The 72,089-nt window shown below is 45.4% G+C and overlaps 1 protein-coding gene and 1 long non-coding RNA gene across 2 annotated transcripts; both read right to left on the reverse strand.

The window, feature by feature from the left end:
• Positions 1–9,057: 9,057 nt before the first annotated feature.
• Positions 9,058–13,116, reverse strand: LOC132386511 (uncharacterized). Its single transcript, XR_009509559.1, has 3 exons — positions 12,996–13,116; positions 11,927–12,018; positions 9,058–9,505 (listed from the first exon to the last, which is right to left on the reverse strand). It is a non-coding gene; the product is annotated as an uncharacterized LOC132386511 (long non-coding RNA).
• A 21,816-nt stretch (positions 13,117–34,932) lies between these two features.
• Positions 34,933–48,514, reverse strand: LOC132386512 (natural killer cells antigen CD94-like). Its single transcript, XM_059958797.1, has 3 exons — positions 48,436–48,514; positions 37,207–37,349; positions 34,933–35,452 (listed from the first exon to the last, which is right to left on the reverse strand). Exons 1-3 carry the CDS (start codon positions 48,503–48,505, stop codon positions 35,438–35,440), a joined length of 228 nt encoding a protein of 75 aa, XP_059814780.1. The 5' UTR covers positions 48,506–48,514; the 3' UTR covers positions 34,933–35,437.
• Positions 48,515–72,089: the final 23,575 nt, after the last annotated feature.

Below are 72,089 nucleotides of genomic sequence, written 5' to 3' on the forward strand. Positions count from 1 at the left end.
AGTGCCCAACATGGCTCTCTCTGTATTAGAAATTATTAGGCCTACCTATAGCCCTTCACTAAGCTCCATGTACCTATCTAAAAGTCTCTTAAAAGACCCGATGGTATCCGCCTCCACCACCGTTGCCGGCAGCCATTTCCACACACTCACCACTCTCTGTCTAACCCACTAACAACTCCTCTGAAGCTACTCCCCAGCTCTTTAAACATATGTCCTCTTGTTGCAACCATTTCAGCCCTGGGGTGAAAAAAGCCACAGACTATCCACGCGATTAATGCCTCTTATCGTATTCTCCAACTCTTGACAGGTCACCTCTAATCCTCTGATGCTCTAAGGAGATAAGGCATGCTCCCCAATCGAGGAAACATCCCTGTGAATATTCACTGCACCCTTTCTATGGCTTCCACATCCTTCCCGTTATGAGGCGACCAGAACTGAGCACAGTACTCCAAGTGGTGTCTGGTCAGGGGCATATACAGCTGCAAAATTACCTCTCTGCTCTAATTTGAATTCCAAGGACTGATGACGAGAACTACACTGTACGCCGTCTTAACCACAGAGTCGATCTGTGCAGCTGCTTCGAGCGCCCTTTGAATCGGATGCCAAGATCCATCTGATTCTCCGCACTGCAAGGAGTCTTAACATTAATGCTATATTTTGCCATATTATTGGTATATCAAACTAAAAACACGTCACACGTTTCTGGGTTGAACTCCATCTGCTACTTCTCAATCCAATTTTGCATCCAATCAATGTCCCGCTGTAACCTCTGACAACCCTCTACATTACTCACAACTCTTCCAACCTTTGTGTCATCATCACACTTACTAACCCATCCCTCCACATCCTCAACCAGGTCTTTTGTAAAAATCGTGAACGGTAAGGGCCCCAGAACAGATCCCTCAGGCACATCAGTTGTCACCGACCTTCAGGCAGGATATGACACGTCCACACCCACACTTTGCCTCCTGTGGACAAGCCAGTTTTGGCTACACAAGGCAATGTCCCCCTTGGAACCCACGCCTCTTTACTTCCTCAATACGCCAGGCAGAGTGTACCTTAGCAAATGCCTTGCTGGTAGTCACATGCACTATCACTACTGCTTTTCCTTCATCACGTTGTTCAATCACATCCTCAAAAGATCCAATCAGGCTCTTCCGGCACAAATTTCCCTTGAAAAAAACATTCTGACTATTCCTAATCAGATAAAACCTCTCAAAAAGTTCATAAATACAGCATCTCATTATCTTCTAAATCAACTTACCAACCAGTGAGGTAAGTCTCACTGGTCAATAATTTCTGGGCATCTCTAATCTCCTTTATAAAGGAAAAACATCCGCAAACCCCCAGACCCCCAAACATCCAGAACCTCTCCCGTCTCCACTGATGATTCAAAGATAATCGGCAGAGGTTCAGCAATTTCCTCCTCGCCTCCCATGGTAACCTGGGGTACATCTCATCCGGACTGGGCAACTTATCCAACTTGAACTTTTCAAAAGCTCCAGCACATCCTCTTTCTTAATATCTGCATGCTCAAGCTCTTCAGTCTGCTGGACGTCATCACTACTATCACCAAAATCCTCTTCCATAGGGAATACTGAGGCAAAGTATTCATTAAGTACCTCTGCTATTTCATCCGGTTCCATACTCAATTTCCCACTGTCACACTTGATGGGGTCCAATTATTTCACGTCTCATCCTCTTACCTTTCACATACTTGTAGAATCCTTTGGGAATTTCCTTAATCCTGCCGACCCCGCCCTTACATGGCCCTTCTGGCTTTGCCTATTTCCAACTTAAGTTCCTTCCTATTAGCCTGATAATCTTCTAGATCTCTAACTTTACTCGCTCTATCAACCATTCGTAAGCATTTCTTTGTTTTTTGACAGAGATTATTCACTGTCCGATCACTTTCGACTGGGACTGGAAGACTCTTTGGAATCAATATCAGAAGACGAACACGTACTGGAGCCAATATCGTCTACATGTCCATGAGTGGCATTGGAACGTTGAATCCAGGATTAACGCGAATTCCCTTCTGGTCCAATGACAGACCATCTGTCTCAAGTATCCTTACAACCTGAACAAAATCCTCAATATCCTCGAATGATTTCTTCTGCCAACTTTTGAACAGCTGGGGAGGGTAAGTTAAAATTCCCCATTGCCCTCTCCTAATCTAGAGAGAGAGAGAGAGAGAGAGAGAGAGGGAGAGAGAGAGAGAGAGAGAGAGAGAGAAGAGAGAGAGAGAGAGAGAGAGAGAGAGAGAGATGAGAGAGAGAGAGAGAGAGAGAGAGAGAGAGAGAGAGAGAGAGAGAGAGGGAGAGAGAGAGAGAGAGAGAGAGAGAGAGAGAGAGAGCCCCGGCATCGGCAAAACAAATACTCCCAGAGTCAGAGACAGAGTGAATCTCCCTCCACACCGTCTCATCACACACTCCCGGGGTCAGACACAGAGTGAATCTCCCTCCACACCGTCCCATCACACACTCCCGGGACCAGGCACAGTGTGAGTCTCCCTCCCCACCATCCGATTATACCTTCCGGGGTCAGGCGCAGAGTGAAGCTCCAATCGCAATGTCCCAAATATATGAACTTGAGAAACAGAGCGAATCTCCCACTCTGGATCCCACTACCAAGCACATCATTCTGCTCCTCCTTTCTGCTTTCCACAGGGATCGGTCCTTACGCGACAACCTAGTCCACTCGTTCCCCACGGCCCATCCCTTCCCACCGATCTCCCTACTGGCATTTACCCTTTAAAGCGCAACAAGTGCTACACCTGCCCTTACACCTCCTCTCTCACTACCATTCAGGGCCCCAGACAGTCCTTCCAGGTGAGGCGACACTTCACCTGTGAGTCGGCTGTGTGGTATACTGAGTCCGATGTTCCCGGTGTGGCCTTTTATATAATGGTGAGACCCGACGCAGACTGGGAGACCGTTTTGCTGAACACCTATGCTCTGTCCGCCAGAGAAAGCAGGATCTCCCAGTGACCACACATTTTAATTCCATGTCCCACTCCATTTCTGATATGTCTATCCATCGCCTTCTCTATTGTCAAGATGAAGCCACATTCAGTTTGGAGGAACAACACCTTATATACCGGCTAGGTAGCCTACAACCTGATGGCATTGAAACATTGACTTGTCCAACTTCCTTTAATGCCCCCCGCCCTTAGTACACCATCCCTGACATATTTAGTTGTTTTTTTCTGTCTCTCTGCCCATTACTCTGCCTGTTCTCCATCTCCCTCTGCTGCTCCCCCTCCCCCCTTTCTTTCTCCCGAGGCCTCCCGTCCCCATGTTCTTTTCCCTTCTCCAGCTCTGTATCACTTTCTCCAATCAGCTTTCCAGCCCTTATCTTCATCCCACCCCTCCGGTCTTCTATCCTTTCGCATTCCCCCCTCCCTCCCACTGCGATCAAATCTCTTACTATATTTCCTTTCAGTTAGTCCTGACAAAGGGTCTCGGCACGAAACGTCGACAGTGCTTCTCTGTATTGATGCTGCCTGGCCTGCTCGATTCCACCAGCATCTTGTGTGTGTGTTGTTTGAATCTCCCACTCTACCCATTGTCCCCTCTCAGTGGCGGCTCAGAACTGAGAAACTGATATGGGGTTGAAGGGAGGTCTAAATCCAGACATCAACTCTCTCCCACAATTCCCTGTGAACACAGAGAGGGAGAGAGACAGAGACGAGGGGGCTGTATGGTTGTGCTGGGTGGCGGGGAATGGTTATCGGGGATAAAGGGGATGTCTCAGAACGTGAGTGTGGTAGGTGATGAAGGGGTTGAAGGAGACGGAGAAACATAGAAAACCTACAGCACACATACAAGCCCTTCGGCGAACAATGATATGCCGAACATATTCCCACACCAGAAATTACTAGGCTTACCTGTAGCTCTCTATTTTTCTAACCTCAATATACCTATCCAAAAGTCTCTTAAAATACCCTATCATATCTTCCTCCACTACCGTTGCCGGCAGCCCATTCCATGCACTCACCACTCTGAGTGAAAAACACTTACCTCTGACATCCCCTCTGCACCCACTTCCCAGCACCTTAAACGTGCTCTCTTCTGTCAACCATTTCTGCCCTGGGAGAAAAGCCTCTGACGATCGACACGATCAATGCCTTTCAGCATATTATGCATCTGTCAGGTCACCTCACATCCTCCGTCGCTCCAAGGAGAAAAAGGCCGAGTTCACTCAACCGTACTCCTTCTTAACTACAGAGTCACCTGCGCAGCTGCTTTGAGTGTGCTATGGACTTGGACCCCGAGATCCCTCTGATCCTCCACTCTGCCAAGAGTCTGACCATTAATACCATATTCTGTCATCATATTTGTCCTACCAAACTGAACCACCTCACACTTATCTGAGTTGATCATCTGCCACTTTCCAGCCGTTTTCCATCCTATCAATCTCCTGTTGTAACCTCTGACAGCCCTCCACACTATCCACAGCACCTCCAATCTTTGTGTAATCAGCAGGCTTACTAATCCATCCCTCCACTTTCTCATGCAGGTCATTAAAAAAAAATCACGAAGAGAACGGTTCCCAGAACAAAACCCTGAGGCACTCCACTAGTGACCGACCTTCATGCAGAATAAGACCCGTCTGCAGCTAATCTTTGCCTTCTGTGGACAAGCCAGTTCTGTATCCACAAAGCAATACCCCCCTTGGATCACCTGCCTCCTGATTTTCTCAATAAGCTTGCATTGGGTGCCTTATCATATGCCTTGATTAATTTCATACACACTAACTCTACTACTCTGCCTTCATCAATGTGTTCAGTCAAAATCTCGAAGTATTAAATCAGGGTCGTAAGGCACGACCTTCCCTTGACAAAGCCATGCTGACTATTACGATTCATATCATACCCCTCCAAATCTTCATAATTCCTGCTTCCCAAGATTCTCTCAATCAACTTACCAACCACTGAGGTAGGATTCACTGGTCTATAATTTTCTGGGCTATCTCCACTCCTTTTCTTTAAATAAAGGAACAACATGCGCAACCCTCCAAACCTACGGAACCTCTCCCGTCCCCATTAATGATGTAAAGATCATCACCAGAGTCCCATCAATCTCCTCTATCGCCTTCCACAGTATCCTGGGGTACATCCCATACGGTCTCAGCGACTTATCCAATTTGATGTTTTTCAAAAGCTCCAGCACACCCTCATTGTTAATATCTACCCGCGCAAGCTTTTTCAGTCTGCTGCAAGTCATCACTACAATCACTGAGATCCTTTTTCCATAGTGAATACTAATGTAAAGTATTCATCATGTGCCTCTGCTATTTCCTCAGGTCCATGCATAAGTTCTCACTGTCACAGCTGTGAGGTCCTATTTCTGTCTCGTCTTAACCTCATTCTCTTCACATACTTCTCGGATGTCTTAGGGATTTCCTCAAATCCGCACGCCAAGGCATTCTCATCGCCCTTTCTTGCTCTCCTGACTTCCTTCTTATGCTCCTTCCTAGTAGCCTTACAATCTTCTAGATCTCAAACATTGCCAAATTCTCTGTACCTTCCGTAAGCTTTAATTTTCTTCTTGACTAGATATATTACAGCCATTGAACACCACAGTTCATCTACCCTACCACGTCCCTATCTCATTGGAACTTACCTATACAGAACTCCACACAAATATCCCCGAACGTTTGCCACATTTATTCCTTACTTTTCCATGAGAACATCAGATTCTAATTAAAGCCTCCAATGTCCTGCTTGAGAGCCTCATCATTTGTCTTGCTACAATCCAACGCTTTCCTAACTTGTCTGTTCCTATCTCTCTCCAATGGCATTTTAAAGAAGATAGAATTATGATCACTGTCTGCAAATTTGTCTCCCACTGAGAGATCTGACACCTGACCTGGTTCATTTCACAATACCAAATTAAGTGCAGCTTATCTTCTTGTAGGCCAGTCTACATATTGTCCCAAGAAACCTTCCAGAACATACCTAACAAACTCCACCCCAACTAAACACCTTATCTAGGGAGATGCCAATCGATAATTGAGAAATTAAATTCTCCCATCAGGACGACTCTGTTATTATTAGTTTTCCAGGATCTGTTTCACTATCAGCTCCTCGATATCCCTGTTACAGTTAGGCGAGATGTAAAAAAAACACACTTTGTAAAGTTAATGTCCTCTTCCTGTTCCTAACCTGCAGCTGTAGACACTCCGTAGACCATCCCTCCATGGCGTCCACCTTTCACGCAGTTGTGACACTACTTCTGATCAACCGTGCCACGCCCCCAACTCTTTTCCCTCCCTCCCTGTTCTTTCTGAAACATCTAAATCCTGGTACCTGAATGAACAAATCCTGTCCCTGAGCCATCCAAGCCTCTGTAATGGCCACTACATCATTTCTCCAAGTACTGACCCAAAGTCTAAGCTCCCTGCTTTGTTCGGAACACTTTTCATGTAACATAGACATAACAATTCCGGTCTGAGCTCGTCCCTTTCATATAAGCTCCCTGCCCTCACTCTTGCACTGTCTCCAAGCATTAAGCCAACCTCCAATTTCCTTGTCACTTAAGTTCGTTTCGCAGCCCACACTCCCCACCAACAATTCATGTTTAGTGATAGGACGGTGTGGAGGGAGATTCACTCTGTGTCTGACCCAGGGAGTGTGTGATAGGACGGAGTGGAGGGAGATTCACTCTGTGTCTGAACCAGGGAGTGTGTTATAGGACGGTGGGAAGGGAGATTAATTCTGTCCCTGACACCGGGAGTTTGTGATGGGACGGTGTAGAGGGAGATTCAGTCTTTGTCTGACCACGAGAGTGTCTGATTGGACGGTTAGGAGGGAGATTCACTCTGCGTCTGTCCCCGGGAGTGTGTGATGGGTCGGTGTGTTGGCAGATTCACTTGGTCAGGCCCCCGACGGTGTGGAGTTATCCTCACATGGTCTGGCACAAACCTCTTCCTCAATTGAGCTAATTTCCAGCAGCTTTGAACCATTGTTCGAACATTCTTTCTTCTCCTCATCGTGAGGTTTGACGTGATAACAAGCACCTTTCCTGTTGATCCATCCCTGTCTGCAAGTTTGTTCTGTAAATTTTGAACAGAGAACAGTGAGTGACAGTTTTGTGTTTTGCTGACAAGGAAATTCTGAACCCACAGAGAGACATCATGTCGTTGCTGATATAAATAGTCATGGGTACACTCACTGAAGAGAGATTACCCTGCAACCGTCCATTTTTCACAGGATCGCTCACTGTAGATATCTGGCCTGAAGACACACACCAAGTTCAGGAACTGTCATTTCCCCTCAGCCATCAGGATGAGGTTACGGGATCTTCATGGCCCACACCAATAGGTTCAGGGACTGCTATTACCCCTAAACTATATGGAAGGATGTATAGGATCCTCGTTTCCACCAGGTTCAGCAACAGTTGTTACTCGTCAACCACCCGGAAGGAGGTACAGGAGTCTCTGGACTAACACCGCAGTTCTAGAAATGCTATTACCCCTCAACCTTCCGGAATGGTTCCAGGAGCCTCAGGGCTCACACCACCCGTTTCAGAAAAGAATACAACCCCTCAACTATCGGGAGGGAAGCAAAGAAACCTCAGGCCCTACACCACCAGGTTCACGAAGAGTTACTACTCCTCAACCATCACTAGGAGATACAGGAGCCTCAGGACCGACACCACCATGTTAAGGAACATTATCACCCCTCAGCCATCGGAAAGAAGGTACAGGAGCCTCAGGACTCACATCACCAGGGTCTGTAACAGTTATTACCCTCAACTATCAGGAATGGGGTCCAGGAGCCGTTGTTTAAAGAACGCTCTAAAAATAATTCGGGAAATTACTGGCCGGTACGTTTGACGTCTCTAGTAGGTATATTAGATGAAGGAGTACTAAGAGATAGGATCTACAAGTATTTGGATAGACGGAGACTTCTTAGGGAGAGTCAACATGGCTTTGCTTGTGCTAGGTCATATATAGCAAACCTATTAGAGTTTTCCGAGGAGGTTATCAGTAAAGTGGATGAAGGGAAGGCAGTGGATGTTGTCTACATGGACTTCAGTAAAGCCTATGACAATGTCCTATATGGGAGCTGTGTTGGAAGATTCAGTCGCTAGGTATACATAATGAAGTAGTAAATTGGATAAGTCATTGACTCAGAGGGAGAAGCCAGCGAGTGGTAGTGGAGAATTGCTTCTCTGAGTGGAGGCCTGTGACTTGTATGGTGTCAAAGGGATCAGAGCTGGGTCAATTGTTATTTGCCATCTATATCATGGATCTGGAAGATAAGGTGGTAAATTAGATCAGCAAATTTGCTGATGATACAAAGATTGAAGACGCAGAGGAAGGTGAGGAATGTTTCCAACGCTTCAAGAGGGATTTCGACCAGATGGATAAATGGGCTGAAAATGGCAGATGGAGTTTAATACAGACAAGTGTGAGGTATTGCACTTTGGAAGGACAAATCAAGGTAGGACATACAAGGTAAATGGTAGGGCACTGAGGAGTGCAGTAGATCATAGGGATACGGGAATACAGATACAAAACACCGTAAAAGTGACTTTCACAGGTAGACAGTGTCGTAAAGAGAGCTTCTGGTATATAGGCCTTTATAAATCGAGTATAAGAGTTGGAATGCTATGGGGAGTTTACATAAGGCATTGGTGAGGTCGAATTAGGAGTATTGTGTGCAGTATTGGTCACCGAATTACAGGAATTATATTAATAAGGTTGAAATAGTGCAGAGAATGTTTACAAGGATGTTGCCGGGACTTGAGAAACTGATTGACAGAGAAAGGTTGAATAGGTTAGGAATTTATTCCCTAGACCGTAGAGGAATGAGGGGTGATTTGATAGAGGTATATAAAATTATGTTGGGTATAGAGAGAATGAATTCAAGCAGGATTTTTCCACTGAGGCTAGGGGAGAAAAAAAGCCAGAGGACATGGGTGAAGGCTGAAGGGGGGAAAGTTTAAAGGGAAAATTGTGGGGGGGGGGGGCTTCTTCACACAGAGAGTGGTAGAATTGTGTAATTGTGGAGTGAGCTACCGGATGAAGTGGTAAATGAGGACTGATTTTTAACATTTAAGGAAAACTTGGACAGGTACCTGGATTAGAGGTGTATAGACGGATATGGTCCAGGTCCATGTCAGTGCGATCTCTCTATAGATCTGTTCCTCCGAATCCAGCAGAGTATTTGCTGGTGAAAAATTTAACTCCAATATCATCGCAATACATTTCTTATTCCTCATTTGCTCACTTCCATTCATGAAGGAAGAGTAGTAGATGCAGGTTATACGGATTTCAGCAAGGCATTTGTTAAAGTAACCCATGCAAGCATTATTGAGACAGTAAGGAGGCGTGGGATCCAAGGAGACTTACGTTGTGGATCCAGAACTGGATTGCCCATAGAAGTGGTTTTCCATTGTAGACGGGTCACATTCTGCATGGACGTCGAGATCAGTGGTGTGCCTCAGGGATCTGTTCTGGGATCTTCACTCTTCCTGCTTTTTTAATAAATGACCTGGGTGAGGAATTGGAGGGATGGGTTATCAAGATTGCTGATGACACAAAGGTTGGAGGTGTTGTGAATAGAGTGGCGGGCTGTTATAATTTACAGCGGGACATTGATGGAACGTAAAAACAGTCTGAGAAATAGCAGATGGAGTTCAACCCAGATAAAAGTGAAGTGGTTCATTATGGTAGGTCAAATAATATGGCAGAATATAATATTAGTAGTAAGACTCTTGGCAGTATGGAGGATCAGAGGGATCTTGTGGTCCGAGTGCATCGGACGCTCAGAACAACTGCACAGATTGACTCTGTGGTTAACAGGACGTACGGCGTAGTAGCCTTCATAAACCGCGAAATAGAATTTAGTAGCCCAGAGGTAAGGTTGCAGCTACTTAGGACCCTGGTCAGACCCCACTAGTAGTATGGTGCTCAGTGCTGGTCGCCTCACCAGTGTGTACCTCCAGAATGGTTGAAAAGAGAGAAATATTTAATGGATATCCTGCAGGTGGCTGGTAAAAAAAAAACCTTACAAGGAAATGTTTATCAGTGGAGAGCCCAGCCTTAAACGCATGGAATGGAAATTATAATGGACATTTACAAAATGAAGAACAGCATCTGTTACTCATAAATTGTAACAATTTGATTCATACTGCGGAAAACATTTTAACCAGATAACACCTCATAGCTAAATCCCTGACCTCACTGTGCAGAACCACCTTCCCATATAAACCGATTTAATTGGTACATATATGGACCAGGACGTCGAGCTGCTCACTCACCCACTCAAAAATCATGGAATCTTTTTGCAATTGCAGTTGAACCTCTTTTTATTGTACTTAAGATAACTACATTATTTCAAGGTGTTTGGAGAGGGGTCATAGAACATTGAAATCCTCTCAATTCACATCTAACCCTGTCGTGCTCTCCACCTTCAAAATGTTTAATCAATTTCGCTGCCACTATACGTTCACATCAGTTCAGTTTTGGGTCCCATTCATAGAAACCATCCATTTCTTCCCTCCACACTCGATTTAGATTTTAGACAATGGGGTTTAAACAGCCTTATGCGCATGAAGGATTTGTGCACTGATAATATATTTAATATTTTTGAAAACCTGTGCAGTAAATATGGCCTTCCACTTAATGAGTTTTTTGCAATACCTGCAGATTCACAACTTAGTCAAGGAAAAAATGTCCCTCTTTTCCTGATCTATCACCTGCTATGTTGTGGGACAAACTCACTCTTAACTTTAATAATAAAGGGCTGATCTCTGTACTACTCTCTCAGATGATATCTTTGGGAGTTCAAGATCTAACCAAACTACGACTGGCTGGGAGGATGACCTTGGTGTGGATCTGGCTGAGGAATATTGGGCAAAAGCACTGAATAGTGTTCATTCCTCGTCATCATGTGCTAGACTCGGACTCATACAATTTAAAGTTTTACACAGGGTACATTTAAGTAAAGCCAAGTGTGCTGACATATATCCTGGGACAGACGCTGGCTGTGACAGGTGTGACTTGGTACACTTTGGAAGGAGAATCTCCAAGGCAGAGTATATAGTACATGGCAGGATACTTGGTAGTGTGAATGGGCAGAGGTACATATCTGGAGGTACATATCCACAGATCCCTGCATGTTGCCTTACAGATAGGTAGGGTAGTTAAGAAAGCTTATGGAATATTAGCTTTCTTAAGTCGAGGGATAGAGTTTAAGAGACGAGATGTAATGATGTAGCTCTTTAAACTCTGGTTCGGCCACACTTGGAGTACTGAGTCGAGTTCTGGTCTCCTCGCTGGAGGAAGAATGTGGGAACATCGGAAAGGGTACAGAGGAGATTTACCAGGATGCTGCCTGGTTTACAGAGTATGAATTATGATCAGAGATTAAGAGAGCTAGGGCTTTACTCTTTGGAGTGAAGGAGGATGAGAGGAGACATGATAGAGGTGTACAAGATACAAAGCGGTATAGATAGAGTGGACAGCCAGCACCTCTTCCCCGGGGCACAACTGCTCAGTACAAGAGGAGATGGTTTTAAGGTAAGGGGAGGGATGTTCAAGCGGGGTATTAGAGAAAGGTTTTTCAGACAGAGTATTTGAGCGTGGTAGAGGTAGATAATATACAAGTATATGGAATAATTTAATGCTGTGGGATATAGGTGAGGCAGGGCTTGAGGGTCGGCACAACATTTTGGCTGAAGGGCCTGTCATGTGCTGTAATATTCTATGTTCTATGTTCCTTCTCTCCGGCTGGTTTAGTTCATGCACTTCGGTCTTGCCCACGGCTTGCTGATAACTGAGCGCTTGTTTTATAAAATTATCAGTGAGGATTTGGGATGACACTGAGACCTTGCCCGCTTATAGTTGTATTTCTTGAGGCAGATCATGTTTTGGGTTTAAATGCAAACCAGTCGGATATCATTTCACTTACGTCGCTTTTGGCCCGTAGGAAAATCTTGCTGGTCTGGAAATCTGCCACTCCCACTTCTGCTGCTGCTTGGTTAGAGGACGTAATGTTTTATTCTGAAATTAGAAAAGATTAAATGTGAGAAAGTTCTATTCGAAATGCAGGCCTTTCTGGTTGTATTTTGGTAGTTTTAAGGAATTACCTGCTAGTTGAGGGCATTTGATTGTACTTGGGTAGTTGCATCCCTTTTAACACGCATATGGTTTACCTCACAGGGCGGTTGATGAATTTTAATATGAGTGTATTCTAGATCATCTGAGATGTTGTAGATGTGTGTGGATCTTCGGCTGGAAATAGTGTGGGGGTGTGGCTGTGAAATGTCCGTACTTGTATTTGTGAAGTGTTGTATAGGAAATACATTAACTGTCATTGTATGCTCTGGGAGGACGGATGAGGGAAGGTTTGTTTCGGGGTAAGATACAAAAGCAAAATGGAGTAAAATGTAATCCATTTTGTATTCTATATCATGCCGTTCCTTCAGTAAAATATATTATAAAGAAAGAATAATAGAGAAGGGATGGTGTGCTGTGTAAAGAGGAAGGAAGGGGAGGAGAGTGCGGCCACAGAAAGGGTATTCAGATTCAGCCGTTGCTGCAGAACATGTGAGGCGCCATTTTCTTGTTTCCTGTCTTTGTTTGGAGTCTGTTTAAAGGCCGACATTCACTGACCCATGGCCAAGAGTCACAGACGAGCGAGCATCCCGCCATACAATCCCATCACACACTCCTGGAAACATACACTGAGTAACGTTCCCTCTGCATTGATCCATCACACACTGCCGGGATCATACACAAAGTGCAACGCTCTCCATATTGTTTTAACACACACTGCGGGATCACACTCAGAGTGAAGCTCCGTACACACCGTACAAACACGCAGTTCCTGGGTCTGATAACCAACGAAACGCCCTAAATATTATCCCGTCACACTCCCGGTGTCAGACATGTGAAGTACCTCCCGCACCATCGCAGTACACCCTCCCGGAGTTAGCAAAAGTACGAAACCCTTTTCCTCCTCCATTCTCCCCACTCACCAGTACCCAGCCTTTCGGCTTTCCAGTAGTGTTGAATCGTGTGTGTCTCTCTGAGATGGTGTGTGTCTGTGAGCGGATTGTGTGCTGCCGTTAGGGAAAGGAAGGGGAGGAGACAGAAGGCCAGGGAAAGGGTGGTGAGAATGTAAACACTGATCAAGCGGTGTGGAAGCACATGACCGGCCTGTGCATGCAGAATTGTGGAGAGATTCAGATCCTGGCGATCGGTAGCCAAGGTACGGGGGGAGGTGAAACAACAACCATCATCTCTCCCTCATACTCCGCACAATTGCCTGTGTCCCAGAGTGGGAGGAGGGTGGAGGGACGACGTAGATGGAGACGTTCAGTAGGTGGTGTTTCACGGAGACGGGGCGGGGCGTAAGGATACGTACGCGATGATGGAGACGGCGAAGTGTGCAGGAGAGTGTGTGGGTCACGGAGACGGGGTTGCTTGTAGGCGAGAGAAGGGTGACGGAGACGGGAGTGGTGTCCTGCAGTCTGTTTGACGGTGACTTGGATTAGTGTAAGAGTTGGGTGACGCTGCAGGCGAGTGGTTTCGGAGAGGGAGGGTGTTGTGCATTCGGGGAGGACAGTTACAGTGCAGGGCCTGACTGTGTTTGCATCGTTGAGTGGTGAGATCCTGCTGTGGGGCAGAGCCTGTCAGTTTGTGAGTGTCATGATGAGGGGCGTGTTCATGTCAGATGAGGGTTGTGGCAGTGACATCGAAACACTTACAGTGACCCATTGAAGAACATCACCGTGTCACAGTGAGGGTTGTGTGTCTCGTTCATAGCTTATGCAAACGGTATTGTCTAACCTGCAATCTAGTCTCACTAATATCTGCCGTGTCAGGCTTAGAGCCGTTGACCCCTGACCTGAGAGCATCTGCCCTTCAAACAATACTTCCTGCATTGAAACGTACGCCGCTCAGAACATGAGACCCAGCAGCCTCAAACTTTTGCTTCTTGACCTTTTCAGAAGTTTTAACAACATATGTCCCAACAACCACTCAACTAACTGTAATGGCGATCTTATTTACATGTCCCTGCAACTCTAGTTTATACCACCACTCTCCCCTTCTAATGGCAAACCTTACCGCTGGGATATTAGTTAGATTGTAGTTCAGGTGAAAACTGAGAAAATTGTTCGTGGGAGAGGAAATGAAGGATCTGAGCAAGGTGGGGGCGGTATGAGGCGATCTCCAGGCAGGTGTCTGTGCTGCCCCCCAGTGTTCGCTCGTCAGAATACAATCTCTGTTCTGAATAAATGTAAATTACAGTGGCATTCAAAAGCTGTATAAATGTGTGTGTGTGTGTGTGTGTGTGTGTGTGTGTGTGTGTGTGTGTGTGTGTGTGTGTGCGCGTGGGGGAGGGGGTGCGCGCGTGTGTGTGTGTCTGTGTGTGGATGCGTGTGTGTGTGCGTGTGTGTGCATAATGCGTGAATGTACTGACTGTTATCCTACACATGCTTGCTATCTTTAAATTTTGTACATATTATGGACGCTGCAATCCTAAATATTTAGCCACATCTTAAACTGAATATTCTTTCTAATATTGGCCACACCTGCACATACATATGCTTGGAGAACAGACTCCCATTTTCGCCTATACACCGGTGACGATAACGGCCGCATACCATCGAGGAATCTCCTTCTTGTCTACAGTACCTCTTTTCCGTTCCCCTAACAAAGAGAACTCTATGGATACAGCTCGCCAGGGTTCATCCCTTATTCGCTGCTAAGCCACAGAACAATAGTTATTGGCAGATACCTGACTGATGAGTCTTTCCCCTGCTTGGTCATCTGGATACTTCCGGATGGGAGGAGAGAGGTGCAAATGACCAAGCAGGGGAAAGTCTCACCGGTCAGGTCTCTGTCACTGACTATAGTTCTGTGGCTCAGCAGGGAGGCGGGTGGAATCTGGCGAGTTGTATCGATAGGGTTGTCTTTGTTATGGGGACGGAAAAGTGGTATTGCGGACGAAATCCTCGATTATATGCGGTCGTTATCGTCACCAGTGTATAAGTAGGAAGTTTAAGTCCTCCCATCCAGAAGTTTACAAAGTGGTCTACCTGTTACTGTGCGTGTTGGCCAGAAGGGGACTCTGCACTGGCTCTGGCTGTTTAACTTCTTTCAGCTTCCTGTCTTTCACTCTGTTCCCTGTACCCTACACCGTGAGTGCAAAGACCACACTATATGTCCTCCTTATCACGCCCTCAGCTTTCCGAATGATCCCGAGTTCATCCAGTTCGAGTTCCAACGCTGTTACGCAGAGTGTCACGGCGAGATGCGTGTGGGGCTCAGGGTTTGGGGTCGCTTAGCGTCCGTTTGGTGTTGTGTGCATGTCATGGTGAGGGGTGTGTAGGTGTCACAGTGACAGCTGTGTGGCTCCCTCACTGCCTATGCTGTCTGTGATGTGGTTGTTCCCAGTGTTTCGCAAACTATCGTCAAAGTCTTTGATCTGTCCACACGATGAGCTTAAATCTATAATTTTGCCCCTCCTGCAGAGTAGTGAACTTAAATAACCGAACAGAACAGACCATTCAGCCCACCACGTTGTGATATACCAATTGAGCTAAATCACTTCTGTCTGCACAACAACCATCTGCATTCTCTGAACATTAACGTCCCTGTCAGAGGTACGTGAACCCCTCTCTCCCTGAGTTTGTCAATGAATCCCCTGTGACTAGTAAAGCCGCCCCTCAACTTTGAATACTTCCCGCTTCATCACGACGAATACAACCGAAAGCGAGAATGTTGAGCTGACGCTCCTGCCCGCCCTGCAACGGCGTCTCACTAATGACTACAATATCCTAATTCCAGGCGTTGACCCCCGCCCTGACCTCATCTGCTTTTCGTACAATACTTCCCGCATTGAAATGGAGGCAGCTCAGAACATGAGTCGCAGCAGGCTCAACCTTTTACTCCGTGACTCTGCCTGATGACTTAACAACATCTGCTCAACACCAATCCGCTATCTGTTATGGCAGCCTGTTTTTCATTCCCCTGCAACTGTAGTTTAAACTCCACCACTCCCCCTTTTTTAGGCAAACCTCCCGCAGCGGTGTTATGTTAAATCCAGTTCAGGTGTAAACTGAGAGGTTATTCGCTTGGAGAGGAAATGAAGTGTCTGTGCAACGAGGGGTAGTGTGGCGCGGCTACCCGGCGGGTGTATGTACTGCCCCCTGGTGTTCGGCGAGTGCTAAAAAGATTCAACAGGCCTCATAAGTGACGTCGTCGGTGTGACTGGAGGTCTCTCTTCCGTCCGTCGACCTACAATTAGAATATTCTGCTCTCCTGCCAGGATTCCGTACTGCTCTAAATGTGGAATTATAAAGAAGCAAAAAATAGATTAACTGTAAAGAAACCATTCCACGTTTCAGCCCTGGCATATTGCCTTTTGCAAAGTTCAAAAACAAAATCGCGAGGAGCTGTTTTATAATGCTCTGTCATTGAAACCTGCCCGTTCGCCAAAATTTTATAAGCAGATGATTCCACAGTCAGAGAAACGGCCCCTCTACACCGTCCTATCTCTCAGACCCGGAGTCAGACACAGAGGGAAACTCGCTCTACACCGTCCTATCACACACTCCCGGAGTCAGACACAGAGTGAATCTCCCTCCACACTGTCCCATTGCACACTCCCTGGGTCCGACACAGAGTGAATCTCCCTCCACACCGTCCCATCACACACTCCCGGGGTCAGACACACAGTGAATCTCCCTCCACACCGTCACATCACACACTCCCGGGGTCCGACACAGAGTGAATCTCCCTCCACACCGTCCCATCACACAATCCCGGGGTCAGACACAGAATGAATCTCCCTACACACCGTCCTATCTCTCAGACCCAGGGTCAGACACAGAGGGAAACTCGGTCTACAGCGTCCTATCACACACTCCCGGAGTCAGACACAGAGTGAATCTCCCTCCACACTGTCCCATCGCACACTCCCGGGGTCCGACACAGAGTGAATCTCCCTCCACACCGTCCCATCACACACTCCCGGGGTCAGACACAGAGTGAATCTCCCTCCACACTGTCCCATCGCACACTCCCGGGGTCCGACACAGAGTGAATCTCCCTCCACACCGTCAAATCACACACTCCCGGGGTCAGACACAGAGTGAATCTCCCTCCACACCGTCCCATCACACACTCCCGGGGTCAGACACAGAGTGAATCTCCCTCCACACTGTCCCATCGCACACTCCCGGGGTCCGACACAGAGTGAATCTCCCTCCACACCGTCCCATCACACACTCCCGGGGTCAGACACAGAGTGAATCTCCCTCCACACCGTCCCATCACACAGGACCAAGTAGACAGCCTTCTCCAAAAGACATAACAGTAAATCAATGGCTTCTCTTCTCCCTCTTATCAGCAGCAGATGATTCAATTTGTTTTCCTCTTATCTGTGTGTCTCTCTCATTCTCTCTCATGAGCAGCGTGGTAACAGTAACGGTTTGTGATTCTCCCAAGCGGGAGACATGGGCAACTCTGCACACTTCTGCCCATCAGAGCAGTTCATCCTTGGTAACGTGGGCACAAGCAGTGTGGACAGTCAGCATTTCTTTCTCTGAGGAGGACCTTTAAAAGGCCAGAGGGCATATAGTTCATTAGAAAGGAAGAACAGTAACTCAATATTTCCTTCTTGCACTGTTTCTGCAGTGTGTAATTTCGTGGATGTTCTGTATATTTTCCCGACACTGCTGCTGTAAAGACACACTTTAGTCAGATAGTGATGTTAAACCTGACTCAGAATGTTCAGAGAAGATGTGCGTTCAAGTCAAGTCACTTTTATTGTCATTTCGACAATAACTGATGGTACAGTATGCAGTAAAAACGAGACAGTGTTTTTCAGGACCATGGTGTTACAAGACACAGCACAAAAACTAGACTGAACTACGTAAAAAAAACAACGCAGGGAAAGCTACTCTAGACTACACACCTACCCAGGACTGCATAAAGTGAACAAAAAAAGTGCAGGCATTACAATAAATAATAAACAGGACAATAGGGCAGTAAGGTGTCAGTCCAGGCTCTGGGCATTGAGGAGTCTGATAACTTGGGGGAAGAAACTGTTACATAGTCTAGTCGTGAGAGCCCGAATGCTTCGGAGCATTTACCCAGAAGGCAGGAGGGAGAAGAGATTGTTACAAGTTTTGATTTGAATACTCATCGCAGTGAATGAATGCAAGTGGCGGTGGAAGATGCAGATGTGATAGAGGTTATTAGATACCAGATGAATGTGTGGAGAATGGAGTTATGCAGAGCTCAGGTTGAAAGGATTGATTTGACAAGGCATACAATGAGCATGTCCCTAGGTTCAGAAAAGCACATTGAGCAGCAGGGCCTGATTTCCTGCTGTACCATTCTATGTTGTTGAGACCACGTCTGGAAAACTCTGAGCATCTCTGATCGGCCGCCTCTGGAAGTACTTGATTCACCTAAAAAGCCGGAGTAAGAATTCACGGCTTTCGTTGCGGGGACCGGAGTACTCGAGCCGGAGGCGATGCAACACCAATTCTTCTCTCCGTCGCCACAGGCCCCGCTGTAACGATGCAATCGTGGGATAATGAAAACGGTGTCCAACATAGAATATATCACATAGAAATCTACGGAATATTAAAGACCATTCGGCCCACAATGTTGTACCATCCATGTAACCTGTTCTGGAATCTGCCTAAAATTCCCTACCGCATACCCGTCATTTTTTTTATCTAAACTCTACTTACCTATCGAAAAGATCCTTAAAAGTCCCTAATTATTCCGCCTCCATAACTGTGCCCGCAGTCTATTTCACGGACCTACCAAACTCTGTGTGAATAAACTTAACCCTGACTTCCTCCCACACCCCGCCCCCAGACCTACTGCCAAACACCTTAGAAGTACGCCCCCTAGTGTTAGCCATTTCACACCACGGACAAAGCCTCTGGCCATCCACACGATGAATACCTTTCATCATGGAATAGATCTCTCTCATCAACCGTCGGTCCAAGGAGAACAGGTCGTGTTCACTCAACATATTTCATAAGGAATACGCTTCCATCCAGGCAATATCCTTACGAATCTCCTTTGCACTCTAATTGATCCACATTCTTCCTGCGTGAAATGAAAAGAAATGGGGTCTACCTAAGTTCCTATTTAACCTTAACTGTACATCCACGTTCTCGATCTCAATTCTAGGGTTGATGAAAGCTCACAGACCATACGCTTTCTTAACATTGACTTTCTGCGCAGCACCTTTAAAAATCTTATGGATGGACAAGGATCCCAATTTCTCGCTGATATTCCACACTGCCAAGAGTCTTATCATTAATATTATATTATGTACTCAAATTTGAGGTACCGAAATGAACCGCTTTATACATACCTGGGTTGAACTCCATCAACCGCTTCTCAGCCCAGCTCTGCAACATATCGACGTCCCGCTGTAATTTCTGACCACCCTCCAGACTAGCCACAACACTGCCAATTGCTGTGTCATTAGTAAGCGTACTAACACACCCCTCTACTTCCTCTTCCAGGTCATTTACAAAAATCGCAATAAGGAGAGATCCCAGAACAGATCTCCGCGGATCACAACTGGTCACTATATCCCAAGCAGAATACAAACCATCTATAACCACCCTTTGCCTTCTGTGGGCAAGCTAATTCAAGGTAAACATGGCACGTCTCATTGGATCTCATGCCTCCTTAATTTCTGAATGAGCCTCGCGTGGGGGACATTATCAAAAGCCATACTGAAATCCACGTATACTACCTCCGTTGCCCTAACTTCATCAATGAATGTAGTTTCATTGTCTGATAATTCTATCAGGTCTGTAATGCACGACATGTCCTTGAAAAAGTCTTGCTGACTACCGCTAATCTGATTATGCCACACCAAAGACTCACGAGTCCTGACTCCCAGGATCTTCTCCAACAACCTGCTCACGTCACTAGTCAATAATTTAATGGGTTATCCCTAATCCCTTTCTTGAACAAGAAACAACATTTGCGACTTTCCCTTCTTCCAGTACTTACTTCCACCCAAGTGATGATGCAAAGATCATTATCAGAGACTCAGCAATCTCTTTCATCGTTTCCCACCACAGGAGGCTGTCTCGGTGAATTATCTAACTTAATACCTTTCAAAACCCTGAACACACCCTTTGTCTCAATCTCATTAAGTACCTCTGCTACCTCCTCCGATTCCATGCACACGCTTCCACTACTGCCCCTCACTGTTCCTATTCTGACACGGCTCCACTTCTTGCTCTTCACATACTTTACCATGTGGTTTTCCTTAATCCACCTCACCAAGACCTTCAGAGTTTCCTAACTCTCCTAATTTTATTCTTCAGTTCCTTCCTGGCAAGCTTGTAATTACCTGGAACTCTGTAAGTATCCAGCTTTTTATTTGAACCTGTCGCGTTTTCGTGTCTTCGAATCCAGATTCTTCACATCTCTTGCACACCATGGTTCTTTTACCTTCCATTCATTCCCTGCCTCGATGGAACATGCAAATGCAGAACGCCGTGCTTCTGTCCCCTGCTCTATCTCTGCCGTGCATTTCCCTGAGAACGTCTGTTCCCGAACTGTGCTTCCAAGTTCCTGCATATTAGCATTTTAAATGCCACAAATTGTTCATAACACTAACGTTACATTGTTTATCCCCATGAGTTTAATTGAGTTTAGATTAACCAGTTTGATAAATTCTAAGGATTCCTTTTGGCCTGAGTAGTAGTAGTTCATAAACATATTAAGGAAAACTAGTATGGTATATCAACCACTGTTTACATGTGGGTCAAACAATACTTTAATTTGCATTGTCGGTGTGCTATTAGTGCCTGAATTACAGGTATGATACAGAAACAACATAACAACCATTTATCAGCATACACAGCAGTATTGGTTTCCCACATATTCGCCTGACAGTAGGTGGGGAATATTTTTACATGTGGAGTTGTAATTTGTTCAGATTACTATTCTGATTTGATGAGTCTTAAAACAGCTCTTTCTGCTGGAGGTCAGATTTACTGTTATAAAATCATTAATTGTAATTGCACATACAACGTATTGATTTGCATGTCATCTTCTTCAATATCATTGCTCACAGAGGTGTTGGGGGGAAGGAGCGAGTTGACTATTTTGCTGAAAAGCAGTTAAGAGTCAACTCTGGATATGGACCTTCCACTTAGAAATTAGAAGCTGAGGAATTGCGGGGTTAACAATTGTGGGCTTTTTCCATGACTTCTGGCATGATGGGAACAAGGGCGCTTAACAAATGGTTAACATATCATACCAATTTACTGAATGTATTACTGAATACGTAAAAGTGTTGACTTGATGGGAAAAGGCGGTTAAACAAGACGGGAAGGAATTATATAGACGTGACTTAGAATTGGCCAAACTTTGTTTAATTTTTACTTATGTCATGTTGGAAGGCATCATTCTAGGTCGTGCAGATTTTGTCAAAATGTAAACGTTGCACACATACTATTTTAGAGTGAGGCATATCAGATAGAAATAAATCAAATTGACAATTCAATACAATTTTTAAGGTTAATAGTTTTAATTTTAAAAAATTCTGAATTTATGGGAGGGATTTTAATTTAATTCACAACATTTTGTTCCTTTGACTGTAATCTAGTGGGGTTTTGGGGTTAATTTATCATTGACCAGAAAAGAAAATAAGCAGTGAAGGTTTTATTTACAAATTTCCAGCACCGTCTGACAGTCCAGTTGGTGGCAGGAAAGCGCATTTAGGTTGGACTGTCCACCGCTCCTTATTCAAATCCCGCCCTGTCCCCTTTTCCGTGAACCACTCACTCAAGGGGAAGGCCGAACCTGGTGTGATTGATATTCGAATAGACAAACAGTACCTGAAGAGTGCGGCAAGGTCGGACTGAGATTGATGGACGTGAATGGGAACAGATCGACATATTCGCTTACCAATGGATGGTCAGCTTTCCGGAATAGTTCTTTGACTGAAATCTGGTGGGGCGGGGGTTCAGGATCGGCAAGACAGTGGTTTTCTGGCAACACCTATCCACCCTCCCTTCCCCCCCCTACACACACACACACACACACACACACACACACACACACGCGCGCGCACACACACACACACGCACACACACGCACACACATACACACACACACACACACACACGCGCACACACACACACGCACACACACGCGCGCACACACACACACACACAGACACACATACACACACACACACACACACACACACACACACACACACAGACACACACACAGACACACACACACACACACACACACACACACACACACACACACACACACACACACACACACACACACACACACACACACACGCGCGCACACACACTATTGTCACGGAGAAGTCAGTCGATGAGGCAACCCGGCCGGGAATTATAACTGAGGGTGAAATTGATATGCTGGAGCCCGGAATGGAGACTCTTCAGCCGCCTCTGGATTGTACTCAGGACCTGGATTCATTAATGAGCTGAAACACCCAGGTTACCGGATACTTCACGGCACTGATCACGTGCTCCCTGAATTTCGACTGTGTGACCATGTAAATAATGGTGTTGGTGCAGCAGCTGAGATCCCTCAGGAAACCCCCGACGTAGTGAAAGATCCATTCAGAATCATTGAAATCGAATCCTTTTCCTGAAACCTGATAATATATGACATTTACAGTGTACGTCATCCACAGAAGGATGAAGCTGCCGGAGAGGGTGAAGAGTAAAACCACAGACCTCCTCCTGCTCTCCATCTCCGGGTCACTGCGACTCTCCCTCTTGCTCTCACCCTTCAGCCCCTTACGGACCCGACTGGCTACTAAAATATGCCTGGCTGTCAGGGCATTGAGCAGCAGGATCCCAGCATAAGGTAGAAATGGGAATAAAAATGTATCAAACCAGTCGTATCCAACCCACCCGGGGTCAGTGAAGTAATTCTCCAATTCAACACAGAGCCACGGTATATTGTCGATGATCATCAGGTGTTGCAAAGTAAAATATCGCGGAAGGTTTTTCAGACAGAACAGTACGCCGGTTGTTGTTAGAACCACAGCCGCAGTTTTCCCGGTGCAATGTTTCGTTTCCAGCTTCGTGCAGCAAATAATGACAAACCGATCAAAGGTGAAAGCGACGGTGAACCAGACAGAGCAGTCAGTGGCTGCGAATCTCAGTACATGGATAACACTGCACACAGGGGTGATGTACAGGAAATTTACCGGGAAGTAGTACACATTCAATTGAAACAATATGACCTCGGTGTCAATAGTCAGTAGATCCGCCGTTGCCATGGCAACCAGGTAGCGGGTGGTGCAGGTGGAGAGGCCGCACTTCCCCCGGGAAAGGATTACAATTGTCAGAAAATTCACTTGACAGAGAGAGAGAGAAGGAAAAGAACATCACCCAGGACTTATTCTCGGGGACGTAACACGGGATCGAGATTCAGCTGAAGATCCGGGGCTCGAGATTGTAAAATATGGAAATCAGACACGGGTTACAGTGTCCCCTGACCTGCCTTTTTTTTCAATTTGGAGGTAGGATGAGCTGAGGAATCGGCGGCGAGAACACCGAGCGGCATGAACAGCAATGATCTGTGGTCTCCCGAGTCCAGTCGGTGAAGGGGCTGATTTAACTGATTTCACTGATTTAACCGTAACTGACCGCGCCTCTGGAAACTCTGCATCTGACGGGTCCAATAAAGGATCCGGAGTGGAGCCACACACACAAATTATTGGAGCAGCTGGCACGTCAGGCAGCAAGAATGGAGTTGAACAGACTCGCCGAGACCGTCCTCAGGACGAAGCCGTACAACAATTCACGACACAAATTATTGGGGTAAATTAGGTCGTTTCCAGACAGCCGCCGAGCAGATTAGATTGGAACGTGTAGTGGTGTGTGTGTGTGTGTGTGTGTGTGTGTGTGTGTGTGTGTGTGTGTGTGTGTGTGTGTGTGTGTGTGTTGTGTGTGTGTGTGTGTGTGTGTGTGTGTGTGTGTGTGTGTGTGTGTGTGTGTGTGTGTGTCTGTGTGTTTGTGTGTGTGTACGTCAGAAGCCAGCTAGCAAACAGCTTTATTATTTATCCCCAGCGCGGGTCTTACACAAACACACTGGACAAGGATTGTCTGAATTTGCCCCATCTGTATAACACTCCTCACACTGTATTCCTCAATGAAATTTCCCATCGTGTTTCGAACTTCAAGTCCCCAGCCAACAGTCCCTGTAAACTTCATCGGGCCAAATTTATCTCCCTACTATTAAAGTTTTTCCATTATTCACGAGGAAGAAAGATTGCCTCATCAAAAATATTAATATTAGCTCAAGATTGTTTGCTTTCTTATGTCTAATCATACACTAACATATACCATCCTTTCCTGGAGACGTCCGACCTGCATTAATAATAGCCCTCTTAATTCACACATAGACAACTCAACATCACTGATACTATCATTGCTCCACCTGACTGCCAACACACCAGTGCACTCACTGAGAACCTTATCCCTACACATTTAACCTCTTCGCTTAAGTTATCTTGTTTATGATTCGCGGCAAATGACACAGTCAATAACCCAACCGTCTCCATTTGAGTAGCAATCATTTTACCCTCATCAATCAATACTGAAACATCAGGTTCATTACGGACCGTACTACACATTTCCTTTAATGATTAGCCAAACTGCCCTAAGTTTAATATCCCTTCCAGAATAATCTCAATGTGTCCTCCAGTAACGGCTTTTCGCAATCTTCAACAATTTCCTCAGCACAGCCTGTAGCCTTTTTATTGTTGATAAGGTCACTGGGAGACTGATGCTTCTTAACTTGCCTAAACTCTTCAATTCCCTCCCTAATTTATCCTATGCACTCTTCAGTCCACCACGGTGCAGCTTTTCTCCCATGAATTCCATTTTAACAGGAATCACTTTCAATACTATTGGATGAATAATGTGACATTACATTTTATTGTTAAAATCGACATCAACCTCAACATTCAGCCCTGACAGACGCTGATCACGTAAAGCTTTAAGCTCATCCCAATTTGGTTCAACAACAAAAAAAAAATCACGTCCGCCCGATTTGCCTCTTGTCCCTGATATAAATCTAAACAACGGCTTATAAAGACAGTCAAATGTCACTTCCCAATCTTTCATCACCCATAGCGTCCAACATGCTGACGACAGCCAATATGTTCTGAACTAAAATATCTCCGTGTATCAGGGTTATTATAAATATTGTGTTTCGTGGTGAGAGTTTCCTGAACACATATCACATCGGGAGGATTTCACAAGTCAGATATCATGTATTTTTATAGAGTATGGAACATTGGAAATCATTTTTCTCGCATTCCTCTGCAATATTTTAATCCCATAATGTCGACTGGGATTCAGACACCAAACGCTTCAGAGCTTCATTTACAGCTTCCCACATAGCATCAGTTATAACAAGATACTCCTCTGCAGGTTTCAAAATACTTTCAATTTCCACAGTTTGATGTGACAACTCAGCAACAGAATTCGCCAGGTCGGTTCTAAACATCACGAAATTTATTTTATCCAGCTGTAAAGTACCGTTAATAAGAGAACTGTCATGCCGACATAGGTCCATTGATTTCACGGGCTCTTCTCCCACTGGGAAGAGAAGAAACTATCATCGTTTTGTTTAACTGTGTACAAGATCACTCTCACTGACTGACTTTCATATGAACTGACCGTCGTATGAATTCATATTTGGCGACAGGCACGTCGGCCGCTGACAACTGCGGGAAAAAGTGGATCTGAGCAACGACAGGCCGCGTGCACATCGGCCCCAATCTCAGCCCAACCACTTCTGCTCCTTCGCCATTTTGGAGTTGATCGATTTGCTGCAGTCGGTAGGTCGCCAGCCCGCCGTTAGTCTCTTCGGGCGGTGTTTGTTGTGGATCGGGAACAGTGCTGAGGAGCGAACTAGGAGCAAACGCAATAGGACTGCTGCACCATCAATAACTCTCGGAGACGTGAGCTAAGGTAGGCTTTTATTGGCTGGAAGAAAGCACAAGCAGCAAGTGACTACCACAGAAGCAGTCAGCAGGGGGGCCGTGTCCAGACAGGTATATGTAGTTCACCACAATGACTACAACTCCAAAGCGGCTATGCGCCGCCCCAGCCCACAACCCCATTTCAACAACTGCCGCTGAGAAAATCCAAAGACTGCCCGATTTCCCGTTATCTAGGCAATATCCTTGTATACCACCGTCCAAAACTCCAGAACTTTTTTTTCTCTATAGTTTTATTGCAACACTTCAGGTGCGATTAAACTAGAGATCCATGAAAGTGCAGAGTAACTACTTCACACCAGAACTCAGCGCCGCGACTAGTAGTGACCACTACCCATCATCCTATTCAGCTACTTTCAGTGAGTTATTGTCATTGGCGCTCCGGCTCACCGGCGAATGTTAACAGTGCCTTGTAAGATTTCTCATCCTGTCTCTCGTCCGTTCTCTTCACCTCAGATTACAAGTTAATTGAAACAAGTGAGTGAACCATTTGCCGATACATTTATAAACAACAGAACGCGTTAGGAGCCAGGGTTACTTGTGAGATAATGCCAGCTGTATGGTAACGAATCACGGCCAATCGTCCCACCGAGTCCGCACTGACAGCAGATACACCATCGCACTGATGGCATGAACATTTCTTTCTCAAACCTCTCCTTCACCATTTTCTACCCCTTTGTCTCTCTCTCTTAATATCTCCTTGCACGCCATAGCCTCCCTATGGTCCAGATCCCCTTGCTTCATTTTTTTTTCTTTCCTCCATAGCCTTCTGTCTCTTTCAGCAATCTACTTCCAAGCACTTTGCTTCATCCATCCACCTCCAAGTTTTACCTGTCGTCTGGCGTTTCTCTTTCCCCTCACATCACCTTTCAAATCTACTCCTCTACTCTTTTTGCCCTCCAGTCCTGCTGAAGGGCTTCAGCCCGAAACGTCGACTGTGTTCTTTTCCATAGATGCTGCTTGGCCTGAGAAGTTTCTCCAGCATTTGGTCTAATCAATCCCCCCACCCCGTTTTGTTAGGTACTCAGTTATATTGGGCCGTAATGTACAGCATACAAGTCTGCATATACCTTTGATTCATCTAATCGCATTCAGGAGTTGGGTAAATCTCCAGTTGAATGCTATACACAGGAGAGAAAGTTAAAATATGGTTGTCTTAGGAATGCATTCCTGTGAATGACCGGGACACGCTGTTACATTATCACACTGGTCAGTGTTAAGTCTCCAGAGACAACAACATTATCATCACGGTCAACGGTGGTCAAATGCATGTGCACCCTCATACCCAGCAGCAGTATGCACGTATCTCGAAAATGCGTGTGAGTCAGAAAATCTGCGTACTTCCCCAAGTAAGGACGCACATTCGGCGACTCAGACGAAGAATCATTTCAAACACAAAATGGCTGCCTTGTCATTAACTGCTCCACGCATCCCAAAGGTCGGGAGCACATCACCAAATCTGCCGATCAACCCGAATCCTTATGAACTCCCAGATACACACACAAAAATGTGGCGACTCCATATTCGCCGACAAACCCCCAAATATGTTATCCCCAAATGCGAGCGCATCCCCATAACAAGAACAAACCCCAAAAGCCGTGTGCATCCATGTGCACCCCAAGACCCTGTGCAACCCATTTTAGCTGACACGCAATACACAATACACAATGCAGCTCGCACCCTAAACCCGCTGACAACCCCACATGCCCATGAGATTTTTCCAAGCAAGATGCATTCGAAACAGTTGAGAAAATGGCATCGTCGACGTCAATAATCCGCACTCAACACATTCGTGTGCAAATCTTGACCCGCCAACACACCCAAATCTAAGTGTGTGCACGGCCATGTTTGAGACTAAATTTCGAGTGATGTCTAAGTTTCTTCCTGAAATTTTCGCCTTCTCTTAAATTGCACTAATTTCTAAAGGCGCAGCGCAGTACCTTTAAGTTTTAAATATGTTACAGTATTGATGAAGAATTAGACCAATAGTCTGTAGAGTTGCCCAGCGCTCCGGATTATCGGAATTTACTTTAGCAGAGGCTTTGCTTCGATAAATCAAAACAGCCCGCCGTGAATCCACAAAACGTGTGCATATCACCAAATCAGTGCACTCTCCAAACACACTGACACACCACATATATAATAGATAACTCTAAAGAAGAATTCCTGTCCAACAGTTCAGAATATGGCTGTTCCAACAATTAAATTTCGCCCCACCCGAAAATATGATTGCAACTATTGATTGGTAAACAAACAGCCCCCGGAATATACGAACATCACATCATCTAATTACGTCTCCGTAATTGACTACAGACCCCTAAATTGGCGCGTATCCCCAAATCCTTGTGCGTATTTGCTGCCAAACCCTAAATCTATGCACACCCAAATTCAGCGCTCACCACATATATTTCAATTTTAAATCCGTGCGTATTCTCAAATCCAAGTTCACACCATAGCAGTGTGCACCCCTTATTCTCCGAAAATGCCCAATATCTGCACGACCCAATTCAGTGCGCACCCCAAAGCCGCTGATATCCTGACATGAAGTTTAGAATCCTTTCAAGAATTCATTCCTCGACATTAAAATCCGCACACAGCCCAAAGTTAATGTGCAACTTCAAATGCGCCAACAAGTCTAAATCTTTATCTCACCCCAAATCCGTGATTACATGTACACAGTCCCAAATCAATGTACACCTGAAATACGGGCTCCGTCAACTAGGAACGCACCCTAAAATTCATGTGAATATCATACCCGCGGAGAAAACCACTTGCACATTAGATTATCCTAGAGGAAGTATCATTTAAAATAATTCACGTCAAATTTCAAATTAAATTCATTATTCACGTGATCGAAATGAAACAACTTTGAGATTCGGCACACTTTCAAACCGCAGGCACCGCAAATACGTGAAAAATCCCCACAACTTCAAAACCGTGGACGCACGCGCACTAATTAGATTATCTCAAAAGAAAAAAAAACAAACAAAATCTGTGTACAACGAGCCCCACAAATGAATGTGAAGGTTTCAGCGTGTTTGGGCTGCGCATGGTGATGCGCACCAATTTGACGATGCACATGGATCTTGTGACGCGCACCATTTTGACGATGCACATGGATTTGGTGATGCGCACCAATTTGACGATGCACATGGATCTTGTGACGCGCACCAATTTGACGATGCACATGGATTTGGTGATGAGCACCAATTTGACGATGCACATGGATTTGGTGATGCGCACCAATTTGACGATGCACATGGATCTTGTGATGCGCACCAATTTGGCGATGCACATGGATCTGGTGATGCGCACCAATTTGACGATGCACATGGATTTGGTGATGCGCACCAATTTGGCGATGCACATGGATCTGGTGATGCGCACCAATTTGACGATGCACATGGATCTGGTGATGCGCACCAATTTGACGATGCACATGGATCTGGTGATGCGCACCAATTTGACGATGCACATGGATCTTGTGACGCGCACCAATTTGACGATGCACATGGATTTGGTGATGAGCACCAATTTGACGATGCACATGGATTTGGTGATGCGCACCAATTTGACGATGCACATGGATCTTGTGATGCGCACCAATTTGGCGATGCACATGGATCTGGTGATGCGCACCAATTTGACGATGCACATGGATTTGGTGATGCGCACCAATTTGGCGATGCACATGGATCTGGTGATGCGCACCAATTTGACGATGCACATGGATCTGGTGATGCGCACCAATTTGACGATGCACATGGATCTGGTGATGCGCACCAATTTGACGATGCACATGGATCTTGTGATGCGCACCAATTTGACGATGCACATGGATCTGGTGATAAGCACCAATTTGACGATGCACATGGATTTGGTGATGTGCACCAATTTGACGATGCACATGGATTTGGTGATGTTCGCTGATTTGAGTTGCATTTTTCAGTCATGGGACACAGATAGATTTGTTGAGTTGACGGATCAAAATTTGCGTCTGGATTATTAATATCGAGGCTGCTATTTTTTTCCATTGCATTTTATTTATTGTTTCTCCGGGAAAATCTGATGTACAAGTGGCGGAGTCCGCGGGTTTAGGGTGTGCACTGAACTAACGATTGCGCAATTTTATTTCTTGTCGATGAATATGGGTTGCACACGGTCTTGTGGTTGATGTGGATCTGGGGTTGTGCCTGGATTTAGGAGTGTTCTCTAATAAAGAGTTGCAAACTGATTTAGGGGAGTGCTCTGATGTAAGGGTGCGCACCTTTTAGGGATATCAAATTTAGGGTAGAATCTCCACGTTTTTGTGAGTGCATGTCGATTTGGTGACGTGGTGGTTTTTACCAGACAGCCATTTTCTGTTAACAATGATTATCCGTCTGGTCTTCTAATATGCCTGTGGTATTTGAGGATGTCCGCAGATGTGGGGCTGCAGGATTAGTGATCCGGATTTTAGTGTAGTCTTGACTACGGGGCTGCACACAGATTTGGGTTGATCGGTGTGTCGTCGATCTGCAAAAGGACTTTGGCGCACACATGGCTTGCTGAACACGAGACGGTCATTTTCTGTATTGATTGATAATCCCTTATGCCTCTCGGGTGTCAGAGGGTTTGGGTGCGCACCGAATTTGGGTTTGCGCAGATTTAGGGGTGCTTCGGCATATATGGGTGGCAACCAATTTGCGATGCGAACAGATTTACTGAAATCACTGGATTTGGGGTTTCATGCAGATTTGGTCTTGGTTTCGGCGAGTACTTGTGCACAGTGGTGTGTGGATTTGGATTTTGATGGTGCTTTCTAATTGCAATAAATTGCACAAACCAATATGGGTGCACAGGACTTCAGTATGAATTTGGTCCTCGCGATTTCTTTAAGGTGAACGCTGTCACTCTAAAGCAATCCTTCCTTTGGAAAAATCAAATGTGTACACGTGAGTATCAGCAGGTTTGGTGACGTACACGGTCTTCGATGCTCCCGGATTTGGGATCCTGACAAATCTCACGGTTGTTTAATTGATATATACTTTATTAATAAATACACTTCCAGTTTTCTACTCTGCTCTTGCTACGATTTTTAAGTTGGAAGTTGCTACTTTCTGAACTATTTGAAATGATTTCTCCTCTCGGATAACCAAATCTGTAAGTGGGAGGTGTTGACAGGTTCGGAGTGCGCACCCATTTGGGTGTGCTTACGGATTTGGGAGTGCACGTGGATTTTGTTTGTCGCAGGAATTGGGTATAATGCCAAAATTCAAATTGCTTATTTTACGGATACTTGGATAAATAATACACTTTAACGTTGAGCCTTGTTCTTGCTATTTTTTTAAAGTGGATTGAGCTATCCTGTGAAATGTTTGAAATGTTTCTCTGTCTAGGATAAACAATTGTACATATAGGCGCGGACTCGGATTTGGGGGTTCTCAGAGATTTTGACATGTGCGCAGCGAGTTTGGGTAAACACGGATTTGGGTGTGTCGGTGTATTGGGGGGGGCGTGACGAATTACAATGTTGTTTCACTTATATATACTTTAATAATAGAATTCGGAAGTTTGTTTTAGATTTTTGAATGCGAAGCTATTTTGTGAACTGTTTGACCGGACTCGTTATTTCGGATAATCCAGCGTGCATGTGGGTTTGTCGTCAGAATTGGAGTGCATGTGGATTCAGGGCGAGCTCTTACTCGGTCATGCGCACAGATTTATGGTTGAATACGGACTTGGGAATGTGCGCAGATTTAGGCGTCTGTTGTCTAATATGGAGGTGAACAGTTCAAATGATCTGGAATTGCAGCTGCATTTTGAGATTCGTGCTGATTGTAACGTCGAAGCAGTCATTTTCTGACCGATTTGAAATGATTCCCTCTGAGATAATCTATTATGCATGATGGAGAATCAGTGTGTATGGAGAGAGGACTGATTTCTGGGATTACGCAGATTTAGGGCGGTGTCGGCAAATTTGCCCTCGCATAACAGTCTGGGGATGTGAACAGATTTAGTGATGTGTCCGACAATGTAGAGATGCACATTTATTTGTAACGCTCATTGATGAGCGAGGAGCGTGCAGGCCAGTATGTGAATGTTTACTGGTTTTGGCAAATATGCCCTCACACACTACTCTGAGGATGCGAACAGATTCAGTGATTTGGATTGTTAGATATCTGAAGGTTGTTTCATTCAGAGATAATTTCAGAACCAATGCTCCCTGAACTTTTCATCGGTATTCTTGTAACTTTATGCTGAACTTTATCTTGTGAACTGTTCGAAATTATTCTTCCCAAACTCATTCAATTTCGTGTGGGAAGAGTTACAGTCTGACGATGGTCTGTAAGAAAGTTCAGTTCAATCCACAGAACTGAGGTGAGAGAGAGGTATTTGTAATCTGAATAAACAGGGGTCGTCGGTCTTGCCCTTCTCCTCTGAATTCTTCAAGTTAGTCAAAGGTGACTCCCCTAAGGGTACCGACTTCAGTGGAAAATCTACTCACCCAGGCCAGGGTTAAACACACCGGTAGTTTGCACAGCGTCACCCTTGCACTCACTGTGACGGCCTCTGATCAATCTCACTTGATCGATCCTCAAACCACCCTCGTGTGCACTCGAAGAGTTCATCCAGTGACTCCTTCGTCACCAGCCTCTGTGAGACTCTTCTGTTTGTCTGTGAGAAAGACAGTCGACCTCCCACACGCTGAACATCAGCTGCCCATCATCTAACTCCTCCTCTCTCTCCATAGCAACTCGGGCAGCGGTTAGAAGACTATTCCGTCTCTCTCTCTCCTCTCTCTCTCTCTCTCTCTCTCTCTCCTCTCTCTCTCTCTCTCTCTCTCTCTCTCTCTCTCTCTCTCTCTCTCTCTCCTCTCTCTCTCTCTCTCTCTCTCTCTCATCTCTCTCTCTCTCTCTCTCTCTCTCTCTCTCTCTCTCTCTCTCTCTCTCTCTCTCTCTCTCTCTCTCTCTCTCTCTCTCGCTTTCTCTCACTCTCTCTCTCCTTAAAAGGAATGAAACTTAATGAACAATGAATGAGCAAAGGGAATGAAACTTAAGATCCCATCACAGGAGGGATGTATTTCCTCACAGTGTGGTAAGTCTGTGGAATGGGTAGCACAGGCGGCTGTGGAGTCTGACTTTAGATATATTGAAGTCAGAGTTGAACAGGTTGTTGATTACTCAGACCATGAAGGGATACGGTGGAAAGGCAGGAGACTGGGGCCGAGGGGGACCTGGGTCAGACATGATGAAATGGCTCAGCAGACTCGATGGCCTAATTCTGCTCCTCTCTCTCATGGTCTGATTTTAGGTTGCTGTGTTGCCGGGTGTCAGCATCTCAGTGGATCTGTCCTGCTTGGACCAACACATTCATGCAAACACGAAGGTGTCATGATCCCGACTGAACAGCGCCAGGCTTCCAGAAGCCGGCATGCCCATTCCCCGGAGTCTGGAGAGCTGACACTTTCCCTATAAGGGTCAGACTGACAATTATCGCTCGTCAACATTGCGTCTTGGAATGCACTGGTGAGGCCTCACTTGGAAATACTGTGAGCGGTTCCCGGTCCATTATCTACACCGGCTAGATGAGCTTGGCATTGAGAAGGGTTGTAAGGAAGGTCACGGGAATGATTCTGGATCGAAACGCTTATCAGATCTGGAGCGTTTGAAGAATGAGGGGGCTCTGGGAAGAGGGTTGTAGTTGAAATCGATCGAATGTTCAAAGGCTTCGAAAAAGTTGATGTGGAGAGAAGGTTCCCCATGGCGAGACCGGTGGACCCACATCGCAATGAAGATGCGTCCTTTTAGAGCTGTTACTGGGAGGAATGTGTTCAGCCAGAGTATGGTAAATCTGTGAAATGAGTTACACAGGCGGCTGTGGAAACCGACAGTGTGTGTATTGATGTCGGAGGTTGTTAGATTCTTGATTAGTCAGGGCATGAAGGTGAAAAGGCAGAAGATTGGGGGTGGGGGGACGGACATGGATCAGGCATGATGAATTGACGCAGCAGGCTCGATGGCCTGTTTCTGCTCCAATATGTCATGGTCTGACTTTTGTGGGCCTTCACAAGTCAGGGGACTGAGTTTAAGAGCCATGAGTTTAGAACACACTTGGAGTATTGTGTTTCGTTCTGGTTGCCTCTTCATAGGAAGAATGTAGAACACATTCATGCAAACACGGAGAAGGTGTCATGCTCCCGACTGAACAGCGCCAGGCTTCCAAAAGCCGGCACGCCCATTCCCCGGAGTGTGGAGAGCTGACAGTTTCCCTTTTAGACTCATTATTGCTCATCAGCATTGCTTTATGGAAAGTCCGCCGTTGACGTCACCGAGCTGAGCACTCAGTGCTCAACCGTAGGAAATTCATTTCGAGAACTATCCTTTGTGATACAAACTTTAGATGTCTTTACTGTCGTCTTGTTTATTTCGAGTCTACGTTTCAGTGTATTCCAAGCAATACTCTACACTGCCCATCACCACCATAGATCTCTCGTTGCAGAAGGAATTACAGTGCTTGAAGTTGGAGAGGATTTGTTCTTTCATTGAAGACGAGAAAGGGATCGCTGGGAGAAGCCTGACTAGTTGCATCGCCGCCTGGTGTGGAGGCTTCAATGCACAAGGTCACCAGAGGCGTGTCAGTGGTGTAGAATCAAACAGCTCTATCATGGGCACAACCCTCCCCAGCCTCGAGGACATCCTCAAGATGCGATGCCTCGACACGGCGGCATCCATCAGTGAGGCCCCTCACCCGGGGACCAGCTCCCTGCTCATTACTACCATCGGGAAAGAGACACAGAAGACTGGAAGCTCAACGATCCTGGAACACTTTCTTCACCTACGCATCACAGATTTGAATGTAAGAGCACCGCCACGACATTTTTGCGGGACTTTTGTTTTATCTTTTTGCACCTTACATTAATTTTACACACTTCTCACGTATTGATCATACAAAGATACAAAGCTCAGGGCGGATAAGTTACGGATATGCGATGCAGTCCTTTGATGCTGGGAGCGGGAGGCAGGAAAGTGACGGGAAGGAAAATGGGGATGAAGTATTGGAAGATGGATGGGAAAAAGTTATGACAGAGAGATCAGAAGTAGGAGTGTAAAGAGAGAGCAAGATTGCGAAAAAGAATGCCATAGGTAGAGAAAGGAGTATAGGGTAGGGGCAAGGGGCAGAACTGATTCGGTTGTCAGAGTCGGTGAGAGAGCAGGAATTGTGGTTAGAGAATAATGTCACTTCACTTACATCGGCTACACGGACTTTTGACAAAGATCCCGGATCTTTTCAGGAACATCCGGACGCAAAGCTGCGGGCTTCTCACAAATGAAACGGTGCTGACCATTTTTGCAACTGCCAATCCAACCGGATTTACATTCATTGCATTCGAACTTTCCAGAGTTCACCTTGTACACGACGTTAGAGACCGTTTTCCTGTGAAGGAAGGGTAAAGAGTTTCAAAAGGGACAAAACAACTCCAGCAGACAGTCCAGTATCAGTCCCCAAAATACACCCACTGACTCAATCTCTCCTCACCGACCGGTGTCCGTCCCCAAAATACTCCCACTGACTCAATCACTCCTCATCGACCTGTGTCAGTCCCCAAAATACTCCCACAGACTCAATCTCTCCTCACCGACCGGTGTCCGTCCCCAAAATATTCCCACTGACTCAGTCTCTCCTCACCGACTGGTGTCAGTCCCCACAATACTCCCACTGACTCAATCTCTCCTCACCGACAGATGTCAGTCTCCAAAATACTCCCACTGACTCAATCTCTACACACCGACCGCTGTCAGTCCCCAAAATACTCCCCCTGACTCAGTCTCTACTCACCGACCGGTGTCAGTCTCCAAAATACTCCAATTGACCTTCTCTCTCCCAACATACTTGTTCCAGTTTCTAAAATAATCGCACTCACCCATTCTCCGAGACACTGTCAGTCCCCGAATAATCCTTTGCCCAACGCTCTACCCTCAGAGCATTTTCAGTCCCCAAAATAACCCCACGATCACACTTTCTCCTCACAGTAACCTGTCACACCCCAACTTACTCCCAGAGCCACAGCATCTCCCCACAGCCCAATGGCAGTCCCCAAGATACTCCCAAAGCTGTCTTTACCCCCCCATGGAAACCTGCCAGTCCCCAATTTCATCATGTTGCTCCAGTCTCTTCACAGCCCGGTCTCTATCCCCAAAATACTCCCACTGACTCTCTCTGTCCTAATGCCGCGTGTCTGTCCCGAAAATACTTGCACTTCCCACTCTCACCCATCAGCCCTCAATCTGTCCCCAATATGATCCCACTGTCCAACCTTCTCCCTACAGACCTGTGTCAATCACCAAAACACTCTCTTCCCACAGTCCATGTCAGCCCACAGATTAAACCAACTGTCCGCGCTCTACCAAGGGCCCGTTTCGGCCACAGACTAATCGCATTGCCTAATCTCACCCCACAGACCCGTGTCAGTCCCAACTTAATCGGAGTACCCCACTCCGTGTCCACAGTGTCCCTCCCCAAACACTCCCACAGACACATTTTCTCCCAGCTGACCTACAGACCACAGTCCGCGAAACACTCCCGCTTTCCATATTCTTCACATAGACTGCGCCGGTCAACAAATTAATCACAATGTCCAGTCCCTTCCTACGGGGATACCAGGACACAAAATACTCCTACTGTCTTACTCTCTCCCCATAGACCCATTTCTGTCCCCAAAATATCAGCAGTGACCCACCTCTCACCACTGAATAGAGGCAGCACCCAAAAGCTCCCCGTACCGCGCCTCCCCCACAGACATGTGCCTGTACCCAGAATTAATCCCACTACCCAATCCCTTTCGAAAATCAGGCCTGACCCCAAATCTCACCCCGCCTTGCATGTTCCAATCCAGTATAAACCGTCTTGGCCGCGGACACGGTTGTTAATAAAATTCTGTGAAATTAATTTGCAATCATTAATGATTGAATTCGATCACAATATAAGGAGCGTCACTCTGTGTCTGACCCCGGGAGTGTGAGATAGGACGGTGTGGAGGGAGATTTACTCTGTGTCTGACCCCGGGAGTGTGAGATAGGACGGTGTGGAGGGAGATTCACTCTGTGTTTGGCCCCGGGAGTGTGTGATGGGACGGTGTGCAGGAAGATTCAATCTGATCTGGATATATTATCTGTCCATCAGACATATACCTCTTTCTCCTCTGAAATTATTTGAAGAAGTTTTGAATCAGCGATAGAACAGAGTTGCTTCGCCCCCTGGTAAGAACTTTCAAACGAGGAAATGAAATAACACAGGTCTTCATTTCTGATCCAATCCTTGGAACATGTTTGCTCTGGAAATCAGAAGCAAGAACAGTGAATTACTCATTACATCCGCTGAGTGTCAGATGCAGAATGAGGAACCCGCCGCACAGTCCCATCACACACAACAGGGGTCAGACACAGAGTGATTCTCCCTCCACAGCTTCGCATCACACACTCCCGGGGTCAGACACAGAGTGAATCTCCCTCCACAGTGTCCCATCACGAAATCCCGGGGTTACAGACAAAGTGAATCTGCCTCCACACCGTCCCATCACACACTGCCCGGGTCAGACACAGAGTGAAACTACCTCCACAGTGTCACATCACGAAATCCCGGGGTTAGAGACAAAGTGAATCTGCCTCCACACCGTCCCATCACACACTGCCCGGGTCAGACACAGAGTGAAACTACCTCCACACAGTCCCATCACACAGTCTCGGGTTCAGACACAGCGCGAAGCTCCCACAACACTGTTACATCACTCATTTTGGGGATTAGAGCTTCTTTGCTCGTCCTGTGAACGCAGAGTGAAGCTTCCCTGTGGCGCCGCAATAACGCACTCCCGGGTTGAGACAGCAGGTTCCCTGACGCACTGCCAGCGTTCAGACACGAGGTGGCGGTCTCGCCGCACGTCTCAGCGCACTTTCCCGAGAACAGCCAGAGACGACACCCTCCCCTCCCTCTCTGCCTTCTGATTAGGTGCGGGAAAATTTCTGATATTTCCTCAGCATTTCTGATGCTCAGCAGTTTACAGATTTCAGTCTTGGTTTGGCTGAGATTTTTGCACTTCATTTCGCGGTCATTGAATTTGCCTCGGAGATCAGTTTGCGTTTGATGCTGATCAGAGAGATCAGAGTTCAGGACGGAGAGGATGTTTTCCAGGACCAGCAATTTGTTTTCAAGGATGGAGAGCTTGCTTTCGACGACAAACAATTTGCTTATGAAGATGGAGACGTTGTTGTTGAGGGCCGAAACATTCTTGAGACAGGTCCTTGGATCCAGTCGGGAATCTCGGATTTCCTGGTTTTAAGGGTTTTAAGGGTTTTAAGGCATACAGCTCGTGGAGTTGCAGTTGATGCTGGGTCCTGTTCATGTCCTGATATTTTTTCAAAAGGCTCCGGTATTGGATGCAATCTGACACTGACGGATCTGTAACGCTGAGTGAGATGGTGAGCGGGGTGTTGGCGTCACGGTGAATCGTGTGTTGGTGCTACAGTGAGCGGTGTGACGGTGTCACGTTGAGGGGTGTGAGTGGGAATAACAGGATCATTTTCTGCTCGGCTGCCAGTGACTGGTTGTGTTCCGCAGGAGTCGGTGTTGGCACCGCTTATGTTTATGTTGTACAGCAATGATTTACATGATGGAATCACAATATCCAAGGACAAAGGAGCAGAAGTAGGCCGTTCGGCCCACTGAGTCTGCTCTATCACTCCACCATGAACTAAACCATTCTCTCGTCTAGTTACATTTTCGGGCTTCTTCCCTATATCCCTTGATAAACGGACTAATTAGATACCTATCAATCTCATCGTCAAACACCTTAAATGATCGGGCATCCACAGCTGTATGTGGCAACGAATTCCACAAATTGATGACCCTCTGGCTAAAAGAAATTCTCCTCAACTCTGTTTTAAATGGGTACACTCTATTTCTAAGACGGTGGCCTCTTGTCTTGGCCTCAACCACCAAGGGAAGCAGCCTTTCCGCATCTACTCTGTCCAACCCTTTCAACATTCATTTTTTCTTGTAGATATTTCATCTAATCCGCGCCGAGTTCACGCGCCTGCGCAGTCGTGCCTCTTTTAACCCAAGTAGTTAAAAGTAATATCGTTCAACTTGACTGCCAAAGCAACCTCATGGCTTCCTGTAGCACGCCTGATTCATTTCTTAAGTATGTTCTTGCACATTTATACTCCTCAAGCGCCTTATTTGCTCCGTTTGTCTAGACTTGTCATATATGGTTCTCTTCTTCTTTATCAGATTTCCAATATCCCTTGAAAACCAAGTTTTCGTATTCTTATTCATTTTTCCTTTAACCCTGACAGGAGCATACAGACACTGCTCTCTCAAAATTTCTGCTCTGAAGGACTCCCACTTGCTAATCACATCCCTGCCAGAGAGCAACCTGTCCCAATCTACGCTTTTTAGATCCTTTCGCATTTCTTCAAATTTGGCCTTTCCCCAGTTTAGTACCTCAATCCGAGTACAAGATCTATATTTTTCCATGGTCAAGTTGAAGCTAATGGCGTTATCATCACTATACACAAAGTGCTTCCCTGCACACACTTCCGTCACTTGTCTTAACTTGTTTCCAAATCGGAGAACAAATGTTGCTTCCTCCCTCGTCATTACCTTTACATATGAATTTAGAAAACTTTCCTAAACACATTTTACAAACTCTAACACCTCTAAACCTTTAACAGAATGGGAGTGCCAATCAATATGTGGGAAATTAAAATCCCCTACTATCACAGCTTTATATTTCCTGCAGTTGTCTGCTATCTCTCTGCAGATTTGCTCCACCAGTTCTCGCTGACTATTGGGTGGTCTATAATACAAACCCGTTAATGTGGTCATAACTTTCCTGTTTCTCAGCTGTGCTCCTCCCATATGACCTCGGTAGACTAGCCCTCTAATGCCCTGCCTGAGCACTGCTGTAACATTTTCCCTCTCCAGCAATGCCATCACCCCACCCTTCATCCTTCTGCGTTTATCAAGTCTGAACCATCGGAACTCTGGAATACTAAGCTGCCTGTCCTGCCACTTCTGAGGCCAAGTTTCACTAATGTCTACAATGTCATAATTGCATGTGTCAATCCACGCCCTCGGCTTGGCAGCCTTCCCCACAATCCTCCTTGAATTGCAATAGACACACATCAGAAGCTTATTACCACCACACACAACCCTTCTATTTCTTACCTACCATGAACTTTTAACATCATTTATTTTCACCACCCCTCCACTATCTGCTCTGCCATTCTGGTTCACATCCCCCTGCAAATCTCGTTTAACTGCCCCCCCCCGCTCCAATACCTGGCAAAGCCCCCTGCAATTATATTGGATACCCCTGTAGTTTAGATTTAACACCTCTCTCTTGTGCGTGCCACCTGCAACAGAAGAGGTCCCAATTATCCAAAATTCTGAAATTATGCTCCCTACTCCAGATCTTCAGCCATGTGTGCATCCTCCAGAGCATCACGGGCACGTGACGCAGGTAGCGATCCTGAAATGACTGTACTCATTGTCCTGATTTTAACTTGCTACCAAGCTCTCTATACTCATTCTTCAGGACCACCTCAATCTTTCTTCCTACGTCATTGGTACCGATGAGAAACGTGATATATAGCTGCTCACCCTCCCACATCACAATGCTGGGCACGAGATCAGAGACATCCCTGATACTGGTACCCGGGAGGCAACAAGCTATCCAGGATTCTCTGTCACGACCACAGAACCTTCTGTCTGTACCTCTAACTATCGAGTCTCCTATAACTACAGCTCTCCTTTTCTTCCACCCTCCCTTCTCTACCCCAAAATACTCGCACTTCCCACTCTCACCCGACAGATCACTTTAGGTCCCCAAGGTACACCCACTGCCTGACTATCTTCACACAGGCCCGTGTCGGTCGCCAAAACCCTCGCACTTCCCACTCTCACACCAGAGCCCCGTGCCCGTCTCCAAAGTATTTACACTGTCCAACCTCCTCCCTAAAAACCTGAGTTAATTCAACAACATACTCTCTAGCAACAGCCCGTCTCGGTTCGCAAACTAATCCAATTGCTCACACTCCCCCCCCCCAATTGATCGATGTGTCCCAAATTATTCCCAGTGCAGCACTCCCTCCCCACTGTGTCCGTTCCCAAAGTCCTCCGACTGACGCATTTTCTCCCCACAGAACTGCGTCAGTCCCCAAGCAAATCGAACTGCCCCACGAACCCTCCGCACACCTTTTTTCTGTCCCAAAAATGCTCCGAATGCCTAACCTCTCCTCACAGTCCTCGGCAGTCCGCAAACTAATCCCACTGCACACAATGTTCCCACAGCCTGTTCAGCCCCAAACAAAAGCCACTGCACACGCCCTTCTCGGAGCCTGTAACAATCACATGACAAACCCTCACCTCAAAAACTAGCAAGACTCCAAGTTTCCCTTGGATTGGCATTTTGCAAAACAGTATGAACTGTCATGCTCGCGGACAGATTTGTTAACAAAATTCAGTGAAATTAAATTGCTATCATTAATGATTGAGGTCGATCAAGATATACGGAACACTTTCTTTCTCTTCCCGGCAGTGTGTGATGGGACGGTGTGGAGGGTGATTCATTCAGTGTCTGACCCCGGGAATGTGTGATGGGACGGTGTGGAGGGAGATTCACTTTGTGTCTGACCCCGGGAATGTGTGATGGGGCGGTGTGGAGGGTGATTCACTCAGTGTCAGACCCCGGGAGTGTGTGATGGGACGGTGTGGAGGGAGATTACCTTTGTGTCTGACCCCGGGAGTGTGTGATGGGATGGTGTGGAGAGAGCTTCACTCAGGTGTGGATATATCTTCAGTCGATCTGACACATACATCTTGCGTCCGAGCATTTATTACAAGAAAATTTGAATCAGAGTTTGAATAAATCTGCTTCGCTTCATCGTGGGATGTTTCAAACGTTTTTTTTATGAAATAACACCTCTCTTTATTTCTGATTCAGTCCTGGGAACAAGATTGCTTTGGAAATTAAAAAAAAAAGAATATATCAGAAAATCTCCCTCCGTCCGTCCTGCAGTTGGTATAGAATACGGTCACCTCCTCAGCGTCCCAACACACACTACCGGATTTCGCTGCGAACCGTCCGATCTCTCAGACTCGAAGGGCCAGAGAAAGAGTGAAACTCATCGGCCCTGTCCCATCACATATTCCCGATGTCAGTCATGCACAGAAGTTCCCAAAACACATTCCCGGGGTCAGACTCAGAGTGAATCTCCCTCCACAACGTCCCATCACACACTCCCGGGATCAGACACAGAGTGAACCTCACTCCACAACGTCCCATCACACATTCCCGGGGTCAGCCACAGAGTGAACCTCACTCCACACCGTCCCATCATACACTCCCGGGGTCAGTCACAGAGTGAATCTCCCTCCACACCGTCCCATCACACATTCCCGGAGTCAGACAGAGTGAATCTCCCTCCAGAACGTCCCATCACACATTCCCGGGGTCAGACACAGAGTGAACCTCATTCCACACCGTCCCATCACGCAGTCCTACGGTCAGACCCGGGGTGAAGCTTCCTCAACAGAGTTCCATCATAAACTCCCGGCGTAAGACACAAACTGAGGCGCCCTCCAAACTTCCCCATTACACATTTCCGGTGCCAGATACAAACACACACCAGACCCTCCTATCACGAATTCCGGCAGTGAAACACAATATGAGTGTCCCCTCACAGAATCCAATGGACAAACACATTACGCTTTTACATCATACCCAACAGAGGTCAGACAGAGAGTGAAGCTCTTTCTCCCTAAAGTCCATCATGAGTTCAGGCTGCTCACTGTCACATCACATGGTTTTGTGGAGAGCAACAGAGTGATGCTCCATCCACACCGTTCAATCACACACTGCCTTGGTCAGACACAGTGTGAATCCGTCTCTCCACGACCCCATCACACACTCCTGGGGTCAGACACAGAGTGAAGCTCCATCCACACCGTCTCATCACACACGGCCTTGGTCAGACACAAAGTGAATTCCACACTCCACGGCCCCATCACACACTCCAGCTTTGAGACACGGAAAAAAACGTACTCAGCACACGTGACAAATGTACATAGGCATGGAACATAGCATAGTACAGCACAGTGCAGGCCCTTCAGCCCATAATGTTATCCTGACCCTTAAAACTTGCCTCCCATATATACCCCCCACCTTAAATTCCTCCATATACCTATATCGTAGTCGCCTGAATTTCACGTGTGAAATCCGTGCATTTCCTTACCCAATGTTCTTACTTCTAGATCAATTTCGCCAGCTTTTTGGCTATAAACTCAATCTACACAAGTGTGAACACTTTCAAATTAATAACGAATCTCAAACATTAGTATTTCGTGACATCCCTTTAAAGCAGTTAATAATCAATTTGCTTTCTTTGGTATTACACTTACAAGGAATTTCAAGGATCTTTTTCGTGAATATTGTGCTTATCTTCGGAACTCTACAAAACAGAGTTTGTCACAGTGGTCACACTTATCTATGTCTCTGGCAGGTAGCGTTAATGTTATTTAAATGTATATCCCTCCTAAATTTTATGCTTATTTCAATCTATTGCATATTTTTCCTAAAGCTTTTTTTGACTCCTTAAACTCCATTATTTTGTCCTATTTATGGAAGGGCAAACGTTCTATACTTAATAAAGCTTACCTCAAAAAATCTGAAGAACATTTTTTTATGGTTTTACCTAATTTCCGTTTATACCTCTGGGCGGCTAATATTCGCTATCTTACTTTCTGGTCCTTTTTTCGTAACCAATCTGATTGTCCTAAATGGGTGACAATGGAGTTAGCCTCCCCTGAGGTTTACTCTATTTCTGAACTTCTTGGATCTGCACTCCCTAGTTGTTTGCCTACACTAATTGTTAATCCTCTTATTAGACATACTCTGAGAATGTGGGCCTAGTTTAGAAATTGTAATGGCCTTCATGCTGTCTCTCTTTCTAGTCTTATCTTGCATAATCATCTTTTCTATCCTTCCATGCAAGATTCAACATTTCATGATTGGTACAGAAAGGGCATTAGGCATTTTAAGAACTTTTAATTGATAATCGTTTCGAAACTTTCCGACGACTTTCTGCAAAGTTCAATCTACCTAATGCCCAGTTCTTTAGATATCTTTTCATTAGACATTCCATTGATCCTTTATTGTCCAATTTTCCTGCGATGCTTGAGAAAAAAGTTGTGCCCCCTTTGATAAAATTAGAACGGCTTGGGAGCATGACTGAAATGTTTATATTTTATCTGTTGCGGTTCTGGACTCATTTCGTAAGTCAGTTAATTCAACTTCTTTTTGTGCTCGTCACTGCTGTTTTACAGTTTAAGATTGTACATAGGCTCACATGTCTAAATCTAAATTGTCCCGATTTTACCATAACATTAGTCCTTCTTGTGACAAGTGTAAAGGGGGCCAGGCTTCTCTTATCGATATGTACTGAGCCTGACCTGGTCTAGAGGAATTTTGGAGAGACTTTTACTTAACCTTATCCCATATTCTTAATTGACACTTAGAATCTAACTCTCTGATTGCTCTTTTTGCTACCTTGGGTGAGGCAAATATACATTTGATTCCGGCTAACCGTCGAACAGAATATTTTGCTTCGGTTTTGGCTAGACGAAAATTCTTCTTAGGTGGAGAGATGTTGCACCACCCACACTTGCTGAATGGCTTACTGATATTATATCCTGTTTAGACTTTAATAAAGTTCACTACTCACATCTGAATTCGGATATAAAGTTTCAGAAGGTGAGGGGACATTTTCAATATTTTCAAAATTCCTCTTTCAATTAAGTCTTCTTTTCAGTCTCTTACATTTAGCTTTTTTTCTCTCTCTTTGGCAGTAGGCATTATAATTTATTGTTATTATTATCATTTACAGTTTTGGGGTTTTGAATGCTCCGATTAATATTTTTTTACATCCTGCAGTGGTTGGTCTGGAGATTTTTTTCCTGTGCGGGGGGTGTGAATACAAACTTTGCATGATTTTATTTTGTTTTTTAATCATTGATTTGATTATATTATTTTATGTTTATCTTGCACTGTATTAATATTAATTTTGTTGTAGTAATAGTAGAAAGGTAAAAGAAAAATCAATTAAAAAAGTCATTTAGTGTATTTGCCTCCACCACAGACTCAGGCAGTCCATTCCATGCACCAACCACTCTCTGAGTGAAACGCCGCCCTGTAATATCCCCCTTGAACTTCCCTCCACTTATCTGAAAGCCATGTCCTCTTGTACTGAGCAGTAAAGCCCTGGGGAAGAGGAGCTGGCTGTCCACTCTGTCTATTCCTCTTAATATTTTGCACAACTCTATCATGTATCCTCTCATCCTCCTTCTCCCCAAAGAGTAAAGCCCCAGCTCCCTTAATCTCTGATCATAATCCATACTCTCTAAACCAGGCAGCATACTGGTAAATCTCCTCTGTACCCTTTCCAATGCTCCACATCCTTCCTATAGTTAAGCGACCAGAACTGGCCACAGTACTCCAAGTGTGGCCTAACCAGAGTTTTATAGAGCTTCATCATTACCTCGCGACTCTTAAACTCCATCCCTCGACTTATGAAAGCTAACACTCCATAAGCATTTTTACCTACGCTAATTACCTGGGAGGCAATTTTCAGGATTATGTGGACATGTACCCCCTGAGCCCTCTGTCCTCCACACTACCAAGTATCCTGCCTTTTACTTTGTACTTTGCCTTGGAGTTTGTCCTTCCAAAGTTTACCACCTCACACTTCTCCGGGTTGAACTCCATCTGCCACTTCTCAGCCCATTCCTGCATCCTATCAATGTCTCTCTGCAACCTTCGACAATCCTCTACATTATCCACAACACCACCAACCTTTGTGTCGTCTGAAAACTGCCTAACCCACACTTCTACGCACACATCCAGATCATTAATAAAAATCACGTTAAGTAGAGATCCTTGTTGGACACCACTAGTCACATTCAGCCAATCCCAATGTACCCCCTTCACCACGACAACTGCTTTCAGCAGACAAGCCAATTCTGAATCCCCCTGGCCAAATCCCATGCTTTCTGACTTTCTGAATAAGCCTACCGTGTGGAACCTTGTCAAGTGCCTTATTAAAATCCATGCAGATCTCATCCACTGCACTACCATCATCTATATGCCTGTCACCTCCTCAAAGAACTCTAACAGTATCCTTGACCAGTAATGCGACACTTCCTCACCTTTCTCTCCCCCCCCCCCATCCCTTTTAAAGCACTGAAATCCAGGAATATTGAGAATCCATTCCTGCCCTGGTGCCAGCCAAGTCTCTGCAATGACCAGTACGTCATAATTCCATGTATGTATCCAAGCTCTCAGTTCATTACCTTTGCTTCTGATGCTGCTTGCATTGAGGTATCGCACTCTAGCCCTTATACCTTACTACCTGTACACCCGTTATTCTGCTTCTCTTTCCTTAAAGCCTCTTTATATATAAATTCTGGCTTTACTCCATTCTATACTTGCAGTTCTCACATGACCACTATCTCCTCCACCTCACTATCTGCTCCAACACTCTGTTCCGCACCCTCTACAAATCTAGTTTAAATCTCCCGGAGCAGCACTGGCAAACCTTCCCACAAGGATCCTAGTCCCCCTCCAGTTCAGGTGCAACCCTTCATGTCGGAATAGGTCCCAAGTTCCCTGGAACAAGGCCAGCTGTCCGGAAACAGGAAGCCCATCATCCTGCACCGGCACCAGCCAGGTATTTAACTGCATTATCCTTCTGTGTATCTCCTGCGACGGGAGCAATCCTGCGATTCCAATTCTGCCTGTCCTGTCCTTCAAATTTGCACCTAACTCCCTAAACTCTCTTTACAGGACCTCCTCCTTCTTCCTATCCACATCATTGTTCCGTACATGGACCACGACATCTGGCTGCTCGCACTCCCTCTTGAGAATACTGAGAACTCGATGCGAGATATCGCGGACCCTGGCACCAGGAAGGCAACAGACCATCCGAGATTCTCGATCTCTCCCGCATAACCACTTATCTACCCCCTCAAACTATTGAATCTCCTAACACAACTTTTCTCCGCTTTTCCCTCCTGAGTTCAGGGTCCAGTCGGTGCCAGAGACGTGACCACTGCAACTTGTCCCTGGTAGTTTGACCCCACCAACAGTATCCAGAACGGTATACTTATTGTTGATGGGAACGGCCAAAGTGGTGCTCTGCTCTTTCTGTCTATTCCCCTTCCCTCTCCTGACAGTCACCCATCTACCAGCCTCCTGACTCTTAGGGGTAACTATCTCCCTGAATCTCCTGTCTATTTCTGCCTCTGTCTAACAAATGACCCGAAGTTAATCCAGCTCCAGTTCCAGTTCGCGAACTCAGTTTGTCAGGAGTCGCAGCTGGATGCACCTTTTATAGGTGTAGTCATCAGGGACAATTGTGCTCTCCTGAATTCTCACATACTGCCCTAACCGTGCCTCTATCACCAACACCGAAATTAATTAAATTAATTAAAGGATTTTAACCGGCCTTACCTCACTGGCAGCAAGTCTCTGCCCGCCCAAGCCTCTCGAGGCACAGCCTTTCTACTCTGTCTCCCCTGCTCCGTCCCCCGCTCCGTTAATCTGCTCGCTTTTTAAAATCTCCCGATGTCTCCGGGGGAGTGTGATTGTCCATCAACAGCTGCTCGACACACGACAGAGCAAAGTGTCAGACACAGAGGGAAGCTGCCTCCACATGGTCCCATAACACATTCCCGTGTTCAACACAGTGTGAATCTCCCTACTTACGTATCATAACGCACTCCTGGAATCAGACGCAGACAGAAGATGTCTCTCCACGATCCCATCACACACTCTCGGACTCAAACACAGAGTGAATCCCGCTCTAACGACTTCCATCACTCACTCCCGGAGTCCTAAACATACTTAAGCTCTCTCTCCACGATCCCATCACACACTGCCGGATTCAGAGTGTAACGCTCTTTCCACGGTGCCATAACTTCAGGGGTCAGACATGGGGTGAATCTCTCTCGGCACTGTCTCATAACACAATCCCGCTGTCAGACACAGAATGAAGCTGGATTCATACAGTCCCATCAGACATTCCCGGAAGGAGACACAGAGTAAGGCTGTAATGTTACGTCTCACAATCCCGTGGTCAGACACAGAGTGAATCCACATCCACAACGTCCCGTCACACTCTCCTGGGTTCAGTGACAGAGTGAAACTTCCTGCAAGCTGCACCATCATACACTCACCGGGTCAAACAGAGTGAATCACCCTCCATACCAGAACCATACACTCCCGATGTCAAGCACAGAGTGATTCTTCCTCTCTCCATGCCTGCCCTATGTCGAGGAGCAAGTGAAAGAGTGGAATGATGACTCACCTCTTCTGCTTGTCAAAAATTCACAGATTTGAGCCTTGGTTTCGTTGACAGATCTGTACTTCGTTTCCATCTCAGTGAAGTGGTGATGGAGATCGCTCTGCATTCGTTCAATAACGGACAGATTAGCGTTGAGCGCAGAAAGCTTGGATTGGAGGGTTGAGTTTAAATCATGGTAGTTTCGATCCGTGGTGACCTTAGACTGACGAATCTGCGATACTGAGAGAGATGTTGAAGGATGTTTCGCGTTTGCAGTGACACGTGAGTCAGTATCGCGCTACCGAACTGGTCACAGAGAGTGTTGTGTCAGTGTGACGGTGAAGGGTGTCCCAGTAAAGGAGGAGAAAATGGCGGCGCGACGCAGCGCGCGCGGCCTCTCTGGAGATGGATATCTGTTACTTGTTAAGTAGGGATACGTGCACAATCCTGATTTGATGGAGACAGACGTGAGAGCGTGTAGGAACATCTGGAGAAACTATTGAAATACCCGCTTCACTGCCGTTGCGACTGTGCGGTATTCAATCTCCGGAGAAGAAGGCCGCTGAGACCTACGTTTTGCTTGTTTCGGCGGCCGGGACGAGGTCGAAGGGGCTCCACAGAGGATTCCGCTCGGGGGGCGATATCAGAGGAACTTGTCGGAGGCTCGAAGTTTTCGGACGGACTCCGTGTCGGCCGTCGTCGAGTTCTTTCGAGGCATTAGTTGGCAGTGCCTGGAAGTTTATGGCAGGGAGAGATACTCCCTTTTGCTGCCTGATATCGGGACTATTGGAGTCGATCGGGACTGGAGACCTTTTTACTAAATTGTGCCCATGGTGTGTTTTTTTATCAATTTACGGTATTGCTTTGCACTACTGTGACTATATTATGTGCTTTTGTCACTGTTTGTCTTTGGTTTGTCTTTTATTTTAATTTTGTGATATCACTCTGGAGGAGCATTGTATCATTTCTTAATGCATGCATTTCTCAATGACAATAAACGAGTGTCCTCATAATACAAAAATATCTAATGGATGCGCTTGTGGCTCATTGGGAGGCGCCACCTTGAGGGGCGTGTCTGTGTCACGCTGAGGGGTATATCAATGTCCCGATGACGGTTTTGTGGATCTGCGTCAGTATCGTGCGGGGAATGTCCGAGTTGCTGTGAGGGACGTGTCGGTGTCACTGTGATAGGAGTCTCCGTGCCTCGGTGAGAGGTGTACCGGTACACAATAAAGTGTATCTCGATGTCAAGGCGAAGAAAATGTCAGGGTGTAGGGCCTTGTCGTTTCACCGTGGGTGGAGTGTCTGTGTCATGGTGTGTTGTTTTCAAGTGTGTCTGTGTCACGGTGAGAGACATGTCATTGCCGCGCTGTGTGTGAGAGTATCACGCTGAACTGTGACGGTGTCACGGAGAGGAAGATGTCGATATCATTGGGAATTTAGGTGTCGGTATCAGGTTCAGGGGTTTCCCTGTGTCAGGGTGAGGCGTGGGTAATTGCCTCAGTGAGCGGTGCATCGGTGCTAGGTTGAGTACCGGTACCGTCTCGGTAAGGGGTGTTACAGTGACGTGTGTGCATTTGTCATGGTGCGGTGCAGAGCGAATCACGTTGAGGAGCGTGAAGGTGTCCCGGTGTATTGTTCCCCAGTGTCACGGTGAAGAGCGTGTCGGTGTCACTGTGAGGTGTTTTTTGTTGTGGCACTGAGGAGTTTATCAGTGATACGGTCAGGAGAATGTCGATGTTACAGTGAGGGGTGCGTTGCGGACAGTGCGACTGTCATGTGTGTGTCCCGGAGATGGTCGTGTCAGTGTCGCGGTTAGGAGTGTTCTTGTGTCTAATTGAAGTTCGTGACCGTGACAGTGCTGCTGATATTATAGTGAATAGCACGTGTCTTCATTGTGTTATGGTTAAGTCCGTGTTTTTATTACGGTTAGTGGTGTGTCCGTGTTTTGGTGATGGGTTTTAAACGGTGTTACAGTGAGGGGCGTGTGGGTGTCATTATTTAGCGTCTGACTCCAGCGGGAGCCCATTCCACTCACCATGGATCGACAGTCCGACCACAATCACGATGAGGCAGAGTCGGCAGATCAGACGGTACGGTCTATTTCCGATCTTCACTTTCGACTTCCGTTCTTGCGCAGCTGTGGCGAGACCATACGACCATAAGACCATAAGATTAGGTGGCAGAAGTAGGCCATTCGTGCCATCGAGTCTGCTCCTCCATTCAAGCATGGGCTGATCTAATACTTCTCGTCATCCCCACTCCTCAGCCTTCTTCCTATACTCTTTGAAACGCTGTCTCCTCAGGAACCTGTCTATTTCTGCCTTAGATGCACCCAGTAGCTTGGCTTCCGCAGGTGCTGGTAGTAAAAAAAAATCCACAGATTTTCCACCCTCTGACTGAAGTAATTTCTCCGCATCTAAGTTCTAAAAGAATGAGCTTCAATCCTGAAGTTGTGCCTTCTTGTCCTGGAATCCCTCACCACGGGAAGGAACATTTCCATATCTAGTGTGTCCTGGACTTTTATCATTCGGAATGTTTCTATCAGATCCTCCCTCGTTCTCCTGAACTCCCGGGAGCACAGCCCAAGAGCTGCCGAACGTTTCTCATGCGGAAAACCTTTCGTTCCTGGAATCATTCTCGGGAATCTTCCCTCAACCCTCTCGAATGGAACTAAGGGGAAATCATGCCTGAATAATCGTCTGCAATTTTTTGAGGATGTAATTCTGAAAATGAACAAGGGAGATCCGGTGGAAGTCGTGTACCTGCACTTTCAGAAAGCCTTTGATAAGGCCCCACTTAGGAGATTAGTGGGCAAAATTAGAGCACATGGTATTGGGGTCGGGTACTAACATGGATATAAAACTGGTTGGCAGACAGGAAACAAAGAATAGGGATAAACGAATCCTTTTCAGAATGGCAGGCAGTGACTTGTGAGGTACCGCAAGGCTCGGTGCTGGGAACGCAGCTATTTACAATATACATTTATGATTTAGATGAAGGGATTAAACGTACCTTAGCGAATTTGCAGGCACAAAGCTGGTGGCGGTGTGAAATATGAGGAGGATGATAAGAGAGTGCAGAGTGACTTGGGCAGGTTGCGTGAGTGGCCAGATGCATGGCAGATGCAGTTTTATGTGGATAAATGTGAGGTTAACCACTTTGGTGGCAAGAACAGGAAGGGGGACTAATATCTGAATGGTGTCAAGTTAAGAAAAGGGGATGTACAACGAGATCTAGGTGTTTTTGTACATAAATCACTGAAAGTAAACATGCAGGTACACCAGGCAGTGAAGGAAGCTAGTGGCATGTTGGCCTTCATATCAAGGAGAGTTGAGTATAGGAGCAAAGAGTTCCTTCTGCAGTTATACAGGGCCCTGGTGAGACCACAGCTGGAGCATTGTGTTCAGTTTTGGTCTCCAAATTTGAGGAAGGATATTCTTGCTATTGAGGGAGTGCAGCGTAGGCACAAGGTTAATTCGCAGAATGGCGTGACTGTCATATGTTGAAAGATTGAAGCGACAGGGCTTGCATACACTGGAATGTAGAAGGATGAGAGGGGATATGATTGAGACATATGAGATTATTAAGTGCTTGGACCCGTTAGAGGCAGGAAATACGTTCCCGATGTTCGTGGAGCCCAGAACCTGAGGCCACAGTTTAAGAATAAGGGGTACACCATTTAGAACGGAGTTCAGGAAAAACACTTTCCCCCAGAGAGCTGAGGATCTATGGAATGTTGTCCCTCAGAAGACAGTGGAGGCCAATTCTCTGGATGCATTCAAGAAAGAGTTAGATAGAGTTCTTCAATATAGCGGAGTCAAGGGATCTGGGGAGAAAGCAGGAACGGGTTACTGTTTGTGGATGATCAGCCATGATCACATTGACTGCCGCTCCTGGCTCCAGTTTCCCAATGGCCTACTCCTGAATATATTGTCTATTGACTATGATATCAGTATGAATATGGAGATTAAAACAGCAAAAACAAACCTCTAAGTGTGGTCTTATGAGTGAATTTTGGTGCCTCATAAACACATCCCTGCTCTTATATTCTGTACATCTAGAACTGAATGTCAACATTTCATTCGCTTTCTTCACCACCGACCGAAACTGGAAATTAATCTTTAGGGTACCTTGCACAAGTACTCCCAAGTACGTTTGCATCTCTACATTTTGAATTTTCTCCGCATCTAAATAATAGTCTGTTGAATTATTTCATCCATCCAAGTGCATGACCATATACTTTCCAACACTGTATTTCATTTACCACTTCTTTCTCCATTCTTCTAAACTACCGAAGTCTCTCTGTTTCTTCAACACTAGCAGTCCCTCCACATATCTGTGTAGCATCGGCTGCAGAAAAGGTGGACGCTATGGAGGGATTGTCTAATGAGTCTCTTTTGTGGAGGTTTGGAACTGGAAGTGGTCAATAAATTTACAGTTTTATTTTATAGGCCGCCCAAGAGTAACAGGGATATTGAGGATCAGATATAGAAACAGATCCTGGAAATGTATACTATCAAAATTGTCGCGATGGGAGATTTTACTTTCCCAAGTATCGATTAACATCTCTCTAGAACAAGGGGTTTATATGGGGTAGAGTTTATTAGCTGTGTTCAGGAAGATAGAGAAGCCTACACGAGAAGAGGCTGTATTTGATTTGGTATTGGAGAATCAACGTGGCCAAGTGTCAGAAATCTCAGTTGGAAAGCATTTTTGAGAGATTGATCATAATTCTATCACCTATCCAACGGCACTGTAGAGTGATAGGAGCAGACAAGTTAGAAAAACGTTTAACTGGAGTAAGGGGAATTACGAGGCTATCAGGCAGGAAATTGGAATCTTAAATAAGAAACAGATGATACCAGTAAAAAGTACGGATGAAATCTGGCAAATGTGTAGAGGATATTTGTGTGGAGTTCTGCATAGGTACATTCCAATGAGACTGGGAAGATATGGTAAGGTACAGGAACAGTGGTGTAGCAAGGCTGTACTAAATCTAGTCAAGAAGAATAGAAACAGCTTGCAAAAGGGTCCGAGAGCTAGGTAATGTTAGAGATCGAGAAGATTGTAAGGCTAACAGGAAATAACTTAAAAGGGAATTTCGGAGAGCCAGAAGGGGCCAAGTGAAGACTTGGCGTGTATGATTAAGGAGCACCCCAAGGGATTGTACAAGTATGAAAAGAGTAAGAGGATAAGACGTGAAAGAATAGGACCTATCAAAAGTGACAGTGGGCTAACTGTGTATGGAGCCGGATGAAATAGCGAAGGTACTTATTGAACATTTTGCTTCGGTATTCACTATGGAAAATAATCTTCTTGACAGTAGTTATGACGCAGCAGACTGAAAAGCTTCAGCACTTAGATATGAAGAAAACGGATGTGCTGGAGTTTTTGGAAAGCAACAAGTTGGATAAGTCGCCGGGACTGGATGGCATGTACCTCAGATTACTATGGGAGGCGATGGAGGAGATTGCTAAGCCTCTGGTGATGATCTTTGTATGATCTATGGAAACGGGAGATGTTCCGGAGGATTGGAGGGTTGATGATGTTGTTCCATTATTCCCGAAAGGAAGTAGAGATAGCCCGGGAAATCATACTCAAGTGAGTCGTACCCCAGTGGTTGGTAAGCTGATGGCGAGAATCCTGAGAGGCAGGATTTTTGAACATTTGGAGAGGTATAACATTATTAGGAGTAGTGAGCATGGCTTTGTCAAGAGCAGGTTGTGCGTTACGAGCCAGATGGAATTTTATCAGGATTTGACTAAACACATTGATGAAGAAAATGCAGTAGATGTACTGTATATGGGTTTCAGCAAGGCATTTGATAAGGTACCCCATGCAAAAGGCTTGTTGAGAAAGTAAAGAGGCATGGGATCCAAGCGTCATTGCTTTGTGGATCGAGAACCGGCTTGCCCACAGAAGGCAAAGTGTGGTTGTAGGCGGGTCATGTTTTGCATGGAGTGTTGTCACCAGTGCAGTGACTCAGGAATCTGTTCTGGGACCCTTACTCATGGTGATTTTTATAAATGCCCTGGATGAGGAAGTGGAGAGATGGGCTAGTAGGTTTGCAGATTACACAAAGGTTGGAGGTTTTGTGGATAGTGTGGAGGGCTGTCAGTGATTACAGCGGGACATTGAGACAATGCACAACTGTGCTGAGAAGTGGCAGATGGAGTTCAACCCAGATAAGTTTGATGTGCTTCATTTTGGTAGGTCAAATAAGGTGGCAGCATATAGTATTAATTGTAAGAAACTTGGCAGTGTGGAAGATCAGAGGGATCTTGGGGTACGAGTCCCTAGGACGCTCAGAACATCTGCACAGGTTGACTCTGCGGTTACGATGGCCATCATCAATCGTGGAAGTGAATTTACGAGCCAAGATGTAATGTTGCAGCTCTATAGGAACTTGCTAAGACTCACCTGGAGTTCTGTGCTCAGCTCTCGTCGCCTTACTATAGGAAGGATGGGAAAACCGTAGAAACGGTGCAGAGGAAAGTTATAAGGATTTTACCTGGATTGGGGAGCATGCCTTATGAGAATAGGTTGAGTGAACGTGGCCTTTTCTCCTTGGAGCGAAGGACTATGAGTTAGAGCTGACAGACGTGTAAAAGATGATGAGAGGCATTGATCAGTTGGATAGTAAGAGGCTTTCCCCCAGGGCTGCAATGGTTCCCAAAGATGACACAGTTTCAAGGTGATGTGGAGTAGGTATAGAGGAGATGTCAGTGGTAAGTTTTTTTAACTCAGAGAGTGGAGGGTGCGTTGAGTGGACTGCTGGCAACGGTGGTGGTGGCGAATAAGATAGGGTCGTTTAAGAGGTTTTTAGATTGATACATGGAGCATAGTAAAATAGTGGGCTATAGGTAAGGCTAGTAATTTCTAAGGTAGGGCCATGTTCGCCATAAGCTAGTGTGCCAAAGGGCCTGTACTGTGCGGTAGATTTTCTATGTTTCTATGTTTACCCATATGTTATAACGTCTATGGAACGAGCTGCCGGAGGAAGTGGTTTATTCGGGTACATTAGGAACGTGGAGACTTGCGGGCATGACTTGTGAGACTCTCCAGAATGACGTCAATACTGCGACCACTGACCTGTCTGTGCAGTGATTGTCTGCTCGCCAGGATGCGAGACGTTGCGGTGATCCTCAAACTCAGCAATGAGGGGTTCGGCTTTCGAAAAGTTCAGTTCTGCATAGGTGGAGATCAGACGGTCTGGGGAGGAAAGACGGAGAATATGTGTGTGAGTGTGTGTGTGTGTGTGTGTGTGTGAGTGAGAGAGAGAGAGAGAGAGAGAGAGAGAGAGAGAGAGAGAGAGAGAGAGAGAGAGAGAGAGAGAGAGAGAGAGAGGGAGAGAGAGAGAGAGAGAGAGAGAGAGAGAGAGAGAGAGAGAGAGAGAGAGAGAGAGAGAGAGAGAGAGAGTGAAGCAAATGGATGGAAGACGATGAGTGAAGGAACATTGACAGGGGTGAGAGAGAGAATAAGTGGGGAGAGGTAGAAGTGAGGACAAGGTGGACGGGTGAAGAGACAAGGAGAGCGAGGGAGACAGAGTGAGAGAGGGGAAAACAGAAGGATAATAGAGACCGGAGAGTGCGCGAAGCAGAAAGAGGGGACTGGTGGGTAGAGAGAAGGAGAGTGTGTGGAGTGGTAGTGAGTGGAAAATGGTGGGGGGGGGAGCGAGAGGGGATGGACACGGAAATCAATTGAGAGAGATAATAGGTAGCGAGAGGATGCGGGAAGAGGAAGAGCGGGAGAGGGGCGGTGTGATAGAGGGGCTGTAGAGCGTTTGAACAGAGAGAGAATGAAGGAGAGAGTCGGTAGAAAGTGTGAGATGAGGGAAAGAGTGGGGAGAGAAGGGGTTGAGAGATGGAGAGAGGCAAAGACGTAAGGTGAAAGTCGAGAGAGAAGGGGAATAGAGGAAGAAGTGTGAGAAAATGTGGAGAGAGAGGATGAACAAGAGGGACGGGCGAGAACGGGGGAAATTGGTAGAGGGTTAGTGAGGTAGTAGGAGAAAGAGGGCAGTGAGGAGATGGAGAGAGGGAATAGAGACTGGGGTAAGTAAGAGTAGAGTGAGATTTTAATTTTATATTGCGTCCCTCCCACTGTCCTATATCCTCATCAGTCCTCGCTCGGTTTTTCCTGCTCTCTGCCATCCCCACAGCGCTCCTTTCTTAATGTCTCCTGCTCAACACCCCTCCCGCAGTACAACTAACATAACGCCCTTGCTATGACATTCGCTCTTTACTGACTCCTCCCACAATACTCTCTCTTCATCCTATTCCATATGACTCCCTCTATACCTCCCCTCCCCAGCTATGTCTCCACTCCCCCACCCCGAGTGCAGGCTCTGCGCCAATCCTCCAACAGTGCTCCCTCCTCATCGCCTATCCCACCTTTCAGCTGGGGACAGAATAGTGAACCCAGGGATCGTGGGTTCGTGGGGTCCCTCTGACTGATGGTTAGGTTCAATTGAGCGCCTTCCCTGAGATCTCCCGACATGAGCGAACACGTCACCTAACGGCGGTCAAACTGACAGAGATGAAACAGACCTCCACCTGTCCGGAGCCGGGGAACAGAGATGGTCCTGAGATTAAGTTCCACGTACGATACATCAGGTTCAGCTGGGGACAGAACATTGAGAGTCCGTGAGGCTCCCTCTACCCGTCCGGTCGCACACACCCGGGATCAAATTCAGAATGGAGCTCTCTCTACCCCCATTTTTATCTGACCCACTCACCGTTGGAAGGAGACCGTGCATCCGTTTCTGCAAACCTCACGTTTACGTAGGTTTTGCCCTCATCCATCTTGTACAGGACTCTCTGCGTCTCTGAGCTGAAAACGGCCGTTGTCAGAGGAAGCCCGTGTTGAGAAGGCGGTCAAACCGACACCAGCAAACACCAGGTGGACAGCTGATAAAGAGAGGAACCGAGAGCAGGGGGAGGAATTGCGGAGAGGACAGAGAATGCGGAAATGAGAGTGCGTTGCTGAGAGACATTAGAGTGGTGGGAGCTGGGAGAATATTGACAGTGTGGAGAAAGAGAGGGAGGGGTGAGAGGTAAAGATTAGGGATCAACGGAGAAGAGGTGAGCGGGAGTGTACAGAAGGTCGAGGGGGTGAGAGAAGGGGTAGTGTGTGGAGAGAGATGGAAGCTAAGCGTGACAGAAATGGGGAAACAGGAGTAGGTAGCAGCGATGTACAGAATAGAGGGTGAGGACTTTCGGCGAAAAATTGGGAAAGCGGGAGAAAAGAGGCGGTGAACGGGTGAAAGAGAGGGCGGGGGGAGTCGGAAAGCGAAGTGGAGGAGAGAGAAGGGGAGAGTGAGCGCTTCAGAGAGTAAAAAGAGAACCGTGGGAAGGGATGGAGGAGAGGAATATAGACGGTTTGAGAGCGGAAGATAAACAGGGGGAGGAAAAGATAAGGAATGGAAGGAAGAGAGAAAATATTGAGGGCAGGAGGGAATGTCGGAGGGATTTGTGTCACTCATACATAACTTGTATTTCCCGGGAGATATGCACCCACCGTTGGTTCATGGATTGGAGGTTGGTCTGTTCCTGCTCATCGCCGGGGCTCCAGGCCTTCAGTCCGCGAGAAGCCACGACCCCAGGTCAAAGCCCGAATACGCACCGAAGTGAGTGAGGTCACACCGCACTCCGAGTGAAGTAAACTCGTTGCATCCACATGGTTTCCTCGCCTCCCGCATCCAGTGGCCCTTCTTCTCCCTATCTCTCTCTCACTCACTCTCTCTTTCTCTCGTTCTCTTTCTCCATACTTCCATCACTCTCCGCTTTCCCCACCATTTCTCTCTCTCTCCTACATTACTCCCTTCCTTGCATTAGGAGAAACTTGAGGGATCGTCCACTCATTTGCGGCTCAGCTCCCAGTGGAACAACTTCGCTGTTTCTATCTTATCTATCTCTTTTTTGATCTGTTTCTCTAAGATCTCCTCCCTTTCTTTGGATTCCAATGAGTACAGCGCCAGGCGACTCGATCTCTCCTCATTTTCTCCGCCCCCCATCTCTGAAATGAACCTAGTGAGCCTCTTCTGCACCTGCTCCAAGTCCAGTATATCCTTCCTCAAGTAAGGACACCAGAACTGCCCGCAGCATTCCAGGTGTGGTTCCACCAGGACCCTGTACAGTTCCATCATAACCTCCCTGCGCTTTAGTTCAGCCCCTCTCATAATGAAAGCCAAGATTTCATTTGCCTTCCTGACAGTCTGCTTCACCTGCAAACCAAACCAGACCGTGATTCATGTAGAGAAACTTGTAAGTCCCTCTGCATAGCAGCACGCTGCAATATTTTACCACTTAAGTAATAATCTGCTCTTCTGTATTTTTTCCTGCCAAAGAGGATGACATCCCATTTACTAACATTGTATTCCATCTGCCAGACTCTCGCCCACACAACCTATCTATACCTCAATGTGGACTCCAAGTATCTTCTGCACAATTTGATTTTGCAGTCAATTTAGTATCATCAGCAAACCTAGGTACACGACACTCTATCCTATCTTCCAGAACGTTAATGAATATCGTGAACAGTTGTGTAACATCAGCCATCTTCGTGACACTGTACTCGGACCTCTCTTCCAGATCGTAAATATATATCGTGAGCAGTTGTGGGACCAGAACCGACGCCTGCGGCACACCACTCACCACTGATTGCCAAACAGAGTCATGCCCATGTATCCCAGCACTCTGCTTTCTTCCAGTGAGCCACTCCTCCATCCACGGGAATCTCTCCCGCATCCATCATTCAGTGAGGCCTGCAACATCACACCTGCCAATCTGCAACTGCGCTGCGAGTTCATCTTCTTATTCCGTGTACCGTGTGCATTCAAATATAACATCTCCAGTGCTGCATCCATCCTCCCCGATTCTGTCCACCTTCTACTGTGCAACTCATCCCACTGACTACTGTTACGTATTCAGGCAATAATAAACATATGAGTTCGGCAAGGGTTTTTATAACAAACAACACTTTTACTATACACTGAAAACAAACCCCCCAAAAGTAAACAAACACTAACGTAACCGGAAATCAGCTGCTGTGCGGCAGCTTGAAAAGTTCTTAAAGCGATGTTGCAAAAACAGTTCTTTAAAGTACAAATGTTCGAAATGCTCACAGTCCATTTAAAAGGAGAGACTTTATAAGACAATTTAAATTCTCTTTCACGTCATTTTGCTTCGATCCCCGATGTCGAACTTTTCCCACGAAGAATTTACGAAACGAAACGAAACGGCTTAAAGGCACTGACCTTTCCTTTATCACAATGTCCTCAATTTTCTGCTATCCCGCAGAGATTAACACGAGAACAGTCAACGAATTCCTTCCGAATAAGATTAAACAAGGTCGAACCCGTTTCACTGTCGAAAATCGATTCTCCTCGATCTTTAACTCCCGAACTCTGATCTTCATTCTCCACTGATTCTCAACTAGCAGTATCATAAAGACACTGCTGGCAATGACCTTTTAACCTTTAGGCATTAGATAAAAAAATCATCCTTCAACTAAACTGCGTCATCACATTAAATCACGCAGTGGCATAAAGTTAACTTGTCAAATCCAGCCACGAACTGCCCCCCCCCCCCCCACACCTCACAGGTTGGTGTCTTCCTTTTATAACCTGTAGATCAACCTGTCACATGATCTCTACTGGCGGGAAAATGACGTCACTCCACCATCACAAGACCATTACCTCAAGTCCAGTGTTGCTTCAACCCCAGTCACGTGACAAGGGTACCACTATCATGTGTCACGAGTACGTAATACTACAAATTTGCCCTGTCCATAGCCTCTTCTCTCTACACATTTCCTCTGTTTGAAACCAGTAAACTCATCTTCAACACAATTATCCGCCTTCCCTCCGATCCTTCATTCATTGAAACATATGGGTGTTAGATGATCTATACTGGACCCAACACTGGACCCGCTTCACTTTGTCTCTTTCCGGAATAGGTCCATGGTGGGTGAAATCTCACTTGCTCTTCTCAGGACCTTGGACCATCTGGACAAAAGCAATACCTACGACAGGCTGCGGTTTATCGACAACAGCTCAGCGTTCAGTTCTAATCAAAAAGCTCCAAACCCAGAGGGAGGTATCTCCCTCCCGCAACGGAGTGTTTAACGTCCTCTTCCGGAAACCACAGTCAGTGTAGATCGGTCACAGCATTTCAGATCCACTGGTGGTTTTGAAGACAGATTCGGGAGCTGGACAAAGCAGTTCCGGATGGATTACAGTGAGGGGACGGTTATGGTCATGGACAAGAAATAAAATCATTGAAGATTCTCTAAATTGGGAGAAATATTAAATAGCTGCGGGGCAAAAGGATTTGGGAACCTCGTGCGCAATTCCCTGATGGTTAATTTAAAGGTGGATTGGTGGCAATGGAGGGAAATAGAAGGTTAGGATTCAGTTCCAGAGGACGAAAATCTAAGTTCGCATGCACGAGAGCAGATATTTTAAGGTGTTTGGATGTAGGTACAGAGTAGATGACAGGGGTACGTAGTGTTTTGCAGTAGTGGTGAGAGCGTGGAGTGGGCTACAAGCCACGGGGGTGGAGGCAGAATCGATTAGGGTCTTTTACGAGACTTCTGGATAGGTACATAAACCTTGGAAAAATAGGCTATGGGTAACAATGGGTAATTTCTAAGGTATGTACATGTTCGGCATAACTTAGTGGGGCAAAGACCATTATTGTGCTTTTGGTTCTCTATGTTTTATTTTTCTTTCCTTCTTTTTGAATCATTAAGTTTCAAATAGGTAAACATGACAAAAATGATAATGATATCAAGAAATCGGGATTACATTAATAACGGTCAAAATGTACAAACACTTTTTCAAAGTAACAATGTAGTTTAGACTCCCAATCTCTTAGTAACTAATCATGGAAAAGATATTTTATAAAGAAAGAAAAAAAAGAACCCTAAACTATATTAAAACAAATCTAAAAGAAAACAAAGTAAGAATGTTTGGGCTGCCTTATTTCATCACCTAAAATTATGATTTTTCTTTAACTCCGCTCCACGAGACCTAAGAAAGAAATTACTAAAAAAGGATTCAGAAAGTGTCAACGTATATCATAAGAAAATATTCAATGTGGCATCTAAGTCTCTTCAAATTTAACGGAAGGTTCGATAGTAACACTCCTATTTTTTTTCAAGATTTAACTGGCGATCGTTTGGGAAAGCCATTGAAATGTGGTAGGAGTATTGGAATCTTTCCATTTAAGTAAAATGGATCTACTGCCTAATAATTTAACAAATGCAATTGAACGACAAGAGCTGATGAGGATAAATGACTGGAGTCTATTGCTGGTAGTTCAAGATATTGCTGTAGTAGGATGAGATTGTAAAGCTACACTCAGAACTGTTGAAATGATATCAACAATATATTTCCAACATTTTACAATGAGAGAGCAAGACCAGAACAGATGTGACAGTGGAGCTACTTCAGAATTACATCTATCACAAACAAGATTTATATGGAAGATAAAACGAGCTAACTTATCCTTGGATATATGAGCCCAATGAAATACATTAAAGTGTATCAATACTTTTGGCGCAAATTGAAGAAGTATTAACGAGTTGAATTGTCTCCCATTTATTTGTAGATAAAGATATTTGAAATTCTCTTTATCACACAATCTATATTTTATCGGAAGTACCTAAGGGTATTTTTATAATTAAAACATAAATAAATGCTATTAATCTCTTCTGATATGGATTTAAACTTTTTTGTTTGCTTCTGTAATTTCAATTTGATGCGATTTGGGAAAGGGAACTAAAGTAGCGTTCAGAAAGTTTCTAATCTGTAAATATCTGAAAAGTGCTACCAAGGCAACATATTTGTTAGTCAACTTTTCAAAGAACATAAAAAAATCATCCATGAATAAATCAAGGAAACATAAGGAAACATTCTTTGCTTTCCATAAAAGGACAAAAGCTTGATCAATTCTTAATGGTTGAAAGAAAACAATGGATATAATAGCACTTGACAGGATATATTTACTCAATCCAAAAAATTTCTAAATTGAAATCATATTAAAATTGTGTATTTATTTATTCGATTTATCATTGTCAGCACCTTTGTCCAAAACGTTACATATGGAATATTTGTTGCACAAATGTAAACTCCAAGATTCGGCAAAGCCAAACCGCCTTCCTTTTTTGATTTCTGTAAATACTATTACTATTCTGCCATATATACGTAGAAATGTTCGAATCAGTAATATCAAAAAACAAAGATTTAAGAAAGAAAATTGATACCGCCTGAAACATGTGCAGATATTTAGGTAAAATAATCATCTTAATAGCATTAATTCGACCAATCAAAGATAAGTACAATTGGGACCATTTAATAAACAGCTGTTGGACATGGATAATTAAAGGTAAAATAATTAAATGATTTGGTCTTTATGCTTCTTAGTATTTTACCACCCAAATAAATAAAGTAATCAGCAAGTAAAGTAAAAGGTGATTGTCTATAAATTTTAACTTGCATATTTAATGGAAAAGCACACTCTGATTAAAATTCAATTTGTAACCAGAAAAAAAAAGCTACTAGACTGATGAAGTAGAGTTATTACTGCAGTAATGGAGTTCACTGGGTTATAGTTATATAGCAACAGGTCACCTGCATACAGTGATAATTCATGCGTCCAATTCCCATGAATAACACCAAATCATGAAGAGCGATTTCCAAGGTCACCAGGGCAATATCAAGTAGTAAAGGGCTTAAAGAACAGCCCTATCTAGTACCTCGAAAAAGCCTAAATAAAAGTATCATTCATAATCGGTAAATACAGCAGCCAAAGGTGTATGATATATCAATTGAATCCGAGATATAAATTTGGGGCTAAAATTAAATTATTCAAGTATATAAATAAATATTCCCATTCAAGTCTGTCAAAAGCCTTCGGGCGTCAGGCGAAATAACACATTCTGCTGTATTAGATGAAGTAGCGATTACAATTTTCATTAACCTCTAATATTAAAATGTGAATAACGATTTTTAATAAATCCTATCTGTTCCTAGGAGACAATTTGTCTTGTACAGTTGCTTGTAACTTTATCTTTCGATTTCATCACTGTTGTCCTGTTTATTTCAAGTTTGAGTCGGAGTGTGTTCGAGAATTTAGTCGCCGCTTGTTTTCATCACCATCTGTGGCTCTCTCGTAACAGAAGGAATTACAACGTTAGGGGTTTGAGTCGATGATGAATCTCATTTATGAACCATAGAAACATAGAACATTACTGCACAGAAACTGGCCTTTAGGCCCTTCTTGGCTGTGCCGAACCATTTTCTGCCTAGTAACACCGACCTACACCTGGACCATATTCTTCCATGCAACTTTCATCCAGGTACCTGTCCAAGATCTTTCGTTAATGTGAAATGTGAGCCGACATTTGTCACGTCATCTGGCAGCTCATTCCACACTCGCACCCCTCTCTGTGTGAAAAAGCCCCACTAAAGTTCCCTTTAAACTTTTCACCCTTCACCCTTAAACCATGACCTCTGAATTTTTTGTCCCCTCGCCTCAGGGGAAAAAGCCTCCTTGCATTCATTCTATCTATACCCATCATCATTTTATTCACCGCTATCATGTCCATCCTCATTCTTCTACGTTCCGGTGAGAAAAGTCCAAAACTATTCAACCATTCTCTGTAACTCAGTTTCTCAAGTCCCGCAACATCCTTGCAGACCTTCTCCGCACTCTTTCAACCTTATTAATATCCGTTTTGCAATTTGGTGACTAAAACTGCACACAATAGTCCAAATATTTCAATTCTTAGAAAGGTCAATGTACCAAAAGCTCTCTTTACTATCGGATCTATCTGTGAAGCTGCATTTATGGAATTATATATCTGTATTCCAAGATCCCTGTTTTCCACTGCAGGCCTCGGTGCCTTACCATTAGCATTGTATGTTCTACCTTGTTTTTTTTTCCTTCCAAAGTGCAATACCTAACACAGTAGTCCATCTGCCATTAATTTGCCATCTCTAAGTCCATCTGTAGCCTGTCTACTTCCTCAAAACTGCCTGCCACTACACTTATACTCATATGGTCTGCAAAATGTGTAGCCACGTTCAGGGATCTATGAACAAGGCCCCTCTGCTCATCGAAACAATTTTGTCTTTAATAGTGTGCTATAGGTTTGTATTTGTCCGTGATGAACTCCACTATCAATTCTCCAACCATATCTGCAAGGGATGTCAGCAGAGCGGCAATGGCTTTAATTTCTGGGTGAAATAAATTAGGAAGGTGCAGGACATGTGTTTTCCTAAAAATGGAGGAGTACTCAATTCTCAAGAAGTATTCATTTGTTGCCGAAAAGGGAATTCAAGGCTGTTGTAAAAGCTTAAGCGAGTAGAGACACTTATTTATCAAGGGATCAAAGAGAAATAAAGGCACAGACATCGCTCTACGGTTAAACCTCGAATTCGTAATCACATTGCCTTACGACTCCGCCAAAGTCAGGTTATATCTTAAATTTATACAGTGAATTTTGGGCCATAGCCAACAGCCAAATATACACATTGAGCGATTCCAGGAAGCACTTGTTGGATATTAGCCAATCTTCGAAGGCTTCCGTGCGGTGCACAAAATTAGAACTGCACATCTGCTGTCAGTTCCTCCATTACCAATGCAGTTTCGCAGAAACGTTAACATTACCTCATTCTTCGTGTAAAATGTGCTTAGCTTTTGTTAGCTCGCACAAGCAAGGTAGCGTCTGCATCTTATCCTGTGGCCTCAGTCTTCCACTAGTCAAGCTTAGCAACAACATTTCGTTTTTGCACAATAAAACAAAGTAACTTATCATGTGAACGTAGGATTTAGAATTAGTCCATTTGTCTCATTTAGACTGCTGCACGATTTCAAAGTTTCTGATGCGATTTACTACTCAGCCTCAATCTCCTCCCTTCTTCCAGTATTCCTTCAAGCCCTGGCCAATCAAGAACCTCTGCCATAAACATAAAAAAGTACGTTTTGGCCTCCATGGCCGTCTGTGCCAAATAAATCCACAGATTCACCACTGTCTACCTAAATAAATTTCTCTTCGTCTCTGTTCTAAAAGGTCGCTCCATTCTTCCAAGTCTTTGTCCTCTGGTCTTCGACTCCCCAACCAGAGAAACTATCCTCTCCACAACCACTCGATCAAGGAATTTAAATAAATAGATTTCAATATGGTCACCCGTCTTCCTTCGACATTCAAGTGTGTACAAGCCTAGAGATATCAAGTACTTCTCATATGAGGCCCTTCAATCTTGTAAGTATTTTTGTGAACCTCGTTTGAACCCTTTCCACTTTGAGCAACATCCTTCTAAGATAAGAGGCACAAAATTGTTCACAATAATCCGCGTGAGGCCTCACCAGCGCTTTATAAAGTCTCAGCATTACACCTTTCCTTCCATTTTCGAGTTGAAATGCTGATATGCATTTGTCCTCCTCAAAAACAGACTCAATCTGAGAAAGTTACATCATCGGCACAACATTGTGGGCTGAGGGACCGAGAATGTGCTGTAAATTTCTGTGTTCAACCTGCAAATTAACCTTTGGGGATTACCCATAGGAACTTTAAAGTCCCCTTGAATCAATGATTTTTGTGTTTTCTCTCCATTTAGAAAAGAGTCATCCCTTTAATTTTCTCCCAAAGTGCATGACCATACATATTTGAACACAGCTGTACATCTGCCATTACTTTGCCCTGTCTAAGCACTTCTGCAGCCTGTCTACTTCCTCAAAACTACCTTCCCCTCCACTTATCCTCAGATCGTCTGCAAACTATGGAGCCACGTTCATGGAGCTACATACACGGACCGTAAGATCCCTTTGCTCATCGACACTGTCTTGTCTTTAAGAGTGTGCTATATCTTTCTAATTGTCCTGGTTGAACTCATCTGCCATTTCTCCAACCATATCTGCAAGGGATTTCAGCAGAGCTGCAATTGCTTTCCTTTCTAGGCAAAAAATGAGGAAGGTGCAGGATATGTGTTTTCCAAAAATGAAGAAGCTCTCAGTACTCAAGAAGCATTCAAGTTTGGCCGAAAACGGAACTCAAAGCTCTTGTAAAAGCTAAAGAAAGGGCTTACAAGAAAATAAAAAAAATAGTGTGACTGCAATCATCGATGAGGCTCGCGGCTTCATCCGGGTGATGGTAGCCCCCGGCCCGAGAAACTTACGAATTCTCCTTTAGGTGGATGCAGTACAATGTTTAAAAACAGTCCGCAATATGAGAGTAAATGACTGCACTTAAAATTTGTATTTTGACTGTATGGTTAGTAAAGCAACATAAAAAATAAGAAAGGGGCACGTTCTTATGATCAGTCTAATGTTCCAACGTTGGACCACACAGTGTCGTCCATTTGTTCCCGTCGACCTCTTCCGATCGTAGCCGACCCTCGGATCCACTCTCCTCAGACCGCTCCGTCCAGCGGTCATAGAAACATAGAAACACAGAATGCCTAGATCACAGTACAGGCCCTTCGGCTGACAAACTGTGTGAACATGTCCTTACCTCCGAAACATCCAGCCCTTTTACAGAATGGACTTCTAAATTACCTGGGTTTACCAATAGCTTTCTATTCTCCTGAGCTACATGTACCTGTCCAGGAGCCTGTTAAAAGTGTCTGTCCTGTCGGGCTCCACTACCATGTCCGGCAGCGCATTGCGCGCTCTCACCTCTCTCTTTGTTCAAAACAAAAATACCCTGACATCCCCTCTGTACCTACTTCTAAGCAGCTTAAAACTGTTCCCTCTAGTGCTATCCATTTCACTCCTGGGGGGGAGGGGGGGGGGGGCAGGCCTCAACCTATTCTCATAAGGCAGGCTCTCCAATCCAGGCAACGTCCTTGTAAATCTCCTCTTCATCCTTTCCATCGTTTCCACATCCTTCCTGTAGTGAGGCGACTAGAACTGAGCACAGTACTCCAAGTGGGGTCTGATCATTTGTAATATTACCTCTCTGCTCCTAAACTCAGCTCCTAAAATAAACTAAACTCCTAAAATAGAAGACCAATGCACCGTATGCTTTCTTAAGGACGGAGACAACTTGCGCAGCAGTGTTGAGTGTCCTATGGACTCGAACTCTAAGATGTCTCTGAGGCACCAAACTGCCAAGAATCGTTCCAACATATTGGACGTACAAAAGAGGACTACCTCTCACTTATCCTGGTTGAACACCATCTGCCTCTTCTCAGCCCAGTTTTGCATCCTAGGTCTGTCCCGCTGTAAGCTCGGACAGACCTCATTATTGGGGGCATTTCAACAACCCCAAACATGTATAGTCCGCAAATCTACGAAGCCACACCTCCACATCTTCATCGAGGTAATTTATAAAATCACGAAGAGTAAGGGTCCCAGAACAGATCCCTGAGGAGCTCCACTGTTCACTGGCCTCCATGCAGAATATGACCCATTTAAATCCTTCTGTGGGCAAGCCAGTTCTGCATCCGGAAAGCAAAGTCCCCTTCTGTCCCATCCACCCTTACTTTCCCAATAAAACCTCCATGGGTACGTTATCAAATTATCGTTCAAATCACTCGTTGAAACCTAGATATACTGCGCTACCTTCATCGATATGTTCAGTCACACCATCAAAAAAAAATCAGTCCGGCTATTAAGGCACGACCTACCTTTGAATATCCATGCTGACTATTATTAATTATATCACGCCTCTCTGAATGTTCACAAATCCTGCCTCTCAGGATCTGCTCCTTCAACGTAGCAACCACTGAAGTAAGACTCATTGATCTATAATTTCCTGGGCTAGCTCTACTCCCTTTCGTGAATAAAGGAACAACATCCGCGACCCTCTAATCCCCCGGAACCTTACCCATCCCTATTGATGATACAATCATCATCGCTACTAGTTCAACAATCTGCTCGCTCGGCTCGCCCAGTAGCCTGATCCTCCATTCCCTGTGACTTTTGCAACTTGATGCTTTCTAAAAACTCCTGCATTTTGCCTTTATTAATGTGTACATACACAAAGTTTTCAGTCCGCTCTAAGTCACCCGTTCAAACGCCAGAATCCTTTGCCCTGGTGAATTCTGAAGCAAAGTATTCATTATATTCCTCTGCTGTCTACTCCGGTTCCATCCACCCTTTTCCACTGTCATACTTGATTCGTCCCAATCCCTCACGTCTTATCCATTTGTTCTTCACATACTTATCGAGTATGCTGCGGTGCAGCTGAATCCTAACCTCCAAAGGCTTCTTAATGCCACTTCTGGCTCCTAATTTCTTTCTGAAGCTCCTTCCGGCTAGCTTTATAATCTTCCAGATCTCCGTCATCTGCTTAACTTTTAAACTTTTCATAAGGCCTTCTTTTATTATTGACATAATTTCCAACAGCCTTTGTTGACCACGGTTTCTGTACCGTACCATACTTTCCCCTTCTCATTGGAACATGCCTATGCATAACTCCAACCAAATATCCCGTAAACATGTATCATAACTCTTTTTTACAGTTCTGAGAACACCTGATCCCAATTTATGTTTCTCAATTCCTGCCTGTAAGCCCCGTATTTTGGCTTAATTCAATTAAACGCTTTGCTAACTGATCTGTTCCTATCCCTCTCCAATGTTATGATAAAGGAAGGAGAGTGTGATCACTGTCTCCTTTGAATTCTGATCTGGTGGCCATTACAGATACTTCGATGCCTCAGGGACAGGAATGGTTACTTTCGGGGTCGAGTTTTGAAGTTACAGAAAGACATGGAGGGAGGCAAAAGAGGTGGGGTAGTGGCACTGTTGAACAGAGATAGTGACACAGCTACAGAAAAGGTGTACGCCATGCCGGAATTCTCTACAGAGTCTCTGAGGATGAAGATTAGTAACAGTAAGGGTTCAATAACTTTAATGGGTGTTTTTATAGGCCGCCCAGTAATAGCAGAGATATCGAGTAGCAGACAGGAAACCCGAGCCTGGAAAGACGCGATAATGACAGAGTAGTCGGGATGGCAGAGTTTAATTTCTCAAATTTTGATTGCTATCTCCCTAGAGCAAGGGGTTTAGATGGAGTGGAGTCTGTTACGTGGGTTGCAGTAATGTTTCGTGACACAACATGTAGATAAGCCTACAAGAGGAGAGGTTGTACTTGATTTGGTACTGGGAAATCAAACTGGTCAGGTTTCATATCTCTCAGTGGAAAAGCATTCTGGAGATAGTGTTCATAATTATATTTCCATTAAAGCTGCATTGGAGAGATGGACAGAGACAATTAGAAGAACACTTAATTGGAGTAAGGTCATTTATGAAGTTATCAGGCAGGAAAATGGAAGCTTAATTTGAAAACATATGTTCTCATGGAAAAGTACGGAAGACATTTGGTAAATGTTCAGGGGATGATTCACAGTGAGCGATTTCAAGAAGCACTTGCCAGATATCAGCCAGTCTACGAATGCATCCGAGCGGTGCACAAATTTGGAACTGCACGTCTGCAGTCAGTTCCTCCATTACCACGACAGTGTCGGAGAAAAGTTAACATTACCTCATTCTTGGAATGAATCTTTGCAAACTTTTGTTAGCTCGCACAAGCAGAGCGGCTTCTGCATCTTATCCTGTGTTCTTCGGGGCCTCAGTCCTCAGCTAGTCAAGCTCAGCAACAGCATTTAGTTTTTCCACAATAAAACAAAAGAAACATATCATAGGAAGGTAAGATGTAGGAGCAGAATTAGATCGTTTGGGTAATTGGGTCATTGCGGCTGATCCATAGAACCATAGAACCTCAGAACATTACAACAAAGAATCAGGCCTTTTGGCCCTTGTAGATTGTGCCGAACTATTTATCTGCCTAGTCCCACCGTCCTGCACCTGGCCCCTATCCCTCCATACACCTCTCATCCATTTACCTGTCCAAGTTTTCAATGTTAAAAGTGAGCCCGCAATTACCACATCATCTGTCCACTCTTCCCACGTTTTCACCACTCTCTGCGTCAAGAAGCCCCCCACAATGTCCCCTTTAAACTTTTCCACCTTCACCCTTAACAGATGACCTCTGTTATTTTTTTCTCCCCTGGCCCCAGTGGAAAAAGGCTGCTTGCGTTCACTCTCTCTATGCCCATCATTATTTTATGCACCTCTATCAAATTTCCCCTCATTTTCCTACGCTCCAGGGAATAATGTCGTAACCTATTCAACCTTGCTCTGTAACTTAGCTTCTCACGTCCCGGCAACATCCTTTTAAACCTTCTCTACACTCTTTCAAACTTATTAATATCCTTCCTGTAATTAGGTGACCAAAACTGCACACCTTACTGCAAATTCGATCTGTCCAATATCTTATACAACCTCATCATAACATTCCAGCTCTTAAACTCAATACTGTGATTTATAAAGACCAATCTGTATCCCCAGGTCCCTCTATTCTACAGCACTCCTCTGTGCCCTACCTTGTATGTTCCACCTTGATTTTCCCATCCAAAATGCAGCACCTCACACTTGTCTGTATTAAACTCCATCTGCCATTTTACAGTCCGTTTCCCCAGCTGGTCCAAATCCCTCTGCAAGCTTTGAAAACCTACCTAACTGTCCACTACACCTCCAATCGTATCATCAGCACATTTGTTGATCCAGTTTACCTCATTATCATCCAGATTAATGATATAGATGACAAATAACAATGGACCCAGCACTGATCCCAGTGGCACACCACTAGTCACAGACCTCCACTCAGAGAAGAAATCATCCACTACCACTCTCTGGTTTCTCCCATTGAGCAAATGTCGAATCCAGTTTACTGCTTTATCATCGATACCTTGCAACTGAATCTTCTTAACAAACCTCCTATGTGGGACCTTGTCAAATGCCTTATTGAAGTCCATCTCTGCGGCCATTCTCTCGCACTCTCAATCCCTCTCCACGGTTCCTCTCACAACACCCCGCCCCCCAGCTCTCGCTTCCTCTCTTTTTCAGCTGTTCAGCTTGTGTATTTTGGCGTCGGTCTGACTCACTTGTCAAAACGGGTTTACACTGAAAACGGTTACTTCTCCTTCCTGAGCTCAGACACATAGAGGATACTCGGCAGGATGGAAGACAGCGATAATTACATGATTATGAAACGCAAAAATACTGGCTCAGGGGCACCTTCCCGAGGTGAGTGGGGTTGGAAGACTGAGAGAGGGAGTTTCAATTTGAGTCTGACTCGGAGAGCGTGTGTTGGATAGTGTTGATGGAAACCCCCTCTGCGTTTGACCCTGGGGGTTTGTGATGGCACATTGAGGAGGGCGCGTCACTCTGTGTCTAAGCCCAGGACTTGTGAGACGCTGCACAGGGAGATTCACTCTGTTTTTGACTGGGTCGATGATGAGGGAGCCTCAGCCCATTTCTGAACCTGATATATCGTACGTGGAGCCTAAAGCCTAGACCCTCTCTGTGTCCCGGGTCCGTAGAGATGGAAGTCAGTTTCATCGTTGTTCCCCTGACTGTGTTCATGTAATTTGTCCATTCCTGTCGAGAAACCTCAGGGCAAACTGACAGCTGACCCTAATGATCCGCTGTTTGAGAATATGTCAAAGTGAACGCGCAGGACAAGATACTAGGAGCGAGCAATGTGAGGGGGTGGGAGCGTCAGTGACGCTGGTGTGCTTTGGGAAGGTTGGCGTGGAGCGACCGGCATAGGAGGGCATTATCGAGGCACCGTTGTGGAGTGGGGTGTAGATAGTGTGATGTGGG

Source organism: Hypanus sabinus, unplaced genomic scaffold (genome assembly GCF_030144855.1).
Source record: "Hypanus sabinus isolate sHypSab1 unplaced genomic scaffold, sHypSab1.hap1 scaffold_1184, whole genome shotgun sequence".
Lineage (NCBI taxonomy): Eukaryota > Metazoa > Chordata > Chondrichthyes > Myliobatiformes > Dasyatidae > Hypanus > Hypanus sabinus.

Excerpts from the sequence above, each read along its gene's own strand:
- LOC132386512 (XM_059958797.1), bottom strand. The coding sequence starts at position 48,505 with ATGGAAACGAAGTACAGATCTGTCAACGAAACCAAGGCTCAAATCTGT. Across the intron at positions 37,350-48,435 it reads ATTTTTGACAAGCAGAAGAG|AGCAAACATGTTCCAAGGAT; the intron begins GTGAGTCATCAT and ends TCTGATTTCCAG.